The sequence below is a fragment of the Phoxinus phoxinus genome (assembly GCF_949152265.1).
Source record: "Phoxinus phoxinus genome assembly, chromosome: 21".
Classification (NCBI taxonomy): Eukaryota; Metazoa; Chordata; class Actinopteri; order Cypriniformes; family Leuciscidae; genus Phoxinus; species Phoxinus phoxinus.
Genome location: NC_136896.1, coordinates 23,607,490 through 23,664,457, shown reverse-complemented (window position 1 = coordinate 23,664,457; position 56,968 = coordinate 23,607,490). Strand labels below are relative to the sequence as shown.

Below are 56,968 nucleotides of genomic sequence, written 5' to 3'. Positions count from 1 at the left end.
TTTATCTCCCACTGCATGTACCTTAAGTTAGCTGCTCTACTAAGAAAAAATCAGTCTGCAATAGTGCACTGTTCTGTACAGCCTTATAATTCATTGTATTTTTCAAAATTATAATTTTATATTCAGTGCAATAGCCATATACGGGGTTTTATAAATACAGAGGTCCCAAAAGTGATCTTGCTAGGGGGTTCGGGGGCATATTATTTTTCCACTGTCATTGGCAAAAAATATATGTATATCTGTGTTAAATAGGAATCCATTGTAATAAAGTTATTCTCATTCTGGGCACAGTATGCAAAAGGCTATTGCTCTACCTGCTCCCCTCTCCCCTCTCTCATCTCCATCTCTCGTTCTTCTCTCAGTCTCTTTATCTTTACCTGTACATCTCCCCTTCCCGAAGATGAGCTTTGCAAACTGATTTTTTATGTCGGTCGTTTAAAACTTCTATTGTAAATCAGCGGTTTAGTTTAGCCACTTGCATCTTATCTCGTGAAGCGTCGCGTTGGGATTCGCGCGCGGCCGCGGCTCGCGCTTCCATGGCAACAAACAAGCTTGACGCTGAAATAGAGTGTGCGCAATGCAATCTAGGAGCAGTGATTCGCCAAACCTCAAACCCACATTTCTTCTCATTTTATTTTGTAGTAACGAGTAACGAAGATGCTTAGTGGAAATGTAGCGGAGTAAAAGTATACATTTTATCTAGGAAATGTAGTGAAGTAAAAGTAAAAGTTGACATAAATTTAAATAGCGAAGTAAAGTACAGATACGTGAAATTTCTACTTAAGTACAGTAACGAAGTATTTGTACTCCGTTACATTACAACACTGCTTCGGGGGCGTGGGTTCGAATCCCACCGCTGCCAAGAAAGCATTTCAGAAGGCACTTGTGGCTGCTATGCCTAAGCGAAAAGGACTGGAGAAGTGCTGCTTGCTCCCGGTCTCTTCCAAGCTCAGCCTCTTTTGCTTTCCTTGGCCGATCTCGGCGGCCTTCGGAGCCTGACGATGAAGGTCCGCACCCAACGTTTTCTCTATTTCTGGAAAAAAAATGGCCAGAAAACGGCCCACGAAAGGAGCCACGTCGGGGTAGCGTGGCCGAGGGGTCTAAGGTGCTGGATTTAGGCTCCAGTCTCTTCGGGGGCGTGGGTTCGAATCCCACCGCTGCCAGCAGTGATTTTAAAGAGGGCCAGACATCTTCAATTGCGCCCCGAAAAGGCGCAAAAGCGGCCGGAAATCTGCAGCCTTTTGAATCAGTGACAACAGTAACTTACAATCATTATGATGTCACTTCGAAAAGGTATTTAAGTGTGATAATAACGTATAGTCTATAATAATAATGGAGTTAGCCAATTTGACTCATTGGGAGGTGTTGGTGAACTGACAGCTACCACATGATTTTGAGTTTAACTGCGACACAGCTGTCTGCCATTTCGGAGTGGGGCCCAAAGGCTTTGATGAGGTCATTCAGGTGTTTTTGATTAGAGATGGAATTGCAATCTGCAGGGAGGGGGGCCTCCAGGAGTGTAACTGCGTCCCCCCCTGTACTTAGGAGAACTTTCCACCTGTCGAGGAGCTCCTTCAAGGCACGTAGAATCTCAACGGATTTAACTGCGGAGAAGCGAGACATCGAAAAAGAAAAAATGGGCGAAAATGGCCCACGGAAGGATGTCTCACAAGGTAGCGTGGCCGAGCGGTCTAAGGCGCTGGATTAAGGCTCCAGTCTCTTCGGGGGCGTGGGTTCGAATCCCACCGCTGCCAAGAAAGCATTTTAGAAGGCACTTGTGGCTGCTATGCCTAAGCGAAAAGGACTGGAGAAGTGCTGCTTGCTCCCGGTCTCTTCCAAGCTCAGCCTCTTTTGCTTTCCTTGGCCGATCTCGGCGGGCTTCGGAGCCTGACGATGAAGGTCCGCACCCAACGTGTTCTCTATTTCTGGAAAAAAAAATGGCCAGAAAACGGCCCACGAAAGGAGCCACGTCGGGGTAGCGTGGCCGAGGGGTCTAAGGAGCTGGATTTAGGCTCCAGTCTCTTCGGGGGCGTGGGTTCGAATCCCACCGCTGCCAGCAGTGATTTTAAAGAGGGCCAGACATCTTCAATTGCGCCCCGAAAAGGCGCAAAAGCGGCCGGAAATCTGCAGCCTTTTGAATCAGTGACAACAGTAACTTACAATCATTATGATGTCACTTCGAAAAGGTATTTAAGTGTGATAATAACGTATAGTCTATAATAATAATGGAGTTAGCCAATTTGACTCATTGGGAGGTGTTGGTGAACTGACAGCTACCACATGATTTTGAGTTTAACTGCGACACAGCTGTCTGCCATTTCGGAGTGGGGCCCAAAGGCTTTGATGAGGTCATTCAGGTGTTTTTGATTAGAGGTTGGAATTGCAATCTGCAGGGAGGGGGGCCTCCAGGAGTGTAACTGCGTCCCCCCCTGTACTTAGGAGAACTTTCCACCTGTCGAGGAGCTCCTTCAAGGCACGTAGAATCTCAACGGATTTAACTGCGGAGAAGCGAGACATCGAAAAAGAAAAAATGGGCGAAAATGCCCCACGGAAGGATGTCTCACAAGGTAGCGTGGCCGAGCGGTCTAAGGCGCTGGATTAAGGCTCCAGTCTCTTCGGGGGCGTGGGTTCGAATCCCACCGCTGCCAAGAAAGCATTTTAGAAGGCACTTGTGGCTGCTATGCCTAAGCGAAAAGGACTGGAGAAGTGCTGCTTGCTCCCGGTCTCTTCCAAGCTCAGCCTCTTTTGCTTTCCTTGGCCGATCTCGGCGGGCTTCGGAGCCTGACGATGAAGGTCCGCACCCAACGTTTTCTCTATTTCTGGAAAAAAATTTTGCCAGAAAACGGCCCACGAAAGGAGCCACGTCGGGTTAGCGTGGCCGAGGGGTCTAAGGCGCTGGATTTAGGCTCCAGTCTCTTCGGGGGCGTGGGTTCGAATCCCACCGCTGCCAGCAGTGATTTTAAAGAGGGCCAGACATCTTCAATTGCGCCCCGAAAAGGCGCAAAAGCGGCCGGAAATCTGCAGCCTTTTGAATCAGTGACAACAGTAACTTACAATCATTATGATGTCACTTCGAAAAGGTATTTAAGTGTGATAATAACGTATAGTCTATAATAATAATGGAGTTAGCCAATTTGACTCATTGGGAGGTGTTGGTGAACTGACAGCTACCACATGATTTTGAGTTTAACTGCGACACAGCTGTCTGCCATTTCGGAGTGGGGCCCAAAGGCTTTGATGAGGTCATTCAGGTGTTTTTAATTAGAGATGGAATTGCAATCTGCAGGGAGGGGGGCCTCCAGGAGTGTAACTGCGTCCCCCCCCTGTACTTAGGAGAACTTTCCACCTGTCGAGGAGCTCCTTCAAGGCACGTAGAATCTCAACGGATTTAACTGCGGAGAAGCGAGACATCGAAAAAGAAAAAATGGGCGAAAATGCCCCACGGAAGGATGTCTCACAAGGTAGCGTGGCCGAGCGGTCTAAGGCGCTGGATTAAGGCTCCAGTCTCTTCGGGGCAGTGTTGTATAAAGTACTAGAAAGTAATACTTGAGTAAAAGTACAAGTATGGTACTAGAAAAAGACTTTGGTAGAAGTAAAAGTTACCTTTTAGAATATTACTTAAGTAAAAGTCTTAAAGTATCTGATTTATTTTGTACTTAAGTATGAAAAGTAATTTTCTGATATTTAATGTACTTAAGTATTTTAAGTAAAAGTAAAAAGTTTTTTTTATTTTTATTAAAGCAAGCGGTTAACTTTGTTTGTGAACTTTATTGTGGATTTCTTATACTAGGCATACTATTAACTGGTACAACCTGCTGTTGTTTGTGTTTTGTAGCCTGTACTTGTGTTATCGTTTATCTCCCACTGCATGTACCTTAAGTTAGCTGCTCTACTAAGAAAAAATCAGTCTGCAATAGTGCACTGTTCTGTACAGCCTTATAATTCATTGTATTTTTCAAAATTATAATTTTATATTCAGTGCAATAGCCATATACGGGGTTTTATAAATACAGAGGTCCCAAAAGTGATCTTGCTAGGGGGTTCGGGGGCATATTATTTTTCCACTGTCATTGGCAAAAAACATATGTATATCTGTGTTAAATAGGAATCCATTGTAATAAAGTTATTCTCATTCTGGGCACAGTATGCAAACGGCTATTGCTCTACCTGCTCCCCTCTCCCCTCTCTCATCTCCATCTCTCGTTCTTCTCTCAGTCTCTTTATCTTTACCTGTACATCTCCCCTTCCCGAAGATGAGCTTTGCAAACTGATTTTTTATGTCGGTCGTTTAAAACTTCTATTGTAAATCAGCGGTTTAGTTTAGCCACTTGCATCTTATCTCGTGAAGCGTCGCGTTGGGATTCGCGCGCGGCCGCGGCTCGCGCTTCCATGGCAACAAACAAGCTTGACGCTGAAATAGAGTGTGCGCAATGCAATCTAGGAGCAGTGATTCGCCAAACCTCAAACCCACATTTCTTCTCATTTTATTTTGTAGTAACGAGTAACGAAGATGCTTAGTGGAAATGTAGCGGAGTAAAAGTATACATTTTATCTAGGAAATGTAGTGAAGTAAAAGTAAAAGTTGACATAAATTTAAATAGCGAAGTAAAGTACAGATACGTGAAATTTCTACTTAAGTACAGTAACGAAGTATTTGTACTCCGTTACATTACAACACTGCTTCGGGGGCGTGGGTTCGAATCCCACCGCTGCCAAGAAAGCATTTCAGAAGGCACTTGTGGCTGCTATGCCTAAGCGAAAAGGACTGGAGAAGTGCTGCTTGCTCCCGGTCTCTTCCAAGCTCAGCCTCTTTTGCTTTCCTTGGCCGATCTCGGCGGCCTTCGGAGCCTGACGATGAAGGTCCGCACCCAACGTTTTCTCTATTTCTGGAAAAAAAATGGCCAGAAAACGGCCCACGAAAGGAGCCACGTCGGGGTAGCGTGGCCGAGGGGTCTAAGGTGCTGGATTTAGGCTCCAGTCTCTTCGGGGGCGTGGGTTCGAATCCCACCGCTGCCAGCAGTGATTTTAAAGAGGGCCAGACATCTTCAATTGCGCCCCGAAAAGGCGCAAAAGCGGCCGGAAATCTGCAGCCTTTTGAATCAGTGACAACAGTAACTTACAATCATTATGATGTCACTTCGAAAAGGTATTTAAGTGTGATAATAACGTATAGTCTATAATAATAATGGAGTTAGCCAATTTGACTCATTGGGAGGTGTTGGTGAACTGACAGCTACCACATGATTTTGAGTTTAACTGCGACACAGCTGTCTGCCATTTCGGAGTGGGGCCCAAAGGCTTTGATGAGGTCATTCAGGTGTTTTTGATTAGAGATGGAATTGCAATCTGCAGGGAGGGGGGCCTCCAGGAGTGTAACTGCGTCCCCCCCTGTACTTAGGAGAACTTTCCACCTGTCGAGGAGCTCCTTCAAGGCACGTAGAATCTCAACGGATTTAACTGCGGAGAAGCGAGACATCGAAAAAGAAAAAATGGGCGAAAATGCCCCACGGAAGATGAAGGTCCGCACACAACATTTTCTCTATTTCTGGAAAAAAAATGGCCAGAAAAAGGCCCACGAAAAGAGACACGTCGGGGTAGCGTGGCCGAGGGGTCTAAGGCGCTGGATTTAGGCTCCAGTCTCTTCGGGGGCGTGGGTTCGAATCCCACCACTGCCAGCAGTGATTTTAAAGAGGGCCAGACATCTTCAATTGCGCCCCGAAAAGGCGCAAAAGCGGCCGGAAATCTGCAGCCTTTTGAATCAGTGACAACAGTAACTTACAATCATTATGATGTCACTTCGAAAAGGTATTTAAGTGTGATAATAACGTATAGTCTATAATAATAATGGAGTTAGCCAATTTGACTCATTGGGAGGTGTTGGTGAACTGACAGCTACCACATGATTTTGAGTTTAACTGCGACACAGCTGTCTGCCATTTCGGAGTGGGGCCCAAAGGCTTTGATGAGGTCATTCAGGTGTTTTTGATTAGAGATGGAATTGCAATCTGCAGGGAGGGGGCCTCCAGGAGTGTAACTGCGTCCCCCCCTGTACTTAGGAGAACTTTCCACCTGTCGAGGAGCTCCTTCAAGGCACGTAGAATCTCAACGGATTTAACTGCGGAGAAGCGAGACATCGAAAAAGAAAAAATGGGTGAAAATGCCCCACGGAAGGATGTCTCACACGGTAGCGTGGCCGAGCGGTCTAAGGCGCTGGATTAAGGCTCCAGTCTCTTCGGGGGCGTGGGTTCGAATCCCACCGCTGCCAAGAAAGCATTTTAGAAGGCACTTGTGGCTGCTATGCCTAAGCGAAAAGGACTGGAGAAGTGCTGCTTGCTCCCGGTCTCTTCCAAGCTCAGCCTCTTTTGCTTTCCTTGGCCGATCTCGGCGGGCTTCGGAGCCTGACGATGAAGGTCCGCACCCAACGTTTTCTCTATTTCTGAAAAAAAAATGGCCAGAAAACGGCCCACGAAAGGAGCCACGTCGGGGTAGCGTGGCCGAGGGGTCTAAGGCGCTGGATTTAGGCTCCAGTCTCTTCGGGGGCGTGGGTTTGAATCCCACCGCTGCCAGCAGTGATTTTAAAGAGGGCCAGACATCTTCAATTGCGCCCCGAAAAGGCACAAAAGCGGCCGGAAATCTGCAGCCTTTTGAATCAGTGACAACAGTAACTTACAATCATTATGGGAGGGGGCCTCCAGGATGTGGGTTCGAATCCTACCGCTGCCAAGAAAGCCTTTTAGAAGGCACTTGTGGCTGCTATGCCTAAGCGAAAAGGACTGGAGAAGTGCTGCTTGCTCCCGGTCTCTTCCAAGCTCAGCCTCTTTTGAATAACAATAATTATTCAAATCAAGTGGATGAATACAGTGTTCTATGAGGACTAATGGAGGGTTAGCATTCTAAAGACATTTAAAGTGAACATTGGTTCACTTTACAATCAAGCAATAAAAATGATTGATAAAATGCCAATTATGCCGTTACCATCAATGTCATATCTAATTTATTAAGAAAATAATAATAAAATGTTATATGAAAATAAATATAACGAACAAGACACCCAACGCACTATTATTTAATCCTATTCCAAATACGTGTTTATTAATATATTTTTTCTTTAATAGCCTACAGACATGTGTTTATATATATATATATATATATATATATATATATATAGCCTATATATATATATTTTTTTTTTTATAAAAATCACATAATCACACAATCTATAGAGATCGCACTGTCAGAGAGTTTGGGAATACTCACACACATAATTTATACTCATAAAAACACAAAATCAGAGTTTTAAATTCAAACATTTTAAAAGAGAACAATACATTACGGTTGTTTAAACCAATGAGGATTAAGCTGTGTCGTCAGCAAGTCGTTTCCCATCATGCTTTTGATCAGCGCAGTCGGTGGAGAGCAACTGCGCGCAACTGCAGAATCCGACACGTGCGCCTTGCGCTCGCGAGAGTTTTTTGACAGATGTCAGCATGACATCAGAGCCAAGCGGACCGCAATCTGACACTTTTCTAACCGGCATGCATCTCGCGCTGATCACCGGTGATCGGTTCTGCGCAGATTTTGCTCATCTCAAACAAGCCTACTAGTTTATTCCAAAGGGGTAATCCATCCGCCGGAAACTGAAGCCTCCCCGGGAGCCGCCATTGTGGCAGAACATCACCTGCTGTTAGCATTCCATTGACTCCCATTCATTTTGGCGTCACTTTGACAGTGATTAACTTAACATCTGAGGCGTCCAAAGACTCCATTTGTCCATTATTTATTTCTAAAGAAACACGACAATGTATAAAAGGCTCCATTACATTGTATCTTACGTTATGAACTCGTAGAAGCCGTTTTTGTAAAAAAAAATAGGCTAACGATTGCGTCATAACCACGCGACTCTCTGTCGCACTGTAGAGAAATTACCGTGTAGACCGGCGGAGAAGCTCACTAGCAATCAGAGGGACGTGGAGGCATAAAGTCCGATAAAGTCTAGGGCGAAGTCCATAGAGAGTGATAAAGTTGATCCTGCTGCTAGCTCATGGACAGCTCATTCATGCTCTCCGTCTCTGCGAGATTCTGAAGGGAATGATTCAGATTTCTCACGTCCCATCTACGTCGTCAAGCTCAGTTTAAGGCAAGTGCACACTACAGGATTTTAAAACGTTGGGCTGAACTGTGCAGTTCACACTACATGACTTGCTCTCTGTGAAATCAGGAGTGTTCAAGTTGTTGAGCTGTTCACACCACACGACACAACGTGATTGATCCGCAACAGGAGGTAACTGACTACACGAGGTGACAACAACTCTGTCAGCCAACGATTCTATCTTGTCTACAAACCACGTTTTATCACGAAGAAATCACGCGATAAAACGAACCGGAAATGACGCAATACAGCACGCGCGCCACTACCCAGCGAAGAAGAACACAAGTGCACAACACGCGAGTCTTTGTTTGAATATGGACGTCAGAAAGAAATTAGTGCTGCAAACTGTTTGCGCGATGATTTGCTCTGAAAAAAAAAAAAAAAAAATCCCATAGACAGTATATAAACGGTATTTTCCCAGTGACCTCAACCCATGCCTTGCTCTGATTGGCTGTAGCTCATGGCATCACATGTGGTTGAGTCGTGCGACAGCTCCAGATATCTAGCAGGCTCGGCGACGCGTCCGCGAGGCGTCTTTGATCATGCGTTGTTGGCTCTTTCATACTAACAGATTGGCGAGCGTTCATCGGCCGCTAATCCCCCGCGATTTGCACGCGATAACAACCCGACCTGTCGGCGAGCTCAACGATTTGCAAATCGGGCTTAAATCGGGCTTAAAATCCTGTAGTGTGAACTAGGCATTAGTGAACCACCTGACTGCTTTGACTGCCCAATCCAGTGTTGACAGGTTTGAAACCTGGTGGCTGTATTTCTTATAAAAGTGTAAACCTTGTCTAAGCCTTCTGCATGTACCCAAAGCACACCCTCTGCCACATTTTTATTTATTTATTATTATTATTTCAATGTTTCTTTATTCTTTTTCCGCTATAAACATCAGGTTTAATAACAATGATTTTATGAAATATTTATTATTATTATTAATTAGAGAACATATGAACATTGTTAGGCTACATAAAAACATGCATCAAAGACAGAAACTTAAAAAAACCCTCTGCTACATTATAATTACAACCAGTTACACAAGCACATCCTTTTCAACATACAAAAATATCAGTCCCACCAGTTAACAAGTTATAGAGTTCTATAGAAACCATTACAGAAATTCTATTGGATTTAATGGTTTTCATGGGAATTTTTTGGTTGTAATGGGAATTGTTGTGGTCTATGTGGGTCTCTATGTGTTGGGTTCTATTGGGGGCATTAAATCCTAATGGAATATGTCCCAAACACACTACACAAAAAATAATTCTGTAGTGGTTTAAATGGTAAAAGCCAATGGTTCCTATTGGTATTTTAATGTAATGTTACTATTAATTTAAAGATTCATCTCACAGAAAATAATAATTTCACATGTTCACATCATCTATTCCTGAACATTAAGGGTGAAAGGACTTTCTATTAACATAACCTGCCTAATGTCCTAGCGAAGTGGAGATTGCAACATGTGTGCAGGCTATTGCTCCAATGACTCTAGGGAATTCATAAGATTAACCGAATAATAATAAAAATATTAAAAAATAATTCTTAACATGTACTGTAGTACATTTGTGAAATTAGCTTTTTGAAAAAAATTATAATAATTGTTCATGTGATGTCACCCTATCAATATATCTTACCCACAATTTTATAAAAGCCCTCTTTTATGAACATGGTCGATATATGTCCGGGGAACATTAAAAATGAAACTATTACTCCTGCAGAGCGAGGACAACCTCGCGAATAGTTCGACAAACCCAGATTCTGTGCATCACCGATCGTGCAAGTATGTACCACTTGCAAAAAAACGCAACACAATACCATTTGCGGTACAGTAATGAATTCGACGTGTTAAATTCTTTATGTGCGGCTCAAGAAGTTCGCAAAGATAAGATTTTCCTTCCGCAGAAAATCTGTATCTTTCATACCTATCAGGAAAGGCAAGGGGATTTTGTCTGGCTAAAAACTCTTTCTCTACGATGTGCTCGTCTAACAATTTGCGCTGAGAAGTCCACAGGATTTGGAAGAAAATGTAAAGCCATTGCAACAGACACTGGGAATTAGTTACGTCACCTATATGTTTCTTTGCTCACAGCTGATTGGTCAAACTTCAGTCTGAGATCTCGAATCCAGAACTTAACCTGCCCCGGAGCAGGTTAGCCGTGCAGCGTAAGATACCATGGCAACGAACACCGATTAAAGCCGAGCTACTTTCATAGTACCTAAAACCCAGGGTTGGCGGAAACTAAGCTGAAACATAGCTGGCTAGCCACCTAAACCGGCTTCATGGTATAGGCCCCTCACATCAATCATTACACACAACGACTCAAAATTGAAGACACTTGTTGCTAATTCTGTGACCACATGTATAAAAGCAAGTTCAGAATGCACAGTTTGCAGAAGATTCCAAACAAACACAATGGATGAAGGCAGAGTCAGGTGAAGAGGAATTCAAGTCAGAGGAGGGATAAGAGCTGGCCATGGAAGAAGAGGAGGCCAACAAGGGAGAGGAGGAGGCCAACAAGGGAGAGGAGGAGGCCAACAAGGGAGAGGAGAAGGTCCAAGAGCAAGACAACATCGCACCATCATTACGGACGAGATGCAAGCAACAGTCATTGACCATGTCATTCTCCATGGCATGACAATGGCTGAAGCAGGACTAAGAGTCCGTCCAAACCTGAGTAGGTTCACCGTGGCCACTATGCTGTTCCCTGCTGCAGTTTGCCATTTAGCGACCCCTAGAGGCAAGGTGCCTCTATTTAAGTAGAGCATGTGCTGTTCAGCCATTTTGTTATCAGGCATTTGAGAGAGCACACGGATGAATTCCATCTCTGTTCATGTTTTACCCTTGAAAAGGTATTGTCTGTAAGTGTTTTGGTTAATTCAATGTTATGAAAGTTCTTTGGTGTTTTGTCATATAAAGTAGTGTTGTATTTGAATATGTTAGATGTGTGTACAAATGTATCTATGAATGTTGTCTATGCTAATTATGTATGCTATCTATGTTTAGAAGGGATGTTTTAGATGTTTATGCTCAAAGTGTCTTGTAAATTTAATGTAGGCTATTTCTATTGTTGTTTTTTGCAGTTTTACACCACTTCCATTAAATGAAATTCAAGTCAACTCCGTCTTGGGTACTTTTTGAAGGAATGTTAAGCTCGCTGCATAGCTATGTATCAGTACACATAGTGAGGACAGACGAGTAAAAAGACACCATACTTCAGGATTTAATGTGAACTGTCTTCTCTCAACAAAAATGTAGAATGCCAATTCCATAAGTGTCGATCCAGAAAACCTAGAGGTTAGGTTCATTTGTTAAATCAGAAAGGGGTGAATCTGAAAAGGGACAAGGTCATGCTTCATTAATCCACCAGTCCATTGAACGTACAGGAGAATATGTCCGAAATCATTTTGCTCCTGTAAACGAGAATCATCGTCAACCTGCAGGTGTGTATAGCCCCGGCCATTACTCACAGCACCATACAAACTTTGTTAGTCAGCCTCCAAGCACAGCAAAAGTTAATTCCACAGATGTTTCAGAACTGGCTGCTTATTTAAGGCGAGACACTACAGGTGAATAGGGTACAATTTAAAAATAATAGATATCACCATGACACTTCCTCAGTTGATTACTTACACAAGTTCATAAAAAAAATGTATTACAAGTTTTTGAAATTTGTATGTTTAATTATGCAAATTAGGTATCTCATTAAATATGCACACTTTTGCATATATTTTCGGTAGATAGATCTGAACATATGATAAAGCCAGGTGCAAAATTATTTTTTCATTTTGTTTACACACAAGATGAAAAAAGATGTTCAGAGGGATTTCAGGATATATGCTTTCATTAACTAGGAAATCAAAATATACTGTCCATAGCCTTAAAAAATTGATTTTCGCCATATTTTTGGGATTAAAATGTCCCATAAATCAGGCCAGGAATGATTTATTAACAAATCCCTCTGAACATATCTTCAGAATACTGCTAAGTGTATAACTGGAAATTTTGGTGTACATAGGTGCTACATAGGCTGAGATGTTTCTACTGGAGGATGACAAAAAAAACATTTTGAGAAAAAGGCATTTAAAGATTTGTAATGTAAAAAATCATACTTTTTTAGTAGAAACAACTATTTACTGACACAATATCTTATCAAATAATTAGCAACAATACAAACCACCTAAATCACATCAAAACTTATAAACACAGCATTTATGGCCTTTAACTGAGCAGAAAAACAGTCAAAAACACACATCTAAATGTCAGAGCACGTCACGTGATTGAAAGTGTTTTTTGTCACAGCAATAATATAATTTTTATTTTAGTAATATTTTAGTAAAAAAAAAAAAGAAGAGTAATTTTACTCTTTGTGCGGCCATGGGTTTGGAGGGGCTTGTCAACCGGCATGTTGTCCTTGGGTCTTACAACACCCAACGTCTCCTCACCTTACTAGAGGAGCTAAAAGACATCCTCCTGGACCGCCAACAACACCATCCTGGGCCCGCACATCACATTTATGTGATCATTTGGGACAATGTACGCTTCCACAGAACAAACCAAATCAGAGAGTGGTTCACCACCAACAGCAACCACTTTTTAAACGTCTGTCTGCCACCCTACTCCCCTTTCCTGAACCCTATAGAGGAGTTCTTCTCATCGTGGAGATGGAAGGTTTATGACAGACAACCATACACTAGAGAGAACCTCCTAAGGGCAATGGAGCTGGCCTGTGTTGACATCCCAGTGGAGGCCTTCCAAGGATGGATTCGCCATTCCAGGGCTTTTTTCCCGCGGTGCCTGGCAAGAGACAATATAGCCTGCGATGTGGATGAGGTGATGTGGCCCGATGCAGTGTGTGAATAAAGTAAATAAAAAAACTTCACACCCTGATCATGTTTTCAAGAGTACTGTTGTGTGCAATAGATTCTGTTTTTGCATTGAGTTGTGTTACAGTATGTACATGCAGAATTTACTATAGATTTATACTCTTCATATGAAACTCACAAATCTAAATGCCTAATCCTCTGCAGAGATCTAAGAAGATCCATTACTGTAAAGCTTCTAAAAATATGCATTGGCAGTTATGAAACAAAGAACCTTCTCACAAATTGAGCATTGTGTTTTCAATTGTTTTGCTGTAGTGTGTAATGATGTGTATAGTGTTTACATTTTTGAAAGCTTCGAGCTGCCCTTTTGGTGTGAAAGTTTGAGTTTTGAAGTGAGAAGGTGTGGTTGTGTTTATGTAGCTTTAGAAAAGGGTGTTGTGTTTAGACATTGGGGAACATGGAGGAAACGTTTGTGAAATGTGTTTTAGCATTTGAGAAAAACTAATAGAAACCATTAGAATTTCTGTGATGGTTTCCAACTTTTTTTAAGCTGGTCTGATCTTCTGTCCTTGTCTAAAGAAATAATTACACACACACATCATGCTTAATGTTTTATTATCAAGGTGAACAAATGAAATTCATCAGTAGCCTATCTGTAAAATTCACCAACATAAATGAGTTTCACAGCACTAACACTGTTTCAGCTTTGATCGCCTCGGTACACAGAATATGTAATAAACGGGGCGTTAACATATAAGCCTACTTTTATAGTTGTCAGCTTTGTAGCATTACATTTACTTCACCAGCTGCAATTTCTATCTGAATGAAGCTTTGAGTAATGAACCATTTTCGACACAATTGTATCAGAAAGCAATAATGCTTCAAAACGCTTCATTTGGCCATCACTAGTGATGTGACATTTGAACCGAGGCGTCGGAGCTTGTTTCGAGAAAAAATGGGCGTGCCAGATGAAGCCGCGATTCGAGGCTTGTGTTGTTAACGTGAAAATCACGTGACTCATGACAAACGAGGCCTCGGTTTGTGTGGATACGTCATCGGTTCGTTCTGAGTGTCGCTTCCAGATAAAGGGGTTTGAAACTCGCGCCACCTTGTGGGTGTTGGCAGGAGTAGTAGAAGCATAGTGTCAGAGTAAGAGCTCTCATTGTCATTATTGTGTCATATATGTGCTAGGGCTGTATATTATTGAATTATATCAGGTTAGAATAGTTATAGTAAATTGTTATTATTAATTATAGTAGCTATATTAATATATTAATTAGATAAGATTATTTGGATTGGATTTTTGGATCTGGACTGGACTGCTTTTTGATTCGGATTGCCCTTTTTTATGTGTTTGCTTGTTGTTACTTTTCCTGGTAATGGAGCCAGCAAGGAAGAGGAAATCCTCCCCTGTCTGGGCTCAACAGAAGCATCAGTATCCTCATGTATTGCCGCTGGCACTGGCATTTTTATGTTCCCCTGAATCCTCTGTTCCTTGTGAAAGGATATTTTCCAAGGCTGGAGAGGTTTTGTCCAAGAAGAGAAATTGTCTAAACCCCAACACACTTGAAAAAAATCTGTTTCTCAATAAAAATCAATGGTAATCCTACCTTCACCCACCCCAAACTGCAAACTCCTCTATTTCCACAGTCCCATAAGCACAACACTGCACTAAAACTTTAACCATTCACGGCACAAAACCTCCCAGAAACAATTCTTAACTTTTCCCACCCCAGACTATTCTGTTGCAGTTTACTTTATTACACTCCCTCCAACATAAGCACTGCACTCGTTTCACTTTTGTTGTTCATACTGGCACTATCCAAACAATTTATGAATAATTAATGAATTGTGTGTGTGACAGTTGTTTCTGCACAAGTAAATTCAGTCAAAGAAAGATACATAGGCTATTGTATTTTATACCCAGGCAATGGACAAATGTCTGCTCATGTACTTTTATTATTGCAAATGAAAGGTTACAGATATTACAGTGAGAAGAAAATACATAAATAAATGAAATGGGGGATCGGGATACGGACATCATAAGTCTGCTCAGGTCATTGGTTCAGAATTACTTTGTCTGCTATATCATTGCACAATAGCTAGGTGTCACTAGTGAGCAATAATGAATGAAGCTTCGAGTAGTGATGTTACGTATGACACTGAAGCTTCGATGTGCGTATCGCGTATGCGACGCAATTTCTAGTGAAGCCCCGTATCGGGGTGTGTATTGGTTTCCCAGAGTCACGTGATCGATGACAAATGAAGCCTCACTTTCTGTCCAATCACGTGCGCGTTTCGCTTTGGGTTTCAGAAGGCTCGAACCCGTTGTTGGCTCAGTCTGGTTCATTGGTTTGTGAGGAGAGTGCTGCACTTTGAAAGTTAATCAATACATTACATTTAAATAACCAAAACTATTTATTATTTTTTGTAGTTGTTGTGTCTTTTTGTTTTTGTAAAATCTTTGCACTTTTGGTGTTTTCTTTTAGGAAATTTGGTGATGGTATTTGGGGTTAGGGTGGGCTTAGGGGAGCGTGTTGGTGTTTGGTGAAGGGTTTGTATTTAGAGCAATGGCAACAGGCAAAAAAAAGGAAGACTTCCCCTATCTGGGAATATTTTGAGTTTATAGCTTCGAATAAATCAATTTTTTTCTCCTCACACTTCTGAGGTGGAAACCTTTGGCTTCTGTTGGACAGTGCTGTAGACCAACACAAACAAAGTTCAAATGCCACTTTTGGTGCGATCGTAGAAGTGGATAAATACCTTACAGAGACAAACATACAAAGAGCTGAAGATCCACTTGAATACTGGAGAATGCAGAAACATGTCTACCACCATCTATATACATTGGCATTACAGAATAATTAAAAACTTTAGAACTGTATGACTCGATGTCATACAGTTACATAAGCACTATCACTGCCAAGTGTCATAGGTACATTTAATAACAGATGATCCTATCACACAATGTCCATTCAGTGTGTGTGTGTGTGGAGAGAGAGAGAGCGAGCGAGCGAGCGAGCGAGCGAGCGAGCGAGAGAGAGAGAGAGAGAGAGAGAGAGAGAGAGAGAGAGAGAGAGAGAGAGAGAGAGAGAGAATGGCATTAGATCTTATTGAATCAATCATAAGCTCATTTTATATTTTATTGTCACACTTTAGTTGGTAAAATAATTTATTTAATGGACAAATCAAACACAAACGTGTAAGGCTTTTATTTGTACACATAACATTGAAATCATGGAGCGTGTTGTGGTTGCTTCATCTGACAGAGCTTCTTACAAAGGCTTCTGGCTGCTTTATTTTAAATAAACACCAGATGGCGCTGTTCTCGACACTCTCGGAGCTTTGAATCTTTTCCCGGAACAGTCAGGGGAAAGCCTCATTGCTTCATGAGGCTTCATTTACCCATCCCTAGCTTCGAGTAATGAACCTTTGGGTGAAGGTCTCAGTGGTTCAGGAAGCCTCATTTTGCCATCACTACCTAGGCTACAGGTTTGGCATGCTCTAGACGGCATATACGGGTTTGTGTAACAAACACTTTTCTGAAAACTGACAGGTGTGCAAAATGTTATTTTTGAAAACGGAGAGGGGTGAAATGTCCATTTATGAAAAAAGCCGTCCACATGTAAACGTAACCTAAATAGGGAGAGCAAACAGAGGTAACGAGGGAGGACAGGTGGGGCAAATTAATCAATAATCAGGTAACAAGGTGGCAGGGGCTAGACAATGACAGGAGAGCACATGGCACAAGGAAAATACATGACAAGCCATGTGCTCACACCACACATGACAAAAAACACAAGCACATGGCCGGTAAAACAAATCACAGCATTGTGCTCACAAAAAACATGCAGCCAATGAGAACACTCATAAGCAATGTGTTCACACAAAACATGACAACATGAAAGCACACAGCTAGTGTAAAACACAAGCTGTGTGCTACACAGCAAAAGACAAAACATGACATGAAACCATGCGGCCGATGTAAACATGAACCGTGTGCTGCACAAAACACAACATGTGTGACAGAAGAGCATACGGCCCGAGCGAACTCGAAACCACACGCTCACACGACAAGACAGAACAGGAGCATCAGGGCTCTGTCACAAAATCAAGAAATAGACTAGACAGAAGTGACAGAACCCTGACAGTGAGTGAGTGAGTGAGTGAGTGAGGGAGTGAATGTTTGAAGAAATGTGAATGTTTTATACTTTTATGTATCTGTTTTATAATGTAGGCTACTTAGAAAAGCCCAACCAGGGACAGGAGTTTAAAATTAGCATTAGCTATAAACTCAATATGCTCCATACAGGGGCGGATCTAGAAAAAAAATCACGGGGTGGCAAGCAGGGTCAGGGATCATTTCTGGGGTGGCGAATGTTTTGCTTGATCGCAAGGCAATTTTTCCGTGTAGGTGAAGGCTGAGCCTCCCAAACTTATATAGAAATAGTAGCATTGTCCATATTATAAGTAGGTTTTTTTTTTTAACTCAGATAAAAATTGTAACTTTTGTAAAAAAAAAAAAAAAGAAATCATCTTGGGAGCCACAGGAGTTGGCACCTGGCTCCTTATTTAGCTATAAAGTTATTATAAATCTTTGTCCTGTAAAAAAATACTAACTGAGAGTCTCTGTAAGCACCCAAGTAGCTTCTAGAGCAGATGTGAGACATCACATTTGTTATACAGACCAAAAGAACGATTAAATTAATCAGGCTTTGAAGATCTGGATTGCAACTAGCCTAGTCCTTGAAACAATGCATTTATAAAGTGCCAGGTTGATGACTACACTAGAATTTAGACAGTTCCAGACAAGGACAAAACCTGGAAGACTTTTCCAAACCAGGACTAAACATGGAATGCACCACTAGTCCACTAGGTCTAATCTGGGACTAAAAGAAAAAAAAATAGTCATATGCTTTTCAAAAAAAACTAAACAAGTGGTTTTATTTATTTTAAAGCTTAAGCTTGAGTAAGCAAACTGTACTTTTTATGTAGGCGAATTTATGTAATAAATAGAACCTTATTGTAAAGTGTTAGCCTATACTGACTAGTTATAGTATACACCGATTCAGACGTCTCCAGAGTTCACTGTTGGAAAGATCAGTTGTTTTAACCATTCATTAAAATGAATCGGTTCAAATTAATCATTAGTTCGCGAATTGGACGTGTCATGCGCGTTGTGTGATTATCCCAGCAGAAGGACATGGACATCCAATATTTCTGTCAACACAGAAAACATTTCATCACTGGATATTTTTTTTCCGTTTAATTAAAGTGTTGTTTTATGTCAGCTGAATGTCCAGAACGCTTTTCAGAGAAGATAAGGCAACTTATTTAGCACAATTCACACCCATCGGTAATTCAGGAAAAAAAAAATCTCCGAATGCTCCACATGAAACTTTGGTCTTCCGACCTTTTACCACCGTGTCGATTTATCTTGATTAATATGTGCGAGGGAGAGAAAGCAAGACAGCGCTTAGTTTGGAGATGGTGAAGTCTTGTTTACACTTTCGCCTGGCTCCGAAGAGAGAGAGTGCGCGCGCGCGACCGTCTCTCTCTCTCTGCTTGTTCTTGCAGTTAAACATGCGCCCTGTCACAAGCGCGGCAGTTCATCTACATTAGCCTACTCACCGATCAAATAAGACTTTGGCGGGACAAAATTTCACTTTGCCGGGCGCTAAAACCAGTTCAATGCAGGAAAATTCATGCGTGAATTTAACTGAGTAGTAGCCGGCCTGGCTGACATCAATGGGGTGGCAGCTGGGGTGGCAAGACCTTTACTAGGGGTGGCAGCTGCCACCCCGTGCCACCCCAGTAGATCCGCCCCTGGCTCCATATATATATATATATATATATATCCATGAGTTGCAGGATTTTTATTGTAACTATGTTTGACTGCATTGTCCCTGTTAAATAAATAAATAAACTAATAACAATAACAATATATGAAAACAATAAAAACTATGTAGGCTATATCAAATATATCGATGCAAAGAAACCTTTACAGGATGTCCATGTGTGAAGTCATTTCCATCACAACATGCCCATTATTACATGTTAATATATATATATAAATCACTGTATGCCATTTTTTCTCTCGTCCGTTATCACCTAAGCACTTTTACAACATGCATGCGGCATTTCAGTAACCTTTAGGAACCTGAGCTCCACCCTGCCACTTCTTTGTTTGCCTTTCTGAAACCATCATGGGAAAGGGTGGTTACCACCTTATGCTGAAAGGGCAATCGGATCAAATAGTCTTTACTTCCTTTTTACACTCCAGCAGATTGTTTGTACAATGGAAGTATGGTTGATGTGATCAATTAGAGATGATAGATGTGAGAGGTTTGGGTGATAATATTTTTTAAAACAAAGTAAGCTAAAGGCAATTTAAAGGCAAAGTGTATTTTTGAACAGGAACAGCATTTGAGGTGGATACTGCTTTACAAACATGAAACCATTACATTCCATGTATTATTATAAGTTCTACCAGCAATGTGCATGCTTTATTTATCATTAGCATACCTACATTTGCATGACATTACTTATATAATGGGTGTAACAGAGCCAGGGGTGTGCCAACCGCCACAAAGAGGCCTCAAAGATGTTACCAACAGTAGCAGCACCACTGCTCTGAATGTACCAGCAGATGATAAAAAATATATTTTTTATTAAAAAAATTAACGTGATGAAGTCAAAAGTTCAGTGTTTAAATACAATAAGTGCAACTGGTATTTATCGTGAAAATCCAAAAAGAAAACTAAAAAATGAAAGCATGAAATATCGAAGCTCTGTAGCCTTCCACCGATTTCAGAGAGGTGCCTGGGTTTCCGACTGACCTCAGAAGGAGTGTAAGGTCTTAGTCCCTTTAATTTAATGGATATCTCTTCGATTGATTTACTTGTGTTGTGGCAAAACAATATTTAACAAACTCAGCATTCCCAGGCAAAAGAGACGTCAATATTCAAATTGTATTTAAAAGAAAATATACATTTATTCTGCAGAATAGTTCCCAGTCTAGCCACACAGGCCAGCTGCAGGGTGAGGGTGAAAACCCACCAACCCTAACAGCCCAGTCTGCAGGCAGAGTGAGACCCAGATAGGTGTTTTTCTGGTAGTCTTATAATGTTCTCATCAAAGCATTCTATAAACACCCACCCCAGAGGGCAGGACCTGAGGAACCCCCATGGTTGCCTCAACCCCTCCCTAGCCTAGGGTCTTCTGTCTCAGTGTCACAATCACAGCTGTATCAACGTTACAGCATAAAGCTCAAAATACAGAACATATGGCATTCATATATTATTATTGAGAAAACACAGAAGCAAAAGAAAAGATTAAAATTGCTACTACAATTGACAACCTAGTTGCCAGTGATTTGCCCCTCATCCAAATATATAGCAACTTCCTGGTTACCTCAAGACGGCACAAGTGCATGTAATCTAATGGGAACATCGTCACCATTTTGATCAGACTAGCTAGGGGAGACAGTGTTTGTTTTAAGTGGTGTTCATCATCAGTCAGAGTTGAAGTCTTTGTCTGTCCCCAATCTAACATTTGTTTCCGGATATGTCATCTTATTGTGCCATTCACCCACTTGAAAACACTTGTCGTAGCCTGAATAACCATTGTGGCTTTTTATATTTTTAATAAAAGCTTGTGCTGGGTCGTCGCATATAAATGAGCACACTTCTGCCATAATCTGCTGCCCATTGTGAACAATGCCATTTTTTAGAATGCCACTAAGGTCCTCAATAAATGGGCCCAAATACTCAAATACACCATTTGGTTTGGTAAAGCCACAGAAGAGGCCGACAAAGAATGGGGATTTTCTGTAATCAACATTAATGGTAGCTAGAATGGGCCAGAACTGAGTTCTGCTGCTTCGGAATAGTGGTAAACTGCATCTGTAATATGGATCCACTGGAGGCAAGTTTTAAGAGAACCCAAGTGCAGCTTTAATTAAACAAAACAATAACCAAAAAACATGGCGTGGCTTGAAAATATGACATGGACAAAGACTTACTAACAGGAAACAATACTTGACCAAGACACAGGCAAACATGAGGGCTTAAATACATACAAGACTAACGACCAGACAAGGAACACCTGTGAACAATGATCAAACAATCAGGCAATAAACTCATGACAAGACACATGGCAGGATCACATGACTACAAGGGATCACATGACAGACAAGAAAGCAGACATGACGTGAACAAAACCGTGACAGAATCCCCCCCTCTAAGGGCGTCTCCCGACGCCCAGCAAAACATAAAAGTCCAGGTGGGTGGTGGAGCGGAGGTGGTCTTGGGGGAGGGATGGTGGGACAGGCCCGTGCAGGGGGACGGGACATGGGGCGTGGCGTGACGTGGACGGGCCTGGGACGTGCCATGGCGTGGGCGGACCTGGACCGTGGCAAGGCGTGGGCGGACCTGGACCGTGGCAAGGCGTGGGCGGACCTGGACCGTGGCAAGGCGTGGGCGGACCTGGACCGCGGCAAGGCGTGGGTGGACCTGGGCCGTGGCAAGGCGGGGGCGGACCTGGGCCGTGGCAAGGCGTGGGCGGACCTGGGCCGTGGCAAGGCGTGGGCGGAGACGACCCTTCAGGCGGCCATGGCGGAGACGACCCTTCAGGCGGCCATGGCGGAGACGACCCTTCAGGTGGCCAGGGCGGAGACGACCCTTCAGGCGGCCAGGGCGGAGACGACCCTTCAGGCGGCCAGGGCGGAGACGACCCTTCAGGCGGCCAGGGCGGAGACGACCCTTCAGGAGGCCAGGGCGGAGACGACCCTTCAGGAGGCCAGGGCGGAGACGACCCTTCAGGCGGCCATGGCGGCGCAGCCTCCATGGTCCTATAAAAGGACCCTATAGCCTCCCCCCAAAATTTTCTTGGGGAAAATTATGAGGTTATATATAGGAACAGACACTGGTTCAGGAACAGACAGAGGTGCGGCGTCGGCCATCTCGGGGCGAGACTCTGGCGTGGCGGCGGCCATCTCGGGGCGAGACTCTGGCGTGGCGGCGGCCATCTCGGGGCGAGACTCTGGCGTGGCGGCGGCCATCTCGGGGCGAGACTCTGGCGTGGCGGCGGCCATCTCGGGGCGAGACTCTGGCGTGGCGGCGGCCATCTCGGGGCGAGACTCTGGCGTGGCGGCGGCCATCTCGGGGCGAGACTCTGGCGTGGCGGCGGCCATCTCGGGGCGAGACTCTGGCGTGGCGGCGGCCATCTCGGGGCGAGACTCTGGCGTGGCGGCGGCCATCTCGGGGCGAGACTCTGGCGTGGCGGCGGCCATCTCGGGGCGAGACTCTGGCGTGGCGGCGGCCATCTCGGGGCGAGACTCTGGCGTGGCGGCGGCCATCTCGGGGCGAGACTCTGGCGTGGCGGCGGCCATCTCGGGGCGAGACTCTGGCGTGGCGTGAAGCTCAGTCTCTGGCTTGGCAGACGAGGCGTGGTCAGGCACTGTATAAGCCGACCACACACACCAAATGGCAGTGGCCAAAATGGTAAATGTTGACGTTATTGCTGGCTCAGATGTCGCGGCAGCCATTTTGTCCGAAGACATGGTGTGGAGCGACTCAGGCCAGGTGTGGAGAGACTCAGGCACAATAGACGTGACGTGAAGCTCTGGCTCGGCAGACGTGACGTGCAGCTCATGGTTGACGTGAAGTGACTCAGGTATGACGTGAAGCGACTCAGGCTTGGCAGGCATGACGTGAAGCGACTCAGGCTTGGCAGGCATGACGTGAAGCGGCTCAGGCTTGGCAGGCATGACGTGAAGCGGCTCAGGCTTGGCAGGCATGACGTGAAGCGGCTCAGGCTTGGCAGGCATGACGTGAAGCGGCTCAGGCTTGGCAGGCATGACGTGAAGCGGCTCAGGCTTGGCAGGCATGACGTGAAGCGGCTCAGGCTTGGCAGGCATGACGTGAAGCGGCTCAGGCTTGGCAGGCATGACGTGAAGCGGCTCAGGCTTGGCAGGCATGACGTGAAGCGGCTCAGGCTTGGCAGGCATGACGTGAAGCGGCTCAGGCTTGGCAGGCATGACGTGAAGCGGCTCAGGCTTGGGGATTACTGTGGGATTGTGGGGCACCTCATCCACAAAGCCCACAGTAAACGAAGAACCACTCAAAAGAAGGGCATAGTCAATATATTGCTCTAGGGAAAAATGAATTTTCCCCCCTGGCAAAGATGAGCGCAGCGGTTCGTTCAGCCCATAGCGGAAGATGTCCTTAAGAGCCACATCATTAAAACCAACCTTGTAGCATAGTCCACAAAATTCCTCCACATAAATTTCCAGGGGACGATTCCTCTGGCGTAGATTTAGGAGGGAAAGGTCTGCTGGTTCATGGTTGGTGGTCAAGTATTCTGTAATATGGATCCACTGGAGGCAAGTTTTAAGAGAACCCAAGTGCAGCTTTAATTAAACAAAACATAACAATAACCAAAAAACATGGCGTGGCATGAAAATATGACATGGACAAAGACTTACTAACAGTGGTTTACAGGAAACAATACTTGACCAAGACACAGGCAAACATGAGGGCTTAAATACATACAAGACTAACGTCCAGACAAGGGACACCTGTGAACAATGATCAAACAATCAGACAATAAACTCATGACAAGACACATGGCAGGATCACATGACTACAAGGGATCACATGACAGACAAGGAAGCAGACATGACGTGAACAAAACCGTGACAGCAGCTTAATTGTGGTCAAATTAGCAGGCAGCTTCAAAGATTTCAGTTTTGACATCAATCCAGTAGCTAGGCCAAAGTGATAATATTCCCCACCTTCCATTTTCTCAGTTTTTATTTCACCTTGTGTCTTGAGAATTGTCCGAGCATCTCTTGGCAATTCTGGATGAAAGTTGAAACACTCGCAAAATGCTCAAGAGTGCAGTCAATGCTGCTAATGAGACATAAAATCTTAGACTCAAACAAATAAATCTTAGACTCGTCACTAACTCTAATGTTGGAGCTCTAATCAACAGCCTAGCTGATGGACAGTTGTAAACCGAGTCAATGAGAGATGGGACTCACTGAATGCTGACCTCTGCTCAAGTTCCCATATACTTGGTTGCTCCACAACTGAGCTAGATTCTGAAACACCTGACTCCAATGCTACACTTGGGAATTCAACATGTTCCAGTTCTGCAACAGAGTTGCCTTGCATGTTGGAACCAGTATAGGTTTTCTCATACTGCTGCAGGATTTCTGACTCTGTGGCCCTATAAGCATTGATTTCATAAAAAAAAAATGTTTTGCTTACTTGGTGTGCAATAGTGATCTGTAAAAGAACAGAAAAGACAAAAGACAGTGTTAAAAACAGCAAATAAAATTCACAATCACACAGTGTGACTGTACTTTATACATATGTACTCAGGTAACCAATCTGTTATTAAAAATATAAGAACAAAGAAAGTTTCATATAAACAACATAATATCTCTCTCTCTCTATGGCCGTTCATGTCGAGTGCGACGAACTGCTTCCCGTTTTGAGCGTCTCTCTTCCAGAAATGACTTGTAGGCCTCCTGAGAGTCCCTGCGGCCGTTGTTAATTGCTGCGTGCCAGTTGGGTCTGTCATTTGCAAGTGCCTCCCAGTTGTCCAGGTTGATGGAGAAGGCCTGAAGATCCATCTTAATAACGTCTTTAAAACGTAGATGGGGGTGACCATGTTTGCGGGGGGCATTTGCCAACTCGCCATATAGCAAGATTTTTGGGAGGCGAGTGTCATTCATTCGATAAGTATGCCCAGTCCAACGGAGGTGGCGTTCACAAAGGACGGTGTACAGGTCACTGGAACCAGTTCTCTCAAGTATGACAGAGTTTGGCACATGATCCTTCCAGCATACACCCAGTATGGAACGAAGGCAGCGAAAATGGAAGGCGTTGAGGCGATGTTCGTGCCTCCTGTATGTTGTCCATGTCTCACTTGCATATAGTAAGGTGCTAAGTACACATGCATGGTATACACGGACTTTGAGGAGCAATGAGAGGTTTTTGTTGTGCCAGACACGCTTGCTCAATTTTCCAAACATCGATGATGCCTTCCCAATGCGCATGTCAAGTTCTGCGTCAAGGTTATTGTTGTTTGATACTGTGGAACCCAGGTAGGTGAATTTGTCTACCACATATAGACATGTGTTGTTAATGTATACTGTAGGGTTTAGGGTTGCAGGTTGGGCAAGGATAACTGTCTTTTTAAGACTAATTTGCAAACCAAACTCTAGACATACAGCGGCAAATGATGTGCAGAGTAGTTGTAGATCTGCCTCTGAGTGGGCGACAAAGGCAGCATCATCAGCAAAAAGCAGCTCACGTACCAAAGCATGGCGTACTTTAGTCTTCGCCCGCAGTCTGGCCAGATTGAACAGTTTTCCTGAGCTACGGGTGTGTAGAAGGATACCCGAGTCATCAGGAAATGCACGGCGTAGTAGGGCAGAGAAGAAAATTCCGAAGAGGGTAGGGGCAAGGACACATCCCCGCTTTACCCCACACCTTATCTGGAACTCGTCAGAGCGAGTGCCTTCAGACTGTACAGTTGCCTTCATGCCCTCATGAAACTCAGTAATCACCTTCAGTAACTTTGGAGGGCATGCAGCCAAGTCTTTGTAAGATGAGGAAAAGTCCTGATCGACTAACATAGTCAAAGGCCTTGGTCAAGTCTACAAACACCAAAAACAGAGGTTTACGCTGTTCGATACACTTTTCCTGTAGTTGACGGACACAGAACACCATGTCTGCTATGGAGCGGCCAGCACGAAACCCACACTGGCTTTCAGGGAGGATATGGTCAGCAAGGATTTGTAGACGTGGTAGAAAAGTACGAGCAAATATCTTGCCAGCAAGACTGAGCAGAGATATTCCTCTGAAGTTGTTACAGTCTGCACGGTCCCCCTTGTTTTTATAAATGGTGATGATGTTGGCATCTCTAAGGACATCTGGGAGATATCCACTGTTCCAGCACATCACAACCAGATGATGTAGGACAGAGGCAAGAACATCACCGCCTGCCTTATAAGCCTCAGAGGGGAGGCCGTCAGCTCCGGGAGACTTGTTATTTTTCAGTGCTTTAATTGCAGATTTGACTTACTCGATGGTAATGTCTGCATCCAGATCAGACATAAGGGGGGAGAAATAAGGGATCAAGAAAGTCGCAGTTTGATGTGAAACTGTTGAGGTATAGGGATCTCCCAGTCACGTGACCCCTAGCCGCGTGTCAGCCATTTTGACGGAATACATCCGTCAGCTACTCAGTGGCAATGGATCTATTATTAGGGGTGTGAAATATATATTATTATTATACTAATAATATAATTATTAGTATTTTATAATTAGCCTAAATATTGCAATACTTTGCACTACAGTATTGATATAATTGCGTGCCCAAAGTATCTCGATGTTGACCAGAATAAATTCCCCGCCCCACCACTATCTATTATTAGCGCAGCGGCCGTCAGCTAACTCTTCACGTCATGTCATCGCACTTATTAGCATCACAAAAAGATACAAGAGGAAGAAAAAGGAATTATGAGTCATAGATCCATATGAAGCACCACAAGTTATTTTTACAGGCATTAAATGTGTAGAAAAACTTTCTGACATTGAGTTCGGTGACATTTACAGCTTACAGCATTTATTCACTTCCCATCACGCAAACGTTACACCGCTTCATTAAAAGCATAGCAGGCTAGTCCGGCTGGGTCAGCAACTATTTGATTTGGACACCAGCGGGGAAGGATTTTTCAATCATCACTGCAAAGGTTGGTCAATGTATTTTAATCACCAAATTATAGTAACGTTACCTGTAATAATTTTTAAACTGAGTTTAGAGGGAAAAACACAAAACAAAATCACCTGTTTATTGCCACCAACCACTTGTTTCTCCGTTTTATTTCTTTTGGGATACTGTATAAAGATATTCCTTTTGTGTGATCACGTATCTGATCGCATCCAACTGCACAGCATCGCTCGGGCATGATAGGAATATTTTGCGACGAGCTGTAGTATCACCGGCGGTTTAGCATTTTCTATTCCGTCAAGATGGCTGCTCCAAATGGCGTGACGTCACGCGGGACGTCCCTATTAGACATGTTTCTCTAAGTTCTGTGAAAATAAAATACGTAATTACGTGACGTCATACCTTTTCACTCAATGAATGAAGCTTACTTTACTGAAGCTAACGTCTGTCTTTTTTTCTATAGTCTTACGTTATAATCGTAACGTTATGCTGTGATGCCTGAGTGTTTTGTACCAGACTGGACACACATATACGAGCAACGGTGACGTATAGTGCGAGACGAGAGATGTAGTTCATTGAGCGATTTTCACATACAACTAAATGTTACTCTTCTGGTTTATGACAAACTGCGACTTTCTTGATTTTCATAATTATCTTTTAAATTGACAAACATCATATGTGTAATTCAGGGCACAATTCGGATGGAATAAAAAGATAAGTTGTCTCTCGCCATTGACTACCATACATATTTTTTCCCAAATAAGGTCCCATGAGCCGGAAGCGGAGGGGCGGGACTTAGGCTCTCTAATAAAGCTAGTGAATTACGCCCCCTCAACTGGACTCCCATGCCCCCTCAGATCACCATAAATGTTAAAGTGATTTTAATGATATATGCTATTTAAAATCACATTTGCCACCTGTATTTTCTTCCTATAGTGAATAACAAGCTAAAATAGCAATATTTGATACAGTCTTAGGGAAAGTCGAACTTGGATTGGTCGTTTGAATTCAGAGAAAGTCTGAAATATTCGTACGCATTTTTTTCGTATTCTTCTTTCGGTGGCTCTCGTCAAAACACTCAAAATACTTGCTATGGATGCGAAAAACGCAGAAAGTCGAATCCGATCCTAATTTTTATATGACAGACGAAAGTTAAGGAGGCTTTGTGCAAACGTGACTGACAACGTGGGATCATAGATATTTATTTTTTAACGTGCGGAAATTTCACTGTGCAAAGACCTTTACTGCTGAGGTGGTTTCACTCATCGAAAAGAAGATTGCAGCTCTACTGAGGCTAAAGGTACAATTACATATTTTGCTTATGATTTAAAAGGTTTGATAATAGTGGCAGTTGTCCGTGTAATTTTTTTTTCATTGTAGCTTCAGGTTGTTTTAACCGTAATATTCTGTTAAATGGGTTGCAACAAGCTGAGCATGTTTTTTTTTTTTTTTTTTTTTTTTTGCTTGCAGGCCGTCAGGCTCCTTTTCTGAAATAAAACAAATGATGAGTTTAAGGGGCCGTTTAGAAGATGTATCAGTATCATTTTGCCTACAACAAAACGATGTCTATAGTTACGTCATTATTGCGCAACAATTCTATATGATGTGCTGGTCCGGAGAAATGAAAAATGGTTGTTTTTGTTTATCACTTCTGAATGGTTTGTCCAAAAATCTCGTTAGATTCAGGGCGTCATGTCGAGTCGAATGATATACAATTTTCCCAGATCGGCCATTTTGGCTGTCGACCGTTTTGAATTATGTGCTAAAATGCTGCATTTTATGAACGCATGAACGAATTGTTACGAAACTCGGTATGGGTCATCAGTACAATGCCTTGAAGGTACTCAAAATATTACGAGACAGCGCCACCTTTTGGTCAAAAGTTATAATTAAATTTCCAAAAATGCTAATAACATTTGACTAAATTTGCCTATTGTAATGCCACTGATCTTAATAGATTCATTGGGTTATGCTGAAAACATAGATACCCATTTTGCCATAGTCAGCCAAAGTTCCTTTCCGCCATACTTATTTTCTTTTAAAACCTACTATTTTGAACTCGTCCTCTAGACCGAACGTCCGATTTTCACCAAAATCGTATCGTGTAATCTCCAGACCGTGCCGAGTAAAAGTTATGGATTTCGTGTCGATAGACGAAACCGTTTTCGTATACCCCAGCAGCAAAGTTGATGATGCCAAAATGACTATTCAGGCTTTATATCTGCAATGCCTTGACATATTGACACCAAACTTTGTATGTTATTTTCAATTCACTCTGACCACATCACATCAATTTTGTAGCTAAGCCACCTATTGGTCGAAAGTGATAATCCATTAAATCTATTTTTAGCTAATGTATGTGATTTTTCAGCTGTTTCGCCTAAATTAATCTTTAAATGTCTTTAATTGCTTCTTGCTGCAGTTTGTCTGACACTCCCAGCCATGTTGGCATGTCTTGTCGTCTTCTTTGCACTTGGCCCCAGTGATTTCTGCTTGCAGCTATATTTATCTTTATGATTGATTAAGCATTGATATTTGGTTTACCGGGCGATCGCTGAATGTGTTGAAAAGTCATTGATTTATAGTTGACCGGGAAACGACGACGCTGTTGAAAAGTCATCGACATATAGTTGACCGGGAAATATGATTGAAAAGGCATCGATATAGTTGACCGGGAAATATGATTGAAAATCCATCGATTTTTGGTTGACCGGGAGGGTGGTATACCAACGTACTGCACCGGACACCGCTCATTTCTGGACCCTTGGCACAAGTTTCTCAGCAAAAAAATTTGTAAGCATGTTCATTTATTTTACTGTGAATACAGATTTCAAATTCTGAAGAGATTTTTCAACAATTCGAACTGGTTTAATTAGGCAGCCACTTCCACATTTTTTAAACTGTGACCAGTCACATTAATTAAATGCCCCAGTGTTGTGATCTTGGATTTAATAAAAGCACCATTTCATTGTCCACATGTATCTGAAATATCCAGACGAGCACTGTAAATCATGGGTGCTTTCAGTAACCAAAAAAGAGAATCTGTACTCTCAGTCCTTTTCACTTTATAAGGGTTCCAGATTTTAAACAGATTTCCATAAAAAAAAAAAACAGGAAACTTCGATTTGTTGATTCTTTTGGGATCAATCGAAAAATAAATACTCATCTTAACAGAGTTCGTAAACAGATTTAAGAATAGCACAGACTACTGATATCCAAGCCAAGATCTCTGAACTGGTGTGAAAGCGTTGTATGAATTACAGCCAAAAGGCCGCAGTCCTGCTTGTATAAGTCCCTGACCTCCTTTTTCTTTTTTTAAATACAAAATATTGTGTGGTAAACAGTGTAACTTGTCCCAAAAAAAAGAAAACAGACTGAATTTTTCCAAATAAATAAGCCGGTGGATCAATGCAAGTCATTGTGTGCCACAAAGAGGAAGCCACCAAATTGTTAATAACCAAAGTACGTTTTCTGTATGATGAATTTGGTTCAACCCATTTCCATTTTTCAAGTCGGTTCTTAAGCTCAGCAGTTCCCATCCAATTTTTTTGAGCTACAGTCTCATTACCTGAATATACTCCCAAATATTTCAAACCATTTCTTGTCCAACATAAACTATTTGGAAGATTTACTCTTCTTTTCCACTCTCTCGTCAAAACTGCCTCACTTTTATTCCAGTTAATTTTTGCAGAAGAAATTAAACCAAAATCCTTCAATGTCTTTAGTAATAAGTCTACATAATTTTGCTCATTAATCATTATAATAACATCATCTCTCTCATTTGTTTGGTATACTGCAATGTTCAGAGACTTCCGTCGGAGACACCGTCAGTAAATTGTGCATACGATGTGTGACAATAAAGATAATTTAATTGAATTTAATCATCTGTAAACGTTGACATAAAGAACTAAACCTGGTCAAAACTGCCAGGAGCTGGCGGCACATTTTAATGTCAATGTCTGGCTCACTAAACTGGCATATCTTGTGGATATTTTCTCAGAGTTGAACAAACTGAACAGTTCCATGCAGGGCCGTAATACACATGCCATTCAGCTGTATGACAAGATGGAAAGCTTTATCGAGACAACAACCAGATGGAGAAAGCGAATCAGGGAAGGTAACTTTTCTATGCTTTCATCAGTGGAGGAGTTGGCTGATTCTGCAGTGCTTTCGCCTGATTCGAAACGCAGAATTAATGGACACTTGGAGTACTTTTCAAAGGCTGAGTCCTGGAGAAGGGACAAGACATGGGTACAGTTTCTATTCAAAGAAAAGGCATATGACAGCTCAAACTTGACAGCCTCTGGAGGAAGTTGAAGGAAATCCAAGGCACTCTTCTTTAGACATTTATAAAAAGCCTTTATTTGATTGGCTATTTCATAATAGAAAATTTAAAAGACATGGGGGAAAAAACAACCCACGCGTAGCGGCACAAACAGCCTTCTTCAGGGTATGCTTTCCAATCAAACAATTTCCTCTTTTATAGGTGCTAATTAGAAACACCTGAATGACAAGTTATATGCACATACAGAGAAGGTCCACTAGGTGGTTACATTTCAAATTGAAAGCATATCACAAAAAAAGGACTGAAATCTATTTCTTCATTCAACCCAGGGTATACTGTGGCCTGTAACTCATATATATATATATATATATATATATATATATATATATATAGAATGTTTCTCTCTGTAAAAGTATTTTTAATCGGTCACCACCCCGAATACTCTTTTTTAACGTTTACGCACAGCTATCCATGAGTTTCTAGCTGGTCAAAACTGCCGGGAGCTGGCGGCACATTTTAATGACAATGTCTGGCTCACTAAACTGGCATATCTTGTTCACACCTTTGGAACGCATGAACACAAAATGGCCTGTGGTGCGGAAGGATAGAGATCTGAAGTACCTGTCTCTCAGATCGAGTGCTGCAGACCAATCTTGGGGACAGAGCATTTGGAAATGCATCTGTGTTAGAGGATTTCATTTTGTGAAATTAAACTTTTTCATTTTTAAAATTTTCCAACAAAATGTAAAAGTCTCTTTTTAAAAAAGCATAATATAACAGAGCAGTGTTAAAGTGCAAATAGCACTCCTTGTGAGCTTTTCCATTACTGCATCCGAATGCGAGGAATGGACGGGCTCCGTGACCACCCCTCCCCCTCAACACAAGCCAGCGCCAGCAGCAATTGAGCCAGCCTCGACGCTGAACTTCTCCGCATGTTGACTAAGGTTGCTCAAGACCTCAGGTTCAAATAGTCTTCACCCGAGGAACCCACACGAAGCAGGCTGGACGAATGGTTCCTGTAGGGGTGCCAACAGGTCCCCCAGCAAAGACTGCCCCCTTTTTTCCTGAGGTGCATGATGAGCTAAAGAAGTGGTGGAAAGCGCCGAATTGAGCTCGTCTAAAGCCATCTACCACCTCAACTCCTCTCGACGGCGCTGCGGAAAAGGGGAAAAGGCAGTGGCCACGTATCTTTGCCTGCCCACCGCTATGGGATGGAAAGCTAAAGCGACTCACCCATCTAAGCCTTGCCGTACCACTTCAGCTCTTGCCGGCCGAGCTTACGCCTCCGCTGGTCAAGCTGCTTCCGCGCTTCACACCATGTCCGTCCTCCAGCTTTTTCAGCCAAACCTCTCCACTCCATGGACGAGTCTGGACCTGACCCAGAAGCTTTCAGGGACCTGCGCAGTGCTACAGACCTGCCTCTGCGCACCACTAAATCTACCGCCCAGGCGATTGGTGGGAGTATGGTGAACTTGACGGTGCTAGAGCGACATCTCTGGCTGAATCTAACAGAGATGAAGGATGTAGACAGGGGCGCCTTCCTAAACTCCCCTATCGGCCTATTTAGCCCAGTGGTAAAGGGTTTCGCAGAACGTTTCACAGAGGCACAGAAGGCGTCACAAGCGATGTGTCACTTCCTCCCCAAATGCTCCAGTTCTGCTTAGGGCCGCCACAAGGCGGCGCCGCTCCCTCAGCCAACAAAGCCAGCACCGTAGGTCTGACAGCCCCGCCCAGCGGCTGAAGTCTGTGTCAGCCATTGCCAGAGCGACGGGGACCCCGACCCAAGATTGTGTTGGACCCAGGGCTGGACTGGCCATCGGGCATACCGGGCAAATGCCCGGTGGGCCGACGTGCTTTTTGGGCCGATACATATCATTCTTTTTTTTTTTTTTACGGGCCATAAAACTCATACATCGGCGGCCCATTCATTTTGTTTTGTTTAATTGACGGCGCTGGGTTAGTGCCGGTGTAATGCATTGGTCAAAAAACGTAAGCGTTAGTTTTTTTCCCACTGACAGACCGGCCCATGAAACGCGTAGATCAGCGTTTGCTTTCTTGGATCTAAGATCAGATTGATTGTTTTCTTGATTGACACTGGGCTGGCCCAATCACATCTTTAAACACCTCCCCCTTTGAGCGAGCTTGCCGTGTCAGTGTGTATCTGCCAAAATAGTCGGAGAGATGGAGAAGAAACGCACGGAATGTGCAGAGAAATAGCGTGAAAAATAAATACAGGCCCTTCAAGCAGACGCTGTAAAATGTGTCAAAATATATATTTTCTGCAGCAGCAGGACCTTCATCAGCTCCAGTGATGATGAGGATAGTGAGGAGGATCAGGAGAGAGATGAGAAAGTGTAGAGTCCGCGGTAAGCAGAACTACTTTCAAAACACTTAGGCTATGAGTGTAGGAACCCATTACCCAGTTACACATTATTTCCACATCTGCATAGTTGACGATTACAGCAATTTACTAGAAGTTTAATAAGACGCGTTTGTATCCATGTTTTCCGCCAAAATAAAAGCTTGATGCAGTTTCCGCCAAAATAAAAGATCACGTGCTTATCTCTTTCAAGTATAGAAATTAGTACAAAACTACTTATGAAAGTTTCCTTTATTTTTCAGTGCATTTGTTTTACAATTTTTTTATGGCTATTAGGCTACTGTCATGAGATTAATATTATAACTATTATTATGTAGTGTAATGTAGACAGACACTGTTACTAAAAGAGGTTTGATTTTTTTCTTTGTTTAATTTGTACACTTAATATATGGGTTGGAGTTTTTAATTTTGAACTCTCAAACTGCACCAGATAGATGAATTTAACATAAAAATGCACAAAATTTTCTTTCGGGGGGGCATGCTCCCGAACCCCCCTAGAGGGACAGAGGTCCTCACCACAGCTTTACAAAAGATCCAATGCAGCTTATAGCTTGTGTTTTGGATGCATCACTGTGGAGTATAGTTCAATTGTATTAATAAATGACAATTTTGTACTTATTTCATCTGTTAACTCTCTCTTTTTCCTACTCACTCATTACATGGCATTAGTGGTTTTAATGAATAGGTGTTGAACAAAAACATATTGAAGGGCGTGCAAAGATGGGTGGTGTTTACGATTATATGTAGTGGGCCAGTCTGGGCCTAAATGCCCGGGCCGATTTTGTGTCCCAGTCCAGCCCTGGTTGGACCCCGAGCCTCGAAAGCCTTCCTAGCCCGGACGACAGGAAGGAAAAGAGAGTGGTTGAGTCCCTCTGCGGCCAGACCTCCCTCCAGTATGAAATTAGATATTCTTTTTCTTTTATTTGGTAAATTATTTATTTGGCAAACTATTTTGATAGCTAAATATAATAAACAAAACACACATCAACTTTTAGATGAACTGCTCCCAACTGATTGATATTGAATACAACTCATACAGTAGGTGCAATTAAACTTTAAATAAAGTGTTGCTGAATATTTTTTCAATATCATGTTATTGCTTTACTTTATATCAGTTTATAATATCTGAATATTTTATATTGAACTATTCTATTCATAATAAATTAGTTACTTTCTTTTAATTGTGTACGAAATTAATAATACTAATTATGTTTAAATGTGTTCCCCGGTACATTTTTGCCATGTCTACTTATTACACTGCTGTTTTGCTCTTTTTGTGATATCTGGCAACCTGTCACCTGGAGCTTTAATCAAGAGAATTTCAGAAGTGTCAAGTTCATCAAGTTCAGAAGTGTATAGAAGGAGAGCAGCAGTAGCCTATGAAAACTGAACAGCATCTACTGTTAGTGTTGACTAAGTAAACCTTCTAACGGCGTCATAATTTTACCATAGCCCGGTGAACACTGACTCGCGCAGATTCGCCCGGGGGATTGGTTTTTCTCAGTGGATCTGAAAGAGGCTTACTTTCACATTCAGATAGCACCCCATCACAGGCCATTCTTGAAATTCGCCTACGAGGGGCAGGCTTATCATTACACAATCCTACCATTCGGTCTATCTCTAGCACCCTGTACATTTAAGAAATGCAATGTACCCCCCCCTCTTGACACCCAACAAAACAGCAATAGTTCAGGAGGGTGGTGAAGCAGAGGCGGTCTTGTGGGAGGGATGAAGGGCAGCACCGGCAGTCCAGGAAGCCAGGGTGGATCATAATTCAGAAAAAACAGAGATTCTAATTATTGGACAAAAAACTTCCACACGTAATAATCTAGAATACTGTCTAACACTTGATGGCTGCTCTGTTAAGTCTTCGTCGTCGGTTAGGAACCTGGGTGTGCTCTTTGATACCAATCTTTCATTTGAAAGTCATGTGTCTAGTATCTGTAAAACCGCTTTCTTCCATCTTAAAAATATATCTAAATTACGTCAAGTTTATGTTGTCTAATAATCTAGCCCCGTTTATGACCTCAAGGCTAGATTATTGTAATGCTCTACTGGGTGGTTGCCCTGCACGCTTAATAAACAAACTACAGCTGTTCCAAAACGCAGCAGCTCGAGTTCTTACCAGAACCAGGAAGTATGACCATATTAGCCCCGTTCTGTCAACACTGCATTGGCTGCCTATTAAACATCGTATAATTTTTTAAATATTGCTGATCACTTACAAAGCACTAAATGGTTTAGCTCCGCAGTACTTGAGCGAGCTCTTAACGCATTATAGTCCTTCACGTCTACTGCGATCTCAAAATTCCGGCCAGTTAATAATACCTAGAATATCAAAATCGACTGCTGGCGGTAGATCCTTTTCCCATTTAGCACCAAAACTTTGGAACAGTCTTCCTAACATTGTCCGGGAAGCAGACACACTCTGTCAGTTCAAATCTAGACTAAAAACACATCTCTTCGGCCTAGCATACACATAACACATTATAGACTTCTATAATTAGGCTGCATAGTTTCGAACATCCGGGACCGGGAACACTTCCCGTAAATCCTGATGTACTTGGTACATCATAAGAAGGATGGCGTCTACGCTAATATTAGTCTCTCTGTCTATCCCGAGGTTTACCGCTGTCCACCGGAACCAGGCCGTATCCAGATCTGATGAAGGACCAGCGCCAGGACACGACGACGCCGCTGACCTGAAGTATCAACCAGTCTGTCCTCCTCTCCACTCCGACTTCACCCAACCAGATCTGGACAAATACTCTGATTCATTCCGAACTTCTGACCTGTAATGCTCCTGAATCATAATCATACACTGTTCGCTCGTTGGCCAGAGGAGAACTGGCCCCCGACTGAGCCTGGGTTCTCCCAAGGTTTTTTTCTCCATTCTGTCACCTGATGGAGTTTTGGTTCCTTGCCGCTGTTGCCTTACCTTCTGGCTTGCTTAGTTGGGGACATTTAATATTCAACAATATTATAGATCTGCCTTAAAGGTGGACGATGATGAAATTGTTTTTTGTATTATTTTCATGTTATCACTGTGAAGCTGCTTTGATACAATCTGTATTGTAAAAAGCGCTATATAAATAAAGGTGACTTGACTGACTTGACTTGGATCCGACAGCTCAGGGGGCCAGGGCGGACCAGACAATTCAGGTGGCCTCTGACAGTTCAGAGGGCCTGGGCGGATCAGGCAGTGCAGGGGACCATGGCGGTTCAGACAGTTCAGGGGCCCATGGTGGATCGATCTCTGAGGCCTTATTCAGGTACCTATTGCCCCTCCCCAAATTTGTCTTGGGACGAGACTCTAGAACGGGGGCGGTCATCTCGGGACGAGACTCTGGAACAGCGGTGGCCATCTCGGGACGAGACTCTGGAACGGCGGCGGCCATCTTGGGACGAGACTCTGGAACGGCGGCGGCCATCTCGGGACGAGACTCAGGCGTGGCAGCAATCTTGGGCAAAGGTTCGCGGGCTGGAGCCAATGTGTGTGCTGCCTATACACACATCATAGCCGTGGCGACTATGAGGAGCGCTGCATCATCCAGAGCTGTATCAGGGGGGGTGGCCATCTTGCCAGGCTTGACATGAAGAGACTCAGACTTGACAGGCTTGACGTGAACAGTCTCTGGCTGGGTAGGCATGACGTGAATAGTCTCTGGCTCGGCAGGTATGACGTGAAGAAGCTCAGGCTCGGCAGTACTGACATGAGGAAGAAGCTCAGGCTCGGCAGGACTGACATGAGGAAGAAGCTCAGGCTCGGCAGGACTGACGTGAAGAAGCTCAGGCTCGGCAGGACTGACGTGAAGAAGCTCAGGCTCGGCAGGGCTGAATGTGAAGAAGCTCAGGTTGAGAGGATACTGTGGGTTTGCGGGGCTCCTCATCCACAAAGCCCACAGTAAATGATGAGCCGCTCAAAAGAAGGGCAAAGTCCATATACTGCACCAGTGTGCAGTGAGGGGTATTGGCAGGCATGAGGGAATGAATAGGCTCATCCATTCCATGGCGAAACATATCCTTCAAGACAGCATCATTAAAGTCCACCCCATGGCAAAGCTCAAAAAATCCTCCACTGGACGGTTACCTTGGCTGAGGCAGATGAGACGAATTGCTGGGTCCATGTTTGGTCTAGTATTCTGTAATGAATTACCATTGGAGGCAAGCTTGTTGAAAACCCAAATGCAACTTTACTTCAAAAAACATAATCAAACATAAAACAATGGTATGGCAAGGCATGAAAACTCAGAACTCAAACCTAGGAACAAGGACATTGCTTGGCCATTATGTAGCGTGTGAACAACGCGCATACACTTTGATTCTCTATAAACAGACGCAGCAGTTTTCATTTTTGCAAATCATACATTATTACAAGGAAAAATATTAACACACGAGGGAAATCATTGTTGTGTCCGTGAAGATGTGAAAAAAATCTATCTAGATAAAAAAAGAAAATTCTAGATTACACATTTACCCAAATTATACGCCTGTTTAACCGGAGCTAATTTGGGTGGGGTTCTCCTATCATCCCCAATGTCACTTCTCTGTATTTTACGGCCCTGACGAGAACGCCGGTCTCCTCGGCTGTGAATCGCTCCTGGCGTGCGCCTGGCAAATCCGCCGTTATAGCAATCCGCATTGGAACAAGCGCGCCTGCTCTTAAAGGGAATGTGAGAGGACGCTCTGATTGGTTTATTTCATGTTACGCCCAAATCACACCTATGAATAATGAAGCTACTTCAGACCAACCCCTTTTAGATTTGCGCCGGGCGCAAGAGGCATTTATCCCGCCGGGAAAATAGCAACAGCGCCCAAGACCCGCCCACAAAGTTATGCGCTTTGCGTTTGACTCTTGCGTTTCAGATCGTTAAAATAGGGCCCAGAGAAAGAGAGAGAACACGGGCGAGTGAAATATATGAAAGAATAATTTCATTAGTCCAAACTGAAGTAGAAAAATAGAGACAAAGCCCAATTGATTCGTTAATTTTAAACGATCTGTCAAGCCAGCATGTGGTATAAAGTAGCCTAAATATGAAAGTGGTGTTTCAGCATGCATGGGGACACGGGAGGCAGTGATCTTTTTACAAATTAACCTTTAAATGTGACTGGACAGGCACCACCGGCCTGTCATTCTTTAGATGACAAAAAAAAGAGAGATTCACAATAAAACACCAGCAATAGCCTATGCTTAAAAATCCGAAACGCAAGCTAATGGAATTTCTTATCATAACTGGGAACAGTTATTTGATCAAATTTCTTGTAGTCTTGTAGTCTTGCGGCTGGTTGCGTCTCTCTCTCTCTCTCTCTCTCTCTCTCTCTCTCTCTCTCTCTCTCTCTCTCTCTCTCTCTCTCTCTCTCTTTCTTTCTCTCTCTCATACGCACACACACATTCTTTTCTCTCTCTCTCTCTCTCTCTCTCTCTCTCTCTCTCTCTCTCTCTCTCTCTCTCTCTCTCTCTCTCTCTCTCTCTCTCTCATACGCACACACACATTATCCGCGTTCACGGCTCGCGCTGCGCGGATCTCCAGCACTAAACTGGACGGAATATTTCCAAATGACAAATGCCGAGAAGAGCAGAGGCGATTTTAAAAGACAGAGAGGAAAAATGTAAGTCAGTCTTATGTTTGAATGAGAAGCACAATGAACGCTCGCTATTGCATGCTAACGCGATTAAACGTGAAAATATGCAGTATAGACCTGACAGCTGTAAGGTTCATAATAATAGCTTAAACTATTGGTTTTATTTGTAATGCCATTTTTTTCGTTCACAGGCAAGTGAATGAAGAACAACTTGAATAAAACGTATTACAAAGTAATTTAGATCTCACAACATGACTTGTGTAACTAACTAAAAAACACACTAACTTGTAACTTTTCTAACTTGTCACGTTTATTATTGATTAAAAAAAAAAAAAAAGCATCCAAAAGGTTGGCATCCAGGGCTCCGTGTTAACTATCATACACTCCAACATTCAGGAGCACTCAGACATTGTTTGAAATGAATTATTAAAGAAGACTAGAGACTATAATGCACAGTAGTTTGTAGACTAAGAACTGTTTCTTGGTTAAAGCTTTTGTTGGTTTCATAAAACATAAACTAAACTAATTGATGAGCTGCCGCATAAGTAATTTATATGATAACCACCAACATGCTGTTTGGTGTACATCATCAGACAGCTATCGGACCCCCCAATATTGCTGCCATCTTTGCTTATGTGCAGTTGGTTTTAGTAACCAAGCCGGCTAATGGCACCACAAGAATGTGAAGAACCTAGAGAAATATCCTGAACTGTGATGTGAAAGTCAATTTCATTATATGTTGTCAGAATATACATTGGTACATTTGAATGGCCATCAAAGGTGAACTGATTTACTTTAACTTCAACTCATGTTAGAGCTCTCTAGAGTCAGTCATCTACCAGGCTGGCTTGTCTCATAATGGTTACATTCAGAAAGAGCAACAAGAATAACTGCTTAAGAAAATGACAAAGTGGCAACATCAGGCCAATTGTCACCTAAGTCAAGTTCTATCTAATGACACATCTAATAAGAATAACTTTCTATCTAATAAGTTCAGGTCAGCTCTGTCAAAGCTTCTATCCACCTTTCCTGACCCTACTCGAATGTGTTTTTCATTCTCTTCCCTATTTACTTATTTGAGAGTCTGGAGAAATCCTATGAAATTCATTGAAAAGTCATAGAAGAAGTTAAGAATTGATGAAGACAAAAATATCTGTGTACATGACTAGTCATAAAAATCACTTGAATTTCCATACTTCTAAAAGTAGATTTGTGCTGATAAGTGGTGGTTTGGTGCGGCAGCGGGACTGAATGATGAACCAGCATAGCCATAAGTTAGTTAAGAAGTGTGGTGGGCTAACCAATATGCCATGCAGCCGACAAGCATCCAAAACACATACATTAACTAATGTAGTGATGAGGCAGAAGTAGTAATCATATGTCTGTAATTTGCGACTCTCATCGATTTTATGTATATTAATATCACTATTTACATTACTGTTTTACTTTCTTACTCCAATCTAAACATATTTGTTGGCCTTCTATTGGTAGGTCAGGATCACATCAGTTTTCTCCCCCAAAATGTTCTGTATTGAACCTTTTAACCTCATTTTTCGTCCTTCTCTTCTTTCTTCTCTTCTGTAATGGAAGACTCGCTCCTCAGATTCTCTTGTTTCCTCTCTTGTTCTCTCTGTTGAATCATGTAAACATCCTGTGTGGTTTCTCCTCACCCCCTGCATGCTTCCCTCTCATGTCTTGTTTCAACCTTTACTCTGTCCATCTCTGTCCATTCAGCTGCTATTGAGCTTTCATTGATTTTTTTTTCTGGCTCTCTCAGCTATACTTCTCTCCAAATCTCTGTTTTAGTCTTTGTTGTCCTCATCTTTCACTGTCTGTCTGTCTCTCCTTATGTGTCCGGCCCACACTATCACTTGCGAAAATGTCATGACAGAACCCTGTTGTGTATTCATGAGCGGTACAGCTTGGGGTTTGTGACTCTTATCTAACCTCTCCTCCTCCACTTTGCTCATTTTTCTTAAGGTCAACCTTCCCCACTTTAAGAAAGAAAACTTTATGGGACAGCAAGGCTAAAATCAGTTTCCCTTTAAACCTGGGTAAATAACTGTCTTTGTTTTGTTTTTGGCAGGGGAAGAGTTTGGTCAATGAAGCATGAAAGCTAAAGTAATGTCCTGCTTTCTCTCTTTCTCTTTCACAGCCTTCAGTATTTGCCTGGCATTTGAAGCTGCTTTTGTAGAACGTCTTATTTCCCCCTCCCTCCAACAAACAGTCCCTCCTTTAGGAGACTCCCACTCGTTATGTGATACTAAGAGGTACTTAGAGATCGATTTCATTTTTAATCTGCGTAAGTGGACAGTGGCGGGTCCGCTGCCATTTGTCAACTACAAACCCAGTGACTTTTATTCTTTCTGGATTTGTTATTTAAAATTGAGAATTATAAATATACTCCAAAAAAAAAAGTTTTTACCTACAATTTACTTAAAGAAAACAAATTAATCCAAAAAAAATTAATTATCCATTCAGATTGCTTAATCCCTGAGTTGAGAATATAGGAATGATTTTATTTGTGTTAAAGTAGCATTATAGAAACTGGGAACAGGATTTCCTGCTCATGGTTTGCACAGAGCTGAATAGGGAGAGTAAATGTTGAAATAAAGCGTTATTTTTTCTACATTTTTTTTTAGCATGATTAGAAAATGTTTAATGTTCTATTATGTTGGTATTTAAATAGTTTCTGTTATGTTGGGGAGTTTTCCGGTTACCATTGGTGAAGTGTCGAGCATGCGCTTGGGTTGAGGACATGCAAACAAAATCCAAGCTTCTTTGATAATCACGCAACAACTATGGGTGTTTGAATATGAGTGATATATGTCATGTGTGCAAAGAAAATACAGTCATGTAAAAAAGAAAGAACACCCTTTAGAATTTAATGGTTTTACGTATGAGAACATGATATAAGTCATCTGGTCGTTAGCAGGTCTTAAAATTAGGTAAATACAACCTCAGAAGAACAACAACAAATTATATTACACTGCCATTATTTATTTAACAAAACTAAAGCCAAAACAGAAAAGCCATGGGTGACAAACTAAGTACACCCATTGATTCAAATGGGTCACTTTATAGCAGCAATAAGTTGAAGGAATCATTTTCCATATGACAGTATCAGTCTCTCGCATTGTTCTGGAAGAATTTTGTCCCCCCCTCTTTACAACGTTGCTTCAGTTCATTGAAGTTTGCCGGTATTTTTTTATGCACAGCTCTCTTAAGGTACCGTTGCAACATTTTAGTCAGGTTGAGTCTGGACTTTGACTGGGCTAGTGCAACACCTAGATCATTTTGTTTTATGAGCCATTCGGTTGTAGAGTTTTTGGTGTTCTTGTGATCATTGTCCTGTTGCATGACCTAATTTCGACCAAGCTTTAAAGTAGCTGTTACTTTGGTATAGAGTGGAGTTCATGGTTGACTCAGTGACTACAAGGTGCCCAGGTCCTGTGGCTGCAAAACAAGCCAAAAAGCATCAACCCTCCATCAGCGTGATGGACAGTTGGTATGAGGTGTTTGTGTTGATATGCTGTGTTTAGTTTTCACCTAACTTGGCGCTGTGCATTATAGTCAAACATCTCCACTTTGGTCTCGTCTGTCCAAAGGACATTGTTCCAGAGATCTTGAGGTTTGTTCATGCAAACCTAAGCCGTGCTGCCATGCTGACAATTGACATGTTACCTGAGGCCTGTAGAGTCTGAGGTGTAGCTACTGGGTGTTTTGCGATTTCTCTGAGCATTGCACAGTTTGGCCTTGGGGTGGAATTTGCTGGAATGTCCGTCCCCTCCTGGGAAGATTGACAACTGTATTGAATGTTTTCCACGTGTGAATAATCTTTCTCACTGTAGAATTATGGACTTCTTCTCAGATTGATGGCAGCAACAATTACTTTTCTAAAATCATTGCTGATTTCTATCCTTCTATCCACACACCTGAATGCTCCAGACCAGCAAACTGACAAAACTTCTTTTATAGAGGTGATCACAATTGCTTATGATGAATTAATCAAAGACATTTGATTAGCAGTGCCTGACTGCTACTTACTCTCTTAATTCATATGGAAGCAGTAAGGGTGAACTTTCATCTTTTTCACCCATGGCTTTTCCATTTTGGTCTAGTTTTTGTTAAATAAATAATGACACAGTGTAATATGTGTTGTTGTTGTTCATCTGAGGTTATATTAACCTAATTTTAAGACCTGCCAAGGACCGATAATTTTGTATTATGTCCTGATACATAAAACCATAGAATTCAATTTATTTTTCACTTGACTGTATATGTTTAGCTTGCTAGTATATAAACATGTCAAAATAATTTGCTATATGGGCATGTCTCCGTTTAGTTTATGTTTATTTGAATAAACTCAATTAAGTTTAGTTCATCCTACATGAAGTATTTTAGTAGAGAAAACAAGCTTGCATTGCGTTGCACTAAATGTAATTGGGGCGCGGGAGGGGCGGGGTATAATAGCTGTAATACATAAATAGAGAACCTTTTTTTTTGTGATACTGGTGGAAGCTGCAGGCTTTGGATTTATCTTTATCTTTTTTTTCTTTCTTTTTTTTTAAACAATAGTTAAGGTGGACGTTATTGAAGCCAAACAAGGCTTCTGCCTTCTAGAGCATGTTGCCTTGAAGATTTGTAAGAGGATAGCCGCTTCTTATATGGTGCTGATATATTAATGAGCTAAGGTGGAAAGCTATTTTTAGAAGGCTGCACAAAATAAATAAAAAAGTGTGAATTACAAGGCAAGTTGTTGTTCATCGTTACTTGCACTTTAGACAAAATGAGCTGCGTCTTAAGTGAAACTATTATTATGGATTACTGACCACAACGCTGGTGGGATTAAATATCCAAAATGGCAACCACAGTTCGAATAGCAGGCAGTGTTTCTTGCCCGCTCCCTCTTGTACTGTACATTATTTGGGCTGTTGTCTTTTCCATCTGCAATATTTAGGACAACCAGTGTTTGTGGCAAGACTAAAGAAGTTAAATATAAGTATTCAAATTAAGATTTGTTTGGGGAGTTTATGAAACACATATACTGTATAACTTTGGCTCAGGATAAAGAAGCGTATTGCACTTTGCAAGTCTGATATGCAAGTCTCAAATGTCAAACTTAAACTGAAAACAAAAAACACTGAATATTTAAGTGCATCATCGAAGTTGAGATATCCATAAAACTGCCTTTTCAATTGGATTTTACGTAGTAAAAAAAAAAATACTTGCTTTTGCATTTTAAAGGAGTTAATAAATGTAAAATGTGCTTAAAGCTACAGTACAAATACATTGGAAAATACATTTTCTCTATCTGTCAGTCACTTTGCACATTTCACTTTACTAACATGTCTTTGGGTGGCAGGGTTATGGATAAAGGTTGAGGGTAAAACAGCTTCTGTAACAGCATCAAGCAGGGCAAAGCTGGTTTTCTGTAACTGGTTGCATAAACTGCTAAGACTAGTCTTACAAGTTATTCATCACATTTTTTTGCTTTAAGACTGTTCATAAAATGTTCAAGTCAGTTACCTAAAACCGTAGATTAGTTTAAGTAGATACCAAAAAAGTATGTCTGATTGCCTCTTGACTAACTGCTAGTTGGTTATATTAGTAGTTAAGACACATACAGTAATGGCTATTTTTATGCAACTGGCTGTCTAGCTGATCTCCCAGTCTGGCCAAGTTGACAAGTTCTCAAAACCCATCTTAAACCAGCAATAAGTCAAATTTGACCAGACTAGACAATATTTGTAGAGGTACTAGATGCATTGTTTTAGTACTGTTTATTAATAAATATTTCTCAGGTGAACCCCATGAGAACTGAATGAAATGAAACAGATGAATGAAAAAATGTACCAATTCTGAAACCATTAGTGGCAGTCCACTCTCACAGCTAAATGCTGTTTTTTAAAACAACGTGCACTGATTTCCATCAGACTCTGAGACAAGCTAACTAAGTTGTCTTGTCACAATGTCAGAGAAGGGAATGGCAATGATCTGCCTCTCTAAAACTCTTTATTTATCTAGGCATCTCTGTCTAGTTAATTGAAGATAATATATAACAGTTCTTGGTCCTTAACAAAAGAAAACTCATAAATGCATTTACATTTGGTCACTTCATATGCTTTATGTGAGCAAAGGGAAGCCCTGAAATCCATGTGTGAGGGAGGGCACAATCATGAACTAGAGATGTGAGAACTGAAACACTAATTGCACGTTCAACAGAACATTTCTCACAGGACATTAGAATAAAAATGTAAGTGAACACCATTTTGCAGATGTGGCTAAGGGCAGATGGAACCCAAGGAGACAGCAAAGTGTAAATAGGCTCAAAATCTAGAAGGCAAATTTCTTGGTAACTCTGCTTTGCGATTCATATTAGATTTTTAAAAATAAAGAAAAGGGCAGACATTATGTAACTGTTCTACCTATTTGAAATTTCTAGACCTGAAACATCTTGTTCACATGCTTGTCATATTTTGTCAGTCCTGGATTACATTAACGCCTGTGGCAGAACTGTGAATTAGGCCAAAATAGCATAGCAGGGATTTCAGTCAACCAACACTTTTGAGGAAGTGCCTTTTTTTCCCTTTTCAACATGAGTGCATATTCTTTGAAGGTTTTCTTATTGTTTGAGCCTTGCTTAGCGTGTGTAGCAAAAAGATTATAAAGCCGGTGAGTACAAAATAATAGCTAAAAACCCCATTGCTTTGAGCAATAAGCAAACCATTTACCATGAGTAAATTAAGATTTAAAGGTTACGGCATCAATCTGCTTTTTAATCTGTTTATTACATGTGGGTTGTGTGGGTTTGTGATCCATCTTTATGTGTGTCTGTGTATACTACACAGACATTAGAAGGTAGGCTATAATGCGTTAATTACGGGCAAAGTACAAATCCTTAAATCACAAGAGATTGGTGAGGTATTGCTGTAATAGATGACAAGAAAAAGGAAATTAGATTTAATAATAGATTGTACATGCAGTTAAACAATAGCATGGCTGCATTAATGGGTATTTGTGATGTCAAGACCATGGTATTAAATAGTATTAAATAGCACTAGGCAATATAGAAAAAATATAATATCTGCATTATTCATTCTTTTGACAATGTTTGAAATATTTATCAATATTTATGCATTTGCTCTGAAAGGGTTTAGGGATCATTTGTTTCAGTTAGATTAATCATTTTCAACCAAATGTTTTAATCAGTTAACAGAATCTTAACATTCTCATTCTTCAAAATCATCGGACACATGTAGCACAGTGGCATTCAGAGAAAACCCGTTCTGATCTTTGCATATTCCGAAGTCTGAAACATTAAAGAAATATATATTCTCTATTAACTGGTTATGGTATTCTTCAATTTTCTAGGCTTGCAAGCTGTTGGGGATTTTGATGTTGGGTACAGCCTCCTGGATGTTCTCAGCACAGGTGATACTCCAAAGGGATTATGCCCGCCGTCCCACAATGCTGCTACCCTCAGGTTGGCTGCTTCGGCACTCTATGGTCATGTGGTTGCTGTTTCACAGCTTGGTGCTGATGACACTGTGTTTCCACCACGCTGCAACTTCCTGCTCCAAACATTGCTACTGTTCAGACAGCGAGGGCTCATTTGGCGGCAAGACCATGCGCTGCAGCAACCTGCATCTTACTGAGATCCCTCAGGACATTCCCAATGACACAAGACGCCTCTACCTGGACTACAACCTCCTAACCAGCATCCCTGCCAATGCTTTTCATGATCTTCCACTGCTAGCTGAACTAGATCTTTCCCATAATGAACTGGCTTTGCTTGAACCTGGAGCATTTAGAGGCTTGGCAGCCTCTCTGCAGTTTCTGGATCTCTCGTCCAACCAGCTCACGATGTTGGACCCAGATGCATTTGAAGGCGTTACAGCAAGATCTAACCTCACTGGAAACCCCTGGCACTGTGACTGCAGGCTGCAGACAGCCCTTCCACGCCTAGACCTAGAGCCTGTGTCTTTGACTGGCATTATCTGTCAGACATCTGAACCCTTAGACTCTGGAGCCCAAGGTGTGCCTTTCCTGCTGGCCAAAGACCTGGACCTGTGTGTGGTGCTCAAAAAGACCACGGATGTGGCCATGTTGGTGACCATGTTTGGATGGTTCACCATGGTCATCTCCTATCTGGTCTACTATGTGAGACACAATCAGGAGGATGCCAGGCGCCACCTGGAGTATCTCAAGTCTCTGCCCAGCAGGCAGGGCAAGTCTGAGGAGTCTTCCACCATCAGCACTGTGGTATAGTACAAGGCCAAGTGCTCATGATATGTGGAGGAAGCTTCTCAGGCTGCCAAAAGGCAATGGGCACACTGGGCAATGGGCTACCTGTCTCTAAAGTTTAAAATTGATTAAACCATTGGAAAAACAAAGTCCCCTTGAATCATATACCACACCACAAGTAAACATTCAGGATTGATCTGTACCCTCCCTAAGAACCAGAAAGAACTTATGCCGTAGGATGCTTCATGGCCAGTGGAGTGCAATGTCCACAATAGGGAAATGTGAAACATATCATGCTGAGACTGAAACCATCCACAGACATGCAGATGGACATAGATGGCTAAGAAGGGAAATCACAGAGGCCATCTAATCCAATTCAGATGAATAATTGATTCAGAAATGGCCGAACTTGAGGCTCATCTTGACTAAGAGGTTTTTCTACTCTGCACGCTTTTAAAGGAGGTTTTATTTATTTTTTTCAGTGGCTTTTTTTTCAGTCAGATCTCCATTTGACAGGCAACGCACGGAGCACTCATCCCACTGGGTATTTACAAAAAGTACTGTTGTTGTCCCTGCAGGCAACATCAAAATTTTACAGAGCAACACATTCTTGCATGCATCAATGATTTTTCAGGTGTCTCAGTAAACATAGTATACAAACTGTGCAAAAGTAAAAAGCACTGTCGATTACTTAGATACTCAGTGGTTAGGTTTTTAGGGAAGCACAGAAGAGCCATTTTCTTCATGGATCCTGCAGCGTTAATGACGTTGTGACTTAAAATAAATAAACAGGTTGGCTTGTTATTTTCATGATCAGTCACTGTAAGATTAATCACTGTTAAAGTAATTTCAAGGGAAAACACCAAGCATTTTTTATTTTAAAAAATATTTAAAATGTTTCAAAACATCTATGCTTAAAGATAATGAGACAATGTTGACGACCACATGGTGTGTTTGCACTGTTGGAGTGGATCCTTTGTATGTCACATCCAATACTGTGTGATTGTTCAGTTTCTTATGTGGAGTGCCAGCAAGAATAATTCAGAAAGTCTGCCAAGATAAACCATTAGTTAAAATCAGCCTGAATGTTCTGCCTGCATGATTTAATGTCTTCAAAGCTTTACAAGTCATACGCATAAATTAAGAAAATAGCATTTTCTTAATCCTTTACAAAAGGCAGTGAGGGGTATGTCGTGAAATTACTCAGAAAAGTCCAAAACCTAATGAGCTGCCTACCAAGACATGTTAAGGTGTCAATGTAATCATGACAAGAAAGCTGTAATATGCTGGCATTTGGCTATGTAGACAGATAACAGGGCAGCTCACTAATGGTAACACTTTACAATTATAAGGTTTCATTTGTTAACATTAGCTAACTGCTTAGCATACTATATACAACCTTATTGTAAAGTGTTAGTGAAATAAATGATTTGCTGGTCACTGGTCATGCATATGTTGGATCTTTTGTTTCAGTGCAAGCAACAGAAAAGGATGACTTATGTGGCAAAATGAATAAGAAAAGGTATTTGATTTTTCCTGTTTGCTTGAAAGTGTTATCTGTAGTGCCAACATGGCATTGTTTTTTGGTCTCAGTGATTTCAGGGTGTATTCAATCCATTGATCTTAACAAGAAATGTCATGCTGAAAATGAAGGTAAACTCTTTTTTTCTCTGAAGTAAACCTTATTTTCATTTGTAAAACTACTTTATTTTTTACTTTAAATATGGATTGTGCACTTTCAGCTTTACCAAATAAACAAAAATAAATGCAAAGAAATATTAACACAATAAATTAGACATGCAAAAAAACAATGTCACTATGTAAATTTTTTAAATCCTGCATTGGATCAATCAAATCCTAGAAGCTTAGTCGATTGACGAGTTGTGTCAGAACACATTGCAGGCTATCTTTAAAAGCATACTGTACATTCACATACGAAAGTTGCCCCAGTACAAAATGACATGACAAATAAAAAATAAAATCAACAGATTAGTTATGATGGTTGTCTCGTAATGTCTACACTACAGCATAACTAACATTTGTAAAATTGCAATACATTCAAGGAAAATTACACGTTAAGTTCAATCGACAAAATTGTATTTTGACTTTTTCCTTTTTCTAAAAACAAAAAAGCAAAAATTTGGATTACAGTGGAAAACTTATATAGGAATGAATAGAGCCATTCCGTAAATGTTAAAAAAACTTACTGTTTCAATTGTAGTACTAAAAACAGAATTTTAGTGTTACTAACCATTTCTGTGTGATTTACATCCAATTTTATAACTTTGTTGCATGCCTTAACAACTCCTAAAACCCTAAAACATCAGTAAATTTACAGTGGTAACAGAATTATTGTAAGAGCTTTAATACAACTTTAGTCTTGACATGTCTGCTTTTAAATTCTCTAACAGTTAGTCCCATTCTGTGGCATTGAAAGTGCATCACCATAAACTTCATTTTTCACATTTTTATTTTTGTACTTATTTATTTATTTATTATTATTATTATTATGGTGGTAATCAACATTGTGCTATTAACACTGTTGCATGGGCTTAACTTTTATTGACTTTTGATTGACCTTTTATTGAATCACTTGCAAAATATCTCTTAAAGATTGGACAAAGTGTTTGGTATAGCATAATATTCAAGCTATTGCTGCATTATAAAGTATATATACTGTGCATCCTATGTGAACACAGTCAGAGTGTCTTATAAACAGAAGTGCCAATTATCTCAGAAAGTGCCAATTAAACTTTCACAAACTTTTCACAGGATTTTATGTATGTGAGTGAATGCGAGTGAAGATGGCCATTGGCATGTTTTAGTTAGAGGCTGTTCTTAGCTTAAGCATTAGCAACAACAAGGTTATGGGTTAAATTCCCAGGGAATACATATAATGATGAATGCATTTTGACTGGAATGAGAGATACTTTGGATAGAAATGTCTGCCAAATGTAAAAAAAAATGCGATCAAATTATGCTATGCCCCATCTACTCATAACCCTTTAAAGTTAAACGGCATCTGAGAGATGGTTCTAAAATTGGTCACATTATTTAAGCTCCATTTCAGAACATGCCAACTCTTTTACATTTGGTTACTGGAGAGAAGAAGGGTATAATACACTTGGCATCTCCCTAAATTTGCAGGTCCCAGAAGAGCCTTGACAGACACTAATTTACTCCCCAAACACAATTTTAAAGGTGCAATTAAATCCATTTATAATGCATGCCATATTCTAACATGCCAATCAAGTGTGAAGACCAGAGGCCTCAGATGTGACGACCCTCCTTCTAGACGTAATTTCCTTCCTGGGTTGCTGTAAAGTAGATTTCCCTGCCCTGGACTGTTGCCCAGGGAACCTTGAGGAATCTTATGGCAGCTTTGGATGTTATGAAACCAGGCATTCCCATGGAGACCGGAAATTCGAATACGGGAGAAGAAAAACATGACCTAGTCATGTTACAGAGCCTGAAATAAGCTTAAGTCCCAAATAACATACTGGCAGAAGAATGAGCGACCTAAACATTTGTGCTTCAATCAGAGCTGTTAGCTGTTAGCGGTTAAATACAGAAAATAATAGGAGGAAATCTTAAGGTCAACATGAACTCCTGTCTGCAACCCATTGAACTTCTGTAACATGGGGTATTGTGAAGTGAAATGCAGTTTTCAATAATAAATAATTTAGAACACTGCAGATAAACCTCTCTATCTCTATACAGTGTTATTGGAGTATTTTTTTTTTTTTTGTTAGTTTTTGTATTGTAAAAACAATTCATTACTTACTCATTACTTCAGTTTTAGTCATTTTAGTTAGTTACTATAGAGATTAATCTCTAACATGCAAAAGTAATGAATATTAAATTTAAGGCACTCTTAATTTCTGAGGGTACTGTAAACCTTACAAACCGAGAATATGACACATGCTTACAATTTTTTTACACAGCAGAACAGTGGTTGTAATTTACCATTTTTAGCACTAACACATTTGCTATCATCTCCATGATACGCACCACATGAACAAGTTTTGGAGACCCTCTGGTTGGAATTGTCATAGCGTGGGGTTGTAAATGTAGATATTTTGAAAAAGTGCACACCTGTAAGTGTTTATTCGATATTCTAATGTTTTTCAATATGATGCATCATTCATGTCCATAGAACAGATGGACAGAACGGAATGAGTTACATGTACCATTATTTTAATTCCTTGTGCCTGATCAAAAATGTTGAACCCCATTTATATAATTGAGTTCCCTTGAGCATTTTGAGAGAGAAAAAAAAGAAAATCGTTAAAAAATTGTGTGGTGGCCCTAAACCGGTCTTCTGTGTATTTTTCTAGCAGATCTATTAGAGATGCTGGGTTCAGATCCAAGTGCCGAGATTTTAATGAGCAACGCTGATAGCTAACAATTCTAAGTAGCCTACTGAATCCCAAGACAATTTTCAAAGGGTCAAAATAAGCAGTCATGCATGATGAAGGGTAAACAAATGCAGATCACACAATTTAAAAGCACATGTAGTACAAGATAACTGGATACAAGATAACAGGAGTCAGATGAAACATGACAGACAGGACTATCATTATAGAAAATTGCAGTGGCAATTACATTCAAGACTTGACAAAAAATGCACAGAGAGTGAATGAGACTATAAATACACAACTATGAAAAATGATGAGCAGGTGTGAGCAATCGAGATTTCAATTCCGTAAATCTTGGTTACAGCGTCTTCGGTGAGTAAAACAATCAGCAGACATTCAAACACTTTAAAACTTTTTTAAATAACCTTATCAATTTGAAGGTTGCTCTGGCAAATATAAAGTCGTAAAGTCGTGTGTGTGTGTGTGTGTGTGTGTGTGTGTGTGTGTGTGTGTGTGTGTGTGTGTGTGTGTGTGTGTGTGTGTGTGTGTGTGTGTGTGTGTGTGTGTGTGTGTGTGTGGAGGGGGGGCAGGGGGTTGGTAACAGGTAATGTTACAGTCCAAACACACACCTGTTGCCTCAGGTTCATTTACATTTCAGACTAGCTCACCTTGCACTTTGGGAGGAGGAGAGTTGAAGAGTGTGTTTGTGTGTGACAAACACACTCAAGAGTATTTTCTGCCAAATAATGGACACAGTTTTGTGTAAAAAAAATATTCTTTTTTTTTTTAAATCATTGACTGGAATCTGCTTGTGTTTCATGAGGCTTGATATGTGGACCCTTACAAATATCTAGTGCAGTTTCATGCATGGTGTCAAATGATATAACCATTCTTGATATTTCTTCATAACCATATTCATATACCATAGCATTTACATTATCATTTAGGGTATTTCATATTTACTAACTGTCTCTCACTTCTCACTCCATTCTGTCTCTGTGATTCTATGAACAACATTGCCCTCTACAGGTAAGTACAACGTTTACCGTTACTGCATGGTCACAAAACACTTTCATGACAATTTTTTTTTTTCACACAATTGCTTATACATTATAAACTAGCATATTGCCAGCAGCCATCATATCACCCTGTAACCCAAGACTGGTTGCCCACTGAAGCTAAGCAGGACTGAGCCTGGTTATGGCAGACTCCTGAGAAAACCAGGTTGCTGCTGGAAGAGGTGTTAGTGAGGCCAGCAGAGGGCGCTCACCCTGTGGTCTGTGTGGGTCCTGTAGTGACAGGAACACTATACTGTCAAAGAGCACCGTCCTTCGGATGAGATGTTAAACCGAGGTCCTGACTCTCTGTGGTCAATAAAAATACCAGGATGTCCTTCAAAAAAAGAGTCAAATTTGCCCCTTGGCCTCTGTAATCATCCCCATATACTGATTGGCTTCATCACTTTCTCCTCTCCACCAGTAAGCTGGTGTGTGGTGGGAGTTCTGGCGCAATTATGGCTGCCGTCGCATCATTCAGGTGAATGCTGCACATTGGTGGTTGAGGAGATTCCCCCTTCCCCGTAAAGCGCTTTGAGTACCCAGAAAAGCGCTATATATGTAACATATTTTTATTATTAACATTCTAAATAACACACAGTGAATGAAACCTGACACTCAAGGAGCAAAACCATCCCAGATCTTCACAACTATAAGCATATTCTCAGCCTCACACTTTTTGCAAAACACACAGTGAGCATCCATTCAATGGACAGAAATTCTCAAGCAGGGAAAAGCAGGAAGTGCAAAAACAGGCTAATCATGGAGATCTTTTGTATAGCCTAGTGCCATTTTTAATATTTTACTGATTTGGTGTTATTAGCTACTAACATAATATCAAGAAACTTGAGCAACATATTATACAGTGTAATCTATACAATGTTGTAATTAGGAGTTTGTGAAGATGAAGATGTGCTAAAAATGATGTTGTGGTGTAGTAAATACTACAGAAAAAAACAATGTAATTTACATGAAAAAGTTAGTTCAGGAATTTAAAAAACGAAGTAAATTCTATATTAGTACTCAATTCAAGCATGTAGACATGAAAGCGTAAATATCAACGTTATAAAATTAAGTAGGCCTACAATTACTCAACTTTTCTGATACTGGTGTTCCCATCATGCACTGGACCTTGAATAATTAATGAGGTTGAATTTTCACTGGTTCCCAGCTGTATTTACACTGTTTTATCATTGCTTTTGTTGTTAGGATTAAATTGCCATTTTGTGACATTGGGAGTTAATTTTCTACTCAAAATGACACATTCACAAAAACGATCCATCAAATGTTAACGTCATTGTGTATTGTCAAGTATTGAGGTCTCTGCGTTCACATATTACCTTTTAATATGTACATGTTGTCTCACACAATATCTATAATGCTAATCACTTAGATGTTTCTAAAGCATACCTTAAAAGTGTGGATTTATTCCATGTTATATTGTTTGAGTGAAATGTATTGCAAAGGAAACTTTGATAATAAAAAATAGATATTACTCAACCTTTTACTAGAAAAGTTAAAGTTCCATATTTTATTTGTTACTTCCACTTAACTTAGTTAAACAGTTTACTTAATTCCATATGTGAAATTTTCTTTAAAATATGCGTGTGAAATTTACTTAAAAAATATTCGTGCAAAAACTTGCCAAAGAAAAATTAAGTAAGTTTTATTGCTTTTTTCAGTGTGCAAGACGGTCCCTGCTGTGAGAGCATGCTCTTATCTGATAAAGTTCAAACATTATTAAAAAAAGTGAACAGTCAGTAATAAAATAAGAACAAATACACAAATTACAAGCAGATATAAATACTAAATAACAAAGTTATTTAAAGTCTAACAGTATTCATGTAGTCTACATAAATGTATAGGCTAATTAAGCCTGTAGCCTAAAATAACACTATTTGTTGATTGTAGAAATTAAATATTGTTTCATCTCTGTTAAAGCTGTATTTTGTTGTTTTATTAACATTAAGGACACAGACAACATGAATATTAGGTATCTACTGGATATTAGGTACCAATGGAGAGAATATGGCCAGGACACCAGGGTTAAAACCCAACTCTTTTTAAAGGAAGTGCCATGACCAAAGAGAGGTTTAACCTCTGTATAACATCTCATTCAAAGGACGGTGCTTGTTATATAGTGTCCCTGTCAGTATACAGTTTGTGGCATTAGGACCCACAGAGACCACAGGTTGAGCACCCCCTGCTGGCCTCTCTAACACCTCTTCCAGCAGCAACCTTGTTCAAAAATCTATAAAGAGCAAGGATTCATTATCTGAATGCCGTGCCATCATTGTGATTGTAGGAGCACTTTCAATCAAGAGTATGTGATTATGTGAGTATGAGTGTGTTCTGTCTGTCTACTCAGAGCGAGTTCATGCTAATAGAAAATTTGTGCGAACACACAGAATTTAGCAACAACCCATCTTCCCCTTTCTCTGTCTGTGAAGCTGTCTGTCTGTTTCTGTTTCTCTCCGACTCTCACAAATCTTTTTTTGGTAAAATTGGAGATTTCACACTGATTTACATGATGCGATGGTGAAGTCATATTTATTTTGAATACACATGATACTGCTTGTTTCCATAGAAATCTTTCTTACCCTTTCCCCTCATCTCGTTGACACTGTCTCTTCCCCTCTGCTTCCTTTGATGGAAACTCTGCATGAGATTACACAACATGCCTTTCTACCATGTGCTTAGTGTCATCATGACAGAGTAGGAAAATAGTGCTTTTTTGACTCAACTCATCAAATCAACCGGTCTATCATCTATCTATCTATCTATCTATCTATCTATCTATCTATCTATCTATCTATCTATCTATCTATCTATCTATCTATCTATCTATCTATCTATCTATCTATCTATCTATCTATCTATCTATCTATCTATCTATCTATCTATCTATCTATCTAATAGTTAAAATCGTTAAAATAGTTAAAATAGTTAAAATAATAATGTCTCTCGACTGACATCATTCTAACAATTAATCTAATATATAATTATTTCAGCAACAATCTCCAAGGAAGCCTACTTAATGTAATCTTGAGGACTATTATTTAAAATAATAATTTGAACTGATTGTGACATTGAATTTTGATTCATTTACATTCAATCATTTAGCAGACACTTTTTTTTAGTGTGCACTGAAATAATTGCTTACGTAACATATTAGCTCATAGTCATACCCATTGCAAATGTACACAAACGCATCACATCAGTTTGTAATCCCATTGTACGTCATAACTGATTGGCAGAAGTTGAGGTTAGTACAACATGGAATTTCAGGGGTGCATTTATTTAACCCATACAGTACATGACCTTATGAAGCAATACTGATATATTTGAGTGCATCTGTCTCATCACTGTTTCTATTTCTGCTTGGGAGTGAAAGATGATAATTCAGTGGTTCAAAAAATACACTTTGTCTTGTATAATCCATGGGAAAGAAAGAGTGCAATACTGACATCAAGAGACTTTTTGAGTCACACAGACTTTGAATACACCCATGCTGTATGAAAGTTAAAGATGGTATGACATCATAATACCATATTGGTTACACTTTATTTCAATTGGCCACTTTAGACATTCTACTAACTATAAGTAACTTTTCAACTACTGCACGTCAACTAACTCTCATTAGAGTATTAGTAGACTGTCAGTAGACTGTTAGGTTTGGTGTTAGGGTTCGGGTTAGTAGAATAAGTTGACTTGTAGTTGCCAAGTTACTTATAGTTAGTAGAATGTCTGTTGGGGGACCAACTAAATAAAGTGTTAGCAGATATTAAGCAGACAGTCTACTAATCCTCTAAGTTAGTTGACATGTAGCTGCAAAGTTACATATAGTTAGTAGAATGTCTGTTGGGGGACCAACTAAAGTGTTAGCAGATATTAAGCAGACTGTCTACTAATCCTCTAATGACAGTTAGTTGACATGTAGCTGCAAAGTTAGTTAGTAGAATGTCTAAAGTGGACTATCGAAATTAAGTGTTACCATAATATTTTCTCTTGACCATATATGGCACAAAAAACTCATTAACATTTAATGAGTATGCTCTTATTAACTTTGTCATTTCATCCGAATATCAACATTTGTGAGATTTAGTCATGAAAACCAGTTTGATTTATCTAATTTTGTTCTCTAAAAATAGTGATTTGTGACATTATAATGAATATCAAATGCTTTGTTGACTGTTATTGAGGGATTTGTGGACACATTCATGTTTTTTAATAAAAAACAAGTCATTTGTATTATTATTTTAAAGTCAAAAGGTAAAATTAGACTCTTGGGATGAGATGGCCTCTATGTAAAAGTCTTATTAAAAGTGCTATTACACG

At 41.1% G+C, this 56,968-nt stretch overlaps 1 protein-coding gene across 2 annotated transcripts; it reads left to right on the top strand.

Annotated features, from left to right (window-relative positions):
* Positions 1–27,558: 27,558 nt before the first annotated feature.
* Positions 27,559–49,658, top strand: lrrc3ca (leucine rich repeat containing 3Ca). Of its 2 annotated transcripts, none has more exons than XM_079595821.1 (2): positions 27,559–28,022; positions 46,345–48,662. In XM_079595821.1, exon 2 carries the CDS (start codon positions 46,369–46,371, stop codon positions 47,239–47,241), a length of 873 nt encoding a protein of 290 aa, XP_079451947.1. In that variant the 5' UTR covers positions 27,559–28,022; positions 46,345–46,368; the 3' UTR covers positions 47,242–48,662. The 2 variants fall into 2 exon arrangements, with proteins under 2 accessions (XP_079451947.1, XP_079451946.1); XM_079595820.1 differs by lacking the exon at positions 27,559–28,022 and adding an exon at positions 38,872–38,997 and having other exon boundaries at positions 46,345–49,658.
* Positions 49,659–56,968: the final 7,310 nt, after the last annotated feature.

Bases quoted from the DNA above. Each gene is read 5' to 3' on its own strand.
- lrrc3ca (XM_079595820.1), top strand. From the start codon at position 46,369: ATGTTGGGTACAGCCTCCTGGATGTTCTCAGCACAGGTGATACTCCAA.